Source organism: Danio rerio, chromosome 18, assembly GCF_049306965.1.
Source record: "Danio rerio strain Tuebingen ecotype United States chromosome 18, GRCz12tu, whole genome shotgun sequence".
NCBI lineage: Eukaryota > Metazoa > Chordata > Actinopteri > Cypriniformes > Danionidae > Danio > Danio rerio.
Genome location: NC_133193.1, coordinates 28,141,304 through 28,213,392, shown reverse-complemented (window position 1 = coordinate 28,213,392; position 72,089 = coordinate 28,141,304). Strand labels below are relative to the sequence as shown.

Here is a 72,089-nt window from a genome sequence, read left to right as displayed (position 1 = left end):
AGATCAAGCCTAGCATTTTAATAAGCTCGATTGAAACATTTTCTGACAGAAAGTTGATCCGTTTAATGCTAATTGAAGATGTGTTGTAGTAATAAACTGAACCAGTTGGACGTATGTGCATGTAACGAATATGCAAACATCAAAGAATGTCATTTCATTCTGATGCAATTGCATTTTGCTGGCAATCCGAAACTGCTTTAGTGTTCAGACACATGGAGAGAAAGATTAGTGCAGGTGGCCATTTGAAAAAATAGCGTTCTTAAATATAAATAAATATTATTAGAAGTTAATTCATTCTTGTTCTTTAGTTGTCATAGCAAGGTCTTCAGCTTGGACTACCATTCAAAAAAATTTGGGTTTACAAGAAAAAAAACAAAGAACTGAGAAATATTTTGTACATTTATATATTTAGACATTTATTACTGTGATTGAAAAGTAACTGCATTGACAGATTCTGAACAAAGTCTTTTTTTTTTTTAATTTATTCAGAAGGTCTAAATCACTGTGTTAAGAGGGAAAATGCAGGAGAAATGGATAAATTGACACATGGACATTATCACAACAAAACCCAACCAACTGAAATAATTCTCAGGCTATAAAATGCAAGAGGCGAGTAATAAAAGCAAACAGAGGTGTACATCACCAATAAGCCAATAAGTAACCATAGAAATGGGAACAAACAAAAAAAGGAGTTAACTGTTGACAAAACAAGGTACAGACTTCGTTTTTTATTATTAACATGATAATTCAATCAGAAATATTTTGCATTAAGCAAAGTTACTCAACAATAAGGTCTGAACCAAATGTTCTTTGTTATATTTACTATTTTATATTATTTATGATTTCAGTTCACTGTAAATTATACATTTGCTCTATTTGAAATTTACCCACAACTCTGGAATGAGTCATATAGACAACAATGTTGTATACGTAAACGACTATAAGTCCTGAATTATGTGCCTTGCAAACAATAATGGTTTTGCTTTTGAAAGCTTGCTTTTTAAAACCTGTTTTCAAATGGCCCCCAAAACATCTTTGAAATGAACAGCCAAATTGCGTGAAGTTGTTTTTTTAAGATGTCTGAAAACCCTTAAATGTCCAAAGAGTGGAACATTTATGTATTCATTTATTAAATAAAAAAGAATTGTGTAGACTTTTTTCATTGTAAATGTCTACGCTGTCACTTAATGAAAAAGAGAAAAAAGCCCTGCATCACTATAAATGTTAAAGGGCCATGAAGCCCCTTGTTTCAGCAGGGTGTTTTCACACCTCTACTTTGGAAAAAGTCAGGAAGGTGGGCGTGTCCAGCCCTCTTTAGGGGGAAGTGTTGGAGGAGCTAAAGAGGGAGGGTCTGTAAATATTTGCATAAAAATGGGAGTGTCGATTTGGGCACACGCTGATTTTCAGTCAAAATGTACACAAGCTGCTTCCCAAATGGCACACTATACACTATGCACTCATGCACTATATACTTATGCACTTACACACTCAGCAGTATATGTATGTAGTGTCGTCCCAAATGGCACACTAATGTTTTTTTACTTAGCGGGAATTCAAACCGTTTCCCTAATGACGTTTGCCAAATCAGTGAAATAAACGACCGAATTATCAGATAATACCTGCCGTGAGTATTGCCGCATTCACCATCGGGAGGCGCTATAATCACTCTCGTAGGAGAATTTTGCTTTCACCATCCAAAATAAATAAAGTTATCCAACATGTGCGCCCGATAGCTCCGCCCTTTCCGCTATGTAAGCAATCCTGCGATTGTTGAGTGTGTGAAGTGTCCATCATTACACACTTCATTTTACCAGCTGAATGAGTGCATCATCCAGGTAATTAAAGTGCACTTACTTTTAGACTTTTCAGTGTGAACGCTCTACATACACTATTTATACTACAAAATGGGGTAGAATAGTGCATAAGTATGCGATTTGGGATGCAGCTATACACACAGGGGAGAAAGACTGTAACATTATTTACTTGGACATCAGTAATCGAATTATTTGCCAAATTATTAAATGGTGGACTTTAACTGCAGTTTGGCTCTTTCATTCAGGGGATTCATTCATGCCCTTGTGACAAACGAGGTATTTGATTCGAGGAACTGCTCTAAAAGCGTGTATTTTTAATGCAATTTTTTTTTTGTAAACATGTTTACACTCTGTGTAATAGTTAGTTCTATATGAACTAACTTTGCCATCTGAATAAACAAAGACCACTGGTCGCTCACTTACCAAATCTGTAGAGACAGGACAATCAACACCAACTAGAGCCGCGTCTTTATTAAGAGGAGATGAGTAGCAAATCCGGATCTCACCATTTGCAGATGAGAAAAGCTCTCGGGTAAACAATGTTCCTTAGACATGTATTGTTGTCAAGCGTCACGTGCACTGTAATCCACACATGAGTCCAGCTGCGCTCTCATAGAGAGAAAATAAAAACAAAACCTTCAAATTATAAAAGCAACACTGCACGCTTGGTTTGGCAACACAACGTGGCGTCTGTCTGCCGTCTAAACACGGTTACATTAATGAATATTAATGAAGTTGCACAATAGAGCGCGCTAATTTGTTTGAACCAAGTCTTACCCATGCATTAATGCAGCACACTCAGAGATGTAATAAGGCACTCTTAGGTACAGACGTCTAGTCTATGCGCTGAAATACACGCTAAGGTCTCATGGCCGTGACGCAGCTTCAAAAATTAGTTTCAAACCAGAAGTATGAATTTGCTCAAAATAACGCAAAAACAACCAATTTTTACTTTTTAGTGAAATAAATGTGTCCTGATAGTGTTTTTAGCAGTGTGGGACACATATACAACTGTCAACAGCTCAAAAAATGTGTTTAGGTGTTTCGTGACCCTTTGATGATCATTGAACTGACATGTTTGATTGCCACTGCAACATACACTGTTGTAACTGCTTATTTTCCTTAACCTTTTTCATACATTGAACTCACAAGAAGTCTTAACATGGTGGAGCTGAGGAAACTCAGACGTCAGTTCATCAGTTACACCAAGATGCACCCAACAGAGAACATTGGACAGATTGCCAATATGTTTGTGCAGTATCTTAATAAGAGCATGCATTAACAGGTGTTTTTCTTATTGTAATTCTTCAGGAAATATTTATTTTTTAAGTTGCATTTTAACAACATTTCAAGTGCAATAAAATGTCAATTCTTATCATGTCTTTTTATATCCACTGATGTATTTATACATTCACCCAACAATGAGATTTTACTCATTATTTACTCACTCTTAAGTGGTTTCAACCCTTTAAAACTTTCTTCATTTTCTTAAACACAGATGATGATAATTTAAACAATTCTGGAAAAAAATGCCCTGACAGTCAATGGCTACTGGTTTCCAACATTCTTCAAAATATATTTTGTTAAACAGAAGAAAGAAATTCAAAGAGGTTTGAAAACAACAGAGGAAGAGTGAATGATGACACAACAACTATCTCTTTAAGGAGTAATGGGCAAAGTATGTTGTGTTTTTTATCATGTAACAAAAGCTACTTTTCTTGATAAGGGCCTATAATGCCCATTGTTTACAAGATGCGAAACAATACTCTGATGTCCCTAGTGTGTCTATGTGAAGTTTCAGCTCAAAATACCCCACATATAATGTTTTGTTGCTATTTGAAGCTGCACCTTTTAGGCTTCGATCCTTATTGTGCCATTTTGGTGACTGTCACTTTAAATTTAAATGAGATTGCTGATATTATCTTACAGGAGTACTGTATTGAATTGTAAAATATATCAAAATAAACAGTAAAAATCAAATAATTTAAAACATTAAATCTACAGTCTGAAATTGGTTTAAATAGAATATTAATCAAATTTTTAGTGACTAATGTGTAAACTTTGTACTACCATATACTTTTAGAAATACAATAGGACATTTTATTTACAAATGCATACTTTGAAAGTAAATTATGAAAAAAAAATTGTAAAACTTACCTAATTTACCATAAAACTTTTAATTCGTTAAAGGTTACTATAAAAATACTATTGTAGATTATAATCATTTATAAAGTTTTGTGGTGCACAAAAGTGTTCTTGGAGCTTCATACGATTACAGTTGAACTGCTGAAGTCAAATGGAATGTTTTGACTATTTTCTTGATTCCTTTTCTGGACTTTGAACATCTTGGGACGATTGCTGTGGAGAATGAGAGAGCTTTATCTTAAATTGTGTTCTGAAGATAAAGGAAGATTTGGGGTATTAAGATGGCATAATGGTGAGTACTTAAAATCAGAGTTTACATTTTTTGATGAAATAACCCTTTAATGTGTTATCTATCAGCTTATACAAAGTTTTTGACACCTACACCACCTGACAATAGACTTGTCGATCCCAGTTGTAAGAGCAACAAATAATAACTTGACTTCTAGTTGATCATTAAAAAAGGTAGGCAAAAGGTAGATTTTTCAAATGAATGATCTGTTGAACTACATTCCAATCATTATAAATACTGCAGAAGACATATTGGAACCTGCATAGTCCCAACATTCTTACAGAAATCAGTCAAGTTTGGTGAAGGAAAAATCATGGTTCGGGGTTACATTCAGTATGGGGGGCTGTGCGAGAGATCTGCAGTGTGGATGGCACCATAATTTATTTAGAGGTTTGTTGTGCTGCTCTGGCTAAATTTTATTTTAAATGACCAAAATGTAACGTGATAATTGAAAATTACTGGAGGGGAAATAAATAATATATTTAAGATCTCTGAACATAACAGAAAATTAAACAATGATAAGGCAACAATAAGAGTGTATTTATAGTGGCAGAAATATATTTTTTGACAGGCCTTGTCAAAAGTGAGAGGGCACTTTCACTATAAAAAATAGCACCTAAATTATTTCATTTTTAACAATCAATTAAATTACACAGCGTTTTATATCAAAAGTTGATAATGATATAAAATATACTACATTTTGATGGTAAAATATAACCTTTTAAGCAATGGCTGTTATTTGTTTTAGTATTCAAACATTAAATAACAAATGCAGCAAGTGAAATAAAAACGAATATGAAACAACACATATATAGCAGGATATGAAGGACTATTATTATTAGCAAAATGCTGCTCTTTTATCTTTGTATTTTTATCATTTTATTTTTGTTATTTTAATTATTTTTTGTCTTAATACTTAACTAACAAGCTATAGATAAATCCCAGCTTGACGTTTTAGAAAATATTTTAAGCAGCTGCCCAGTATATATTAAAGATCACCAAGAACAAAAAAAACGAAAACGCAGAAACATGTTACATGCCCCCATAAATGTCAAAATTATGTTTAACTTAATCACATAATGGCCCAAAGCTGAAATGATGAAAAAAGCTTATTTTATTTTTATAAAACATTTGTCAAAAGTTATTTTTTGAGTCAAAGCAATACCGTCATTTAAGAATCCATATTTATTTAATTAATTCATTAATTTGGCAAGTGCTTATATAGGCTATAATATAAATCATACAAGTACCTTGGACAGCTACAGTGCCACTCCGTAAAGCTTTCCAAAAACTATTAAAGAAAGTCTTTTTACCGAAGACATGGACGGCCAACATTACAACACGCCGTAACCGTCCTTTGTGGTCTCGCTGGTTTTAAATGAACAAGAAGTCTGGGCTTTGAATTAAAATGTGCAGTTAATTCCTCAATGTTCAAACAGTTGTTCTAAGTTTGTGTATTCCATGAATATAGCAATGTTGCGGAATTCGGACAATGATGATGTTAAGTGTGTCTTTATTCGCTTTACTCCATGCGCAGCAGGAAAAAAAGTCTTTCATCGGTTCATGTAGTCGCTGGTAAAGTTCTCTCCCGGATCTCTCAGAGTTTTGTGCTATCAAAAACAGCGCTGCATGCAATAAACACAAACTCAAGTCAGGCGAATTAAAGGTCTCATTGCCTAGGATTTTAATCAAATTAATCAAACTCTAGCCACAAATAAAACAATAGGCTAATTTATTATTTTAAGATTATAGATGCAGCATTAGTAATTATATCATAGATGGTTAATTGTATTTAAGTCAACGAAATAGGCAAGGCAAGGCAAGTTTATTTATATAGCACATTTCATACACAGTGGCAATTCAAAGTGCTTTACATAAACAGGAATAAAAAAGACAAGTTTAGGAACATAAAATGCAGACAATAAAAATTATTAAAAACAGATAGAAACAAATTAAAATGAGTTAAAATAGGCTATAAAAGAATGAAAAAGAAAATGAAAAACATAATAGTGCGATCTCTCGGACGTAGCACAGTGCTCATACAGTAAAGGCACAGCTAAACAGATGTGTTTTCAGTCTTGATTTGAATGTGCCTAATGTTGGAGCACATCTGATCATTTCTGGAAGCTGATTCCAGCAGCGGGGGTCATAATGGCTGAAGGCAGATTCATCCTGCTTTGACTGAACCCTTGAAATTTCTAGTTTATATGATCCTAAAGATCTGAGTGATCTGTTGCGTTTGTATTCAGTGAGCATATCTGTAATGTATTGAGGTCCTAGGCCATTTAGTGATTTATAGACTAGTAATAATACTTTAAACTCTATTCTGAATGTAACTGGGAGCCAGTGTAAAGACCTGAGGACAGGTGTGATGTGCTCTGATTTTCTGGTTCTGGTCAGAATTCTGGCTGCAGCGTTCTGGATGAGCTGCAACTGTCTGACTGTCTTTTTGGGAAGGCCAGTGAGGAGTCCATTACAGTAATCCACCCTGCTGCTGATAAAAGCATGAACAATTTTCTCTAAGTCTTCACTGGAAACAAAGCATCTGATTCTTGCTATGTTTTTGAGATGATAGTATGCTGATTTACTAACTGCTTTGACATGACTGTAGAAACTCAGATCTGACTCCAGAGTCACACCAAGATTCTTGACCTTATTTTTTGTCATTTGACCTTTAGAGCCAAGGTACGCATTTACCTTGAGAACCTCGTCTCTTTTCCCAAATGCAATGACTTCATTTTCTCTTAGTTTAACTGAAGAAAGTTTTGGCACATTCAATTGCTCATTTCATCAATGCATTGGCAGAGGGTGTCAATGGGGCAGTAAGGCTAGGTAGATCTGAGTGTCATCAGCATAGCTGTGGTAGGAGATTTGGTTCTTTCTCATTATTTGGTTCAGAGGTAGCATATAAAGGCTGAACAGGAGAGGTGCCAGAATCGAGCCTTGTGGGACTCCACACGTCATGGGTGTCCACCTCGACCTATGATCACCTATACTGACATAGTAACCTCTCCCTTCAAGGTAAGATCTGTATTTAGGCGTATATCATTGATTATCTTTATGAGCGCTCTCTGTACTGTGATGTGCTCTGAAACCAGATTGAAAATTGTCTAAACACCCCCTGAAGTTTAAGAACTTGTTGACCTGGTTAAAAACAACTTTTTCAATGATTTTGCCAATGAAAGGGAGATTTGAGATTGGCCTTTAATTGCTCAGTAGGGTGTTATCCAGGTTGCTCTTCTTCAAGAGGGGTTTAACAACTGCAGTTTTAAGTGAGTTTGGAAAAATTGGAAAGTGAAGCATTTACCACTTTTAGAAGATCCATTTCTAAACAGGTAAACAACGTTTTGAAGAATGATGTGGGGAGCGTGTCAAGACTGCAGGTTGATGTTTTTATAATTTGCACCATCTCTTCTACGATTTTACCGTTAATTGCCATGAAATCAGACATAATGTCTGATTTCTTAAGTTGTGGTTGAGCTAGTTTGACTTTGACACAACTTGGCTGATTGGATGAGCTGATTTGAGCTGAGCAGAGGGCAACTGATAGTGTTTCTATCAACATAACTTAATAACTTAAAATAATAACTTTAATAAATAAAAGATCTTCATAAGAATGTGATTAGTAATTCACTTCTGAAAGTACTTCAAACATTTAAATACAAATAAATATAAATAAAACAATACACACTATAAAAGTAAACTTGAGCAATTATATCAAAGTGAATGTGCAAACTGCAAAAGAACAACATTTGTTATATGTTTTTAAATAGATTTAAGAGCAAAAAAACTATTTTTAAAGAATCAATAATAAACATTTTCAACCAATTCCTGGTATCTCTTCTGGGCTGCCTGGCATATTTTAGTCCTCGATTAAAGTGCAAAAATGAGAGCATGTTCACTTTTTCTGGCTTGAGCTTTGAACGCTGAGGTGAGAGGATATGTCCACTGGCACTAAATACCTTCTCTGAAGGAACACTTGTTGCAGGAATGCAGACAAACTTAGCCAAGGTAGCAAGATGAGGAAGTTCTTCAGCATGCAAACTCCACCACTGCAATGGATCTGCCTCTGATTTTATTAGTGGCAGAGAAAGATACAGTTTGATCTCAGCTTCAGTCTTTGACTTTATGCTGCCCTTACCCTCCTGCTCCATGATGAAGGTCCATATGAAGCCTGGCGCTGGAATGCCTCTTGAACTGTTGGCTGAACGATGGCTTCAGCTGAAGATGAACCAGCACTGCTAGATGCATGGCCACTCTGTAAAATAGGAATGAAAAATATTACTTCATACCTCTGATAATTTAAATAAAGATGCTGTTCAGACAGAGAATACAAGCAGAGTAAATTTTCGTTTTTAGGTTAAAAATAACCCAAGTTCCAACTTTCAACTAAATGCATCTGTCATTTCATACTATATTTTAGTAATAGAAAACACACGATGATGAGCTTAAGTTTTGCACTTTACTTGTACTCTCTTGTAAACATGTAAACATCAAGTTTACTCGCACTGTGTGAAAATGTATGATTGTGTTGCATTCCTTTTTTAGCTTAAAATCAAATTATTCTGCCTAATTTCCATTATTAATTACAGAACTTACTTTTAGCTGAGTATTGTATTTTGTTGTTAAATTAAGAGACGCAAACTTAAGTGTAGCAAGAGGAGTTCATGCTAACTCTTAAACTAACGTTACATGGAAGCAAGCAACATGCAGCAAATTGAAATAAGTTAACGTAATTTTGCCATCCTGTCTTTCAAATAGGTGTTTTATGTGGTATTCAGCATGAGAAAAGAAGTGTCTTACCCAATGACTGTAAAAAATATGGACGACGCGACAGCCCTTTTTCCCATTGAACGCCTTGAGGGCAAAACGCCTGCTTGACGGGCACAAACTGTCGCAAAAGACTGCTGAAATTGGAGCCAGACATGCGCAGAAGGATTGTCTGATGGAGCCAGAGGAGGAGCCGCGAAAATGAGCAGAGTCGAGCTTCCAATCAAACGCTTTATGTAAAATCAATCACGCCCCCCGAACTTCTCAGCATGCGTTTGCTGTCATATCAACACAAATGGATGTAATAACGTTAACAAATATGAGGGTTTTATATATTCAATCGCGCCAGCTCCAGGCCACAGCGCATAACTTACTCGCGGCGTCGCGGGCTGATTCCGGCTCGCATGCGGCAGCGCCTGCTCACTCGGCCGCCGCATCTGGCTCGATTGACTCGGGCTGGAATTGGGTGGTGAGTCCAGGCATCCGGAGTAGGTCCAGCAGAGGTAACATTAGTCAGTCTGAGCTCTAAGAGATAAGTCTCCGGCAGGCGAGAATCTAGCCGGAACTGTGTTTTGCTATCTGGGTGGCTAGGCGTGTATCAGCAAACTAATAAAGCCCGAAAAAAGCCCTGAACTTAGCGAATAAACAGTGTTCCACCAGGATCATGTATGTCAGAAACTATAGTTTACTGCTGAACTCATTTTGTCATGGTAAAATAACACAGAAATCGAATAATAACACTTCAGTCTACTTCAGTCTCCTGCCGAAGCTCAGACGCCGCGCTTTGAGAAACTGTCAATCACAGCTGTCAATCATGATGACACGCCCAGCATTAAATTACTGCTAAAAACAAACTGTTTACAAAAATGAAGATCTGCACCTATTTCAGCACAATAACCAGTGCCTTAATCGATCAGAACCATCTTTCGGGACATTTTATTGCAAGTGTAATATTTTTTTTTATTTGGGCTCAAGTCTCCTTCATTAACACGGAGGAGGCGGGCTTTATGACTTGTACTGCAGCCAGCCCCCAGGGGGCGATCTAACGGCCGAAACCCTCACTCAAACGTAGGCTTGCGGCACACTTGGTCTTACCTTTATCTCCCTGAACTGCAGTGGATGGTTGTCGCGAATATGAGCGAACATGTTAGACGTGTTCCCGTGTTTAGCAGCCACTTTTCGTCCACATGTTTTACACAAAGGGAAACCGTCTTCGATCAGCAATCCCTCTGCATTTTTTTGGAACCCAAAATATTTCCAAACCTCTGACTTTACCCTTTTTGAAGGGGGATAAATTCTTCGTGTGAGGTTTAGAGTGCGGTGGCAGCGGCGGCGCGCACTGCGTGCACACAGTGCTTCTACATGTGGGGATTGTTTACATCAGGGTGCGCATCAGTTCTGCGCAGCATAAACGCAGTGTTTCTTCAAGCGGTTGATGGAAAATAAGCTGAAGGGGGATAAATTGTCGGCAGCGTTCCTCCTTCCGCTATGCTGCTTCTTCGTGTGAGGATTAGAGTGCGGTGGCAGCGGCGGCGCGCACTGCGTGCACACAGTGCTTCTACATGTGGGCATTGTTTACATCAGAGTGCGCATCACTTCTGCACAGCATATACGCAGTGTTTCTTCAAGCGGTTGATGGAAAATAAGCTAATGCGCGTTCTAAAATATAAATTCAGATCTATTATTTTTCACGGTATTTTGAAGTGCCCGCGATAACAATATCGTGCATATTTATTACCGTGATTTATCGCATTACCGAAAAACAGCACAAGCCTAATGTCTGATGACTATCGTGCTTCCGCTGAGCCTGCTGTGGTAGCTTGGCAACAGAGCCACGACGTCAACTCACAGAATCTGTCAGCACAGTTCAGCATCGTTGTCCTGGCTGAGAACGGTTTGTAATCGTGCCGCGCTGTTCCAGGCTTAAAGAAAAGAAACAACCGTAACCATACCGAAGTGTTCTTAGAACGGTTCGGCACGATAGTGGAAAAGCGTCTATAGTTGTTAAAAGCAAAGAAGCAAGCCCAGTCACCAGACAATGAACATTATTAAGCATGTCCGGGGTAAGTTGAAAGAGGAGGCATTGAAGATGAATCAAAAGTATCTTGATGAATTCTGGTGGTCCTGCAAGAACGCTGTCTTAGCCATTCCAGATGACTTTATTAATAAGTTGTTATTTTAGTCATTTATGTATGGATGAATAGATGCAGTCCTCCAAGCTAATGGGAGTCATAAACAATATTCATTTTTTTCCACTGCACCATGACTTTATATTCTATACTGTACATTATTACTAAGTGACAAGACTTTTGTCTAAGCTGATAGAAAATAATCATAACAATCCTAGATTTTTATTTTATTAGCACCATTGCTAAATGAACAAATAATCGGTCATCTTTGCAACAAAATGTCCCATTGCAAATTAATAGTGACAACTTCATGAATTTTTTCAGTGATAAAATAGATGATGTTAAACTTTCTGCACCGTCTTATACTTCAGATTCAGTAAACATTCCACTGAATCAAAATAACCTACAGTGCTTTAAAATCATAGAACAGGAAAAGCTAGACAAAATTATAAATAGTTCTAAACCAGCTACGTGTATGTTGGACTCAATTCCAACTAAATTACTGAAAGAATTGCTACCTGTAATAGGAGAACCTCTTGTTAACGTTATAAACTCTTTTTGTATTTTTAGGCCATGTTCCAAATCTTTACAAGCTAGCTGTTATTAAGCCTATCATTAATAAACCACAACTGGACCCCAGCAACTTAGCTAATTATAAGCCTATTTCAAATCTTCCATTTATGTCTAAAATACTAGAAAAAGTTGTTTCTGCCCAATTATGCTCCATTCTGCAGACGAACAATGTTTTTGAAGTGTTCCAGTTAGGTTTCAGGGCTTATTACAGTACAGAAACTGCATTTGTGAAAATAACCAATGATTTACTCTTAGCTGCTGACCAAGGGTGCATCTCGCTATTAGTTTTACTCGATCTTAGTGCTGCATTTGACACCATCGACCACAATATGCTCATTAATCACTTCAATTCTACAGGTGTCCAGGTACAGGCTTTACAATGGTTTAAGTCATACTTAGTTGACCATTACATTACATTTGTGAATATTAATGGGTAGATTTCACAAGTCAGCCCAATAAAGTATCAGTTCCCCAAGGATCAGTTTTAGGCCCTTTGCTGTTTACAATATACATGCCACCCCTGGGATACATCATTAGAAAACATGGTATCAGCTTTCACTGCTATGCAGATGATACTCATTTATACATTTCAACTAAACCTGATGAAACGTGTAAACTGTCTAAGCTAAATGAGTGTATTAAAGATGTTAAAAACTGGATGACCAACAATTTCTCTTAAACTAAGACAAAACAGAATTATTACTCATTGGGCCTAAATCCTGTATACAGCAGATCTCACAACATCAATTTACCTTTTTAAAATAAAATCATATCCCCCATGTCACAAAAACTGCCTTCTTTAATCTGAGAAATATTGCTAAGTTACGAAGTATGCTATCCATCTCAGATGCAGAAAAGCTAGTCCACGCTTTTATGTAATGCTCTGTTTGCTAGCTGCCCAGCATCCTCTATTAATAAACTTCAGCTAGTACAAAATGCAGCTGCCAGAGTTCTTACCAGGTCTTGAAAATATGACCATATCACCCAAATTTTATCCTCCTTACACTGGCTGCCTGTTAAGTTTTGTATTGATTTTAAAATATTGCTTCTTACCTTTATAGCTTTAAATAATCTAGCTTCTGTTTATCTAACCACACTTCTGTCTTGCTACAATCCAACCGGCTCTTTAAGATCTCAAAACTCAGGGCTTATGGTAGTACCTAGAATAGCAAAGTCGAGTAAAGGAGGTCGTGCCTTCTCATTTATTGTCACCATCCTGCAGTTTGTCTCGATTCCCCTAGAGGTCCCCGTGTTTCCCCTCTGTCTTTGTTCTTCCTCATGTGTTCTTGTTTACTTAATTTTAATCACCTGTGACTTGTTCCAGCCAGTGTATTTAAGTTGTCACTTTGTCTGTGTTCCTCACTCGGTTTTTAAGTCATCTCTGGTGAACTTGCCTTGCGGTTCCCTTGATCTCCTGAGCTACGTCTAGTAAGAGTGTTTTATTTTCCTTGTTGCTGACTGCATTATTATCTGTTTGTTTTCTCCCCTCGTGGACTTTTCTTTACATGTTTATTATACTGTTAGAATATTTTGTATACCTCATTCTTAGAAGAACCTAAGTTGTTAGTTTTGCTACCTCATTTTTAAGAAGAACCTAAGTTGACTTTTTTTTTTTTTTTTTTTTTTTTTTTTTAATAAATCCTTGTTTTCTGGATTCCCTCTTGGATTGTTTTCGTTTGAATCCAACACGACTGCCTCTGTGACTTAGTGGTATACACACCGGTTTCCACACCAGAGACACGGGTTCAAGACCCGATCGTGACATTTATGGCTCCTAAACTCTGGAATAGCCTTCCTGTCCGAGTCTGAGACACACTCTCGCAGTTCAAAACTAGATTAAAGACTTACGTTTTTAGTAAAGCATACACTCAATGCATCACTTAGCGGTATGATACATAAATTCGCTCAGTTTTTTATCTCGTTTATATACAGTACACTGAACAGCAGCTACGGTAATTGTTCTCTTTATTCTCTATTTCCACCTGGAAACAGAATTATCTATTCTCTATTTCCACCTAGATACTCATCCCGAGGCCCTCAAACTATGCAGCGCCATTTGATTCGATCCAAGACCAGTGACAAGATGATCCCAAGGTTTCATAATCCTGGACCAGGCCATATTCTAAACAGCTGCTAAGTAGAAGTGACAAGCATGTGACTAATTCTTGTGATGCTCCAGGCACAGACGTCTGCACAAGACATTTGGCCATAGGAGAAATGGTCGTGTTAAACTGAGCCTGTTTTCTCTCAAGGTTATTTACTTCTTCACTTTCGCCATTTGGTGAAGTATTTTCCTCGCCAGTGGCCACTGGCTTGCATGATTCAGGATCTGTAGAGCTGTGCATCGATGGATTTGCTCTTCAGTGTTTGGACTCTCAGTAGTGATTATTAACCACAATGAACTAAGCTAAACTGAACTTAACTTAAACACTGAAAACTGAACTATACTGTTTTAATTGACTATGATCTTCTATGTTAAGCTGCTTTAACACAATTTACATTGTTAAAGCGCTATACAAGTAAAGGTGAACTGATTTGATTTAAATAAGCAAAGTCAGACCTTATTGTTCTAATTAAATTATTTAAAATCAAGGCATGATCATATTTTATTTTGGTAAAACAAGTGTAATCTAGAGATGTTTGCCATTCATATAAGCCACTTCTGATACCAAATGATTAACTACAAGTCAAGTTATTATTTGTTGTTCCTAAAACTTGGATAGGTGACGACTTTTGTCAGGTAGTGTACAGATGAATGTTTATGAAAGTTTCTAAAATACACAGTCACGCAAGTGTGTTACCAACAAAACCAATCATTAATCAATTGACCTTTTTAATTCAGTGTGATTCTCAATATGAACTTCAGCAAATCTTCTTCTCTTCTATAAGCCTAAAGGCAGTGAGTTTAAGGCCCTGTTTGCACTAATACGTTTTCATTTTAAGCAATTTTTAGCAGTGACGCAGTAGGTAGTGCTGTTGCCTCACAGCAAGAAGGTCGATGGGTCGCTGGTTCGATCCTCGGCTCAGTTGGCGTTTCTCCCTGCGTTCGTGTGGGTTTCCTTTGGGTACTCCGATTTCCCCCACAGTCCAAAGACATGTGGTACAGGTGAATTGGGTAGGCTAAATTGTCCGTAGTGTATGAGTGTGTGTGAATGAGTGTTTGTGGTTCATTCCGCTGTTGTGACCCCAGATTAATAACGGGACTAAGCCGACAAGAAAATGAATGAACGTTTGCTACAGTTACGCCATCTGTCCACACTACGGCGGAGTTTTTAAGTGCCAAAAACAGAGCATTTTGAAATCACAGGAGAGGCCGATTTCATTCTAAAACGCTGCTGCTCCATGTCAGTGTGAATGGGGGGAAAACGGAGACATCTAAAAACTGAGGCGTGGCTGCAGATATTTGATATCTGATTGGGGCTTTTCCCTTAATATCAAGTAGCCTACACACAGTTCAGTCCTGCATCCTCTTCTTGTAAGTTCAGACTTCGCAAGTTTGATATGGAAAAAAGGACACTTTTGGTAAATCTTCAAAGGAAACAATGTACTTTATAACCTTATTCACATCACCCTGGCTATGTTTTTTTCACTTTCCTTACAATAAAATGAAAATATAATTTAAGGAGCTGCTATTTTCAGTTTGATATTAGCAACTCAACAGACAGCAAAAATGTTGAGGCATCATGTAGCTGCATATTTATATGAGCGTCATCTTAACTGTATGCATATTTATAACACAATGGAGCCTATACCATTACTGCCTCCTTTCATTTTCAATGAAAATACGAAACATACCTGAAACATTGCTGAATATTAGTTTTAATAATCAATAATGGAAATTATAAAAGTATAACATACAATTAGTTTATACATTATAGGAAATAAAGGCAAGCAATCAGTCAATACACAGAATGCACGTGGTTACATTAATTATTAACTTATCGTTGCGCTCAGCCAAAACTTGTTACCTGAGAACAATACTGTAAATTTAAAAGACTAAAGTTTGGGAATATGTTGTTAGACATAGACAACAAGATGAATTTAATATCATATTTAACAAATTTCCTCAGGACCAAAGCCTTCCCAGTCTACGAGGTATTGAAGTTGGCAGTTTTGTAACAGGAAACAGGATCAGTGTATGGTTTGAGGAGTGACACATGAAAAGATGGTGAGATTTTGTAGTGTGGTGGCAGGTTGAGACAGCAAGTAACGGGGTTTATCCGGGAGTGTACGGTGAATGGTCCCAGGTAGTGGGGACTCAGCTCTCTGGAGGGCAAGCGGAGGCGGATGTCTCTGGTGGATAGCTAAACCTTATCCTTTGGTTGGTAAGTAGGATTCAGTAAGCGGTGACGATTTGCGTGAGTGGTATAACTCCACACTGCCCGCTGAAGATGGACGTGAGCTGAGTCCCATACCCTCTTGCTCTTTTGGAAAGACGTGTTGGAAAAGGTTTTCTGCTGTCTCCAGAGCTGTTGGGAGACATTTCAGAGGAATTAGTTTACAAGACTTTGAAAATCGATCTACTACTACTAGAATGGTAGTATACCCTTGTGATGGAGGCAGATCAATGGCAAAGTCGATTCCCAGATGAGTCCAGGGTCAGCGGAGGATGGGTAATGGCTGCAGTTTACCTTCAGGCAGGCAGCGTGGAGTTGTAGTGATGGCACAGACCGAGCGACCCTTAACGTACTGGTCAACATCAAGGGTCATTTTTGGTCAGCGAGAGGGTTTGCCTGCTGCCAGGATATCTTGAGTTGAGGGAGATGTGCATACTATCCAGAAGTGGTATGCAATATCTTGTGGGCAGATAAAGAAAGCCAGGAGGAAAGTCAGGAGGAGCTGGCATCTCTATTGTGGCTAAGCGGATATCCTCATCCAGTTGCCACAAAATGGGAGCGATCAAGACTGAAGAAGGAAGAACATGTTCAGGAGAATCATGATGAGGATTAGGAGAGTGCATCCGAGAGAGAGCATCAGCTTTCACGTTTCTATGGCCAGGTTGATAGGTGATGCTATAGTTGAATCGTGCAAAGAATAAGGACCAGCGAGCTTGGCGGGCATTGAGGTGTTTGGCATCTCAAAGTTATTGGAGGTTCTTATGATCCGTGGTGACAGTAAAAGGATGTTGGGCTCCTTCCAGCCAATGTCGCCATTCTTTGAGTGCCAGTTTGATGGCACCCACTAGCTCAGTGGTCCGTGGATCAATTGATACCAGGCTGCATGAGAAATCATTGATTATTTCCATTTAATTTATTATTTGAGTCTGAACAATCTTTTATTTTGAAAAGTCTTTTATTTAAAAAAAATTAACGTATTCTCTCGCTCTCAGTCACTTTAGCGCCCAAATTTAACCCTAAAGCAGCAAAATTAGTAAGAAACAGACGTCTTTGGAAAGTTTCTTTGCCAAGGGAAAAAGGCCAAGTGAAGGAACTGCCATGGAATGGATCCGCAACCCGTTTGTCAACAAATCAGGTGAACCCAGCATGTCTGTGCAAGAAGATCAACAGATGGAGATCTCAAATGACGGCGGCCTTTTGGGGGCCGTTCGCATATCGCGTATTTCTAGAGTTTGCACAAGTTTGTTGTTTCCAATGGAGGTGCGCGGCTTATACACCTTATACACCAGTGTGAATACTGATATTTTTGTTATTGAATTTCAAATAGGGCCAATTTAAAGGCCAAAGGCTTTCGTTTTTCAGTTACAAATGGCCTACTGATGTTTTGCTTTATACTTTACATTAGGCTATTATTTGTGCATAAACATATCTACATATAGTAATAAACATACTGTTTATTTGAAAACAACATTTTTTGTCATCATTACTGCAAACTAGGCTTGGGCAGTAATACGGTAATATGGTATACTGCGGGATCTAAAAAAATTGCAACGGTGTCAGTTTCAATACAGTTATACCGTCATAAAAAACAATGCACTTAAATAGGAGAAAAAGTATTAAATAATAAATATTATTTATTTAATGCCTTCAAATGCATATGTGCGATTGTCATCTAGAGACAGTGTGGAGTACAGAGAGAGAGAGGTGTGGTGGCGAGTTGTCCACTAAGTGATCTGCAGTTTGGCAGTATTTCCGGTTTCGACAGAACGAGAAAGGAATCGTGGTAAATACGAATGAGGTAAATACGTGGTAAATACGAAATTTTTAAATAAAGTGCGGTCGGTAACTCTGGTGTAATTTGAAAGGGGGCGGGCACGCGGTCTAACAATATCACTTCCGAGCGAGCGAGCACGTGCGCACATCCGTGTGTATGTGTGAATGAGAGCGAGCATCATATTGTGTGTTGCTTGGTGCTCTCTCTCTCTATGTGTGTGTGTGTGAATAAGAAAGAGAGAGAGCGTGGTACTGTGCGTAGCTTGGTTCTGTCTCTCTCTCTCTCTCTCTGTGTGTTTGTGTGTGTGTGTGAAAGAGAGCGTCCTGCGAAGATCTCTAATACGAACAAGACAAACAGGTGACCGCAAACCTAAGGTCACATATACGGTATTCAGTTTTCTAAATCATTTAGGCACAAGCCAACAGTCTGGTGACCCTGTTTGAGCCTTTCAACATAATTTTTTTTATTATGCACAGTAATACCGGATACCGAGGTAAAATAGGGAGGAAGTTTGACGGTATAAAAATTTGGATACCACCCAAGCCTACTGAAAATTTTTCTAAACGGTAATATCATTAGATTTTTTTGGGGAAATGGGGGCCTCAGGCAAAAAAAGGTTGGGAACCACTGTTCTAGTAGATCTTTTTCTGGTCAGAGTTCATGGGATTGGATGATTTGTGAAGAAGAACGATGATTGGGTGAGCTAGAACGAACCGGGGATGTGACACAAATATAGTGAGATTGGATCCAGCGGTGGATTCTTGATGAGCAGTTTGACGAGCAAAGCTTTCATCTGGGTAGATATGCTGCAGCATATGCCAGAGTGTGTGTGTGTGTGCATTTTCAGGGGTGTGGTGTAGACGTAGAGTTGTTCAGAAACGCTGAGTGAAACGCTAATGTGGACGCGGAACATTTTCATTCTATAACGCTTATTTAAAATTAAAACGTAAACGGGGCCTAAGTCACATGCTTGGCTGGAGAGGGTGCAGTTCATGTTTCATCTTTCTTTTAGGCACCATTTCTCGTCATTTTCCTCAATGACAGGAAACACACAGTTAAATGTTCAGTTACAGTCTGGTTGTTTGTCTTCAGTGGTTCACAGACCTTGAAATAAGCGCAAGGTTTGATTGAAGTCATCAATGCGTATATACAGATGTTTTTGCTCTTCAGACGTGGGCAGGCTAATTAAATGAACCATAAAACTCATTGAGACGCTAACTGTTAATGTTTTTCAAGCAAGACTTTTGTTTACGCCTCTGGGCATATGCAAGTGTTTGGAGAGCCATACTGATTCTTACATTAGTTAATCACAAGGAGGATTCAGGCCAGCTGTTTGTGTGCAAAATTATAATATGATTAAAACAGGCACTCCAATAACTTCTGTCATGACCTCTCAGACTCTTTTACATAGTGGAAATAGTAATGGTATATTTTTGCTACATATTTGGTCAGGCTTTCTACATAATTTTTCCAATTCATAATCACAATGTTCACTCTGTAATTCACAATTTGGTTAATAGTTAAAAAAAGTTATTTCCCTGAAGCTAATTTTGCCAAATGTCACAAGATAATTAAGCAATTTAGCTTTAAAAACAAGACCAACAAAAGCTCAGTAGATTATTTATTAGAATAAATATACATTTTCATTTTTTGTATGATTATTACAAACCATCCCGCAAATCAAACTAAAAGCACAAAAACATTTCACTCCATCTCACACACAAAAAATTGTAGAAATGGACAAAGCCTAGATCACTGACACATGCAGCTAGATTAAGTGATGTGATATTTTAAGTAATGTACAAACTTGTAACCTATGATTAACTCTGTAATCTGAAGTTGACACTGACAACAAGGAGTGAGGATCCAAATGCAGGGTTTATTATACAGAGATGGTCAGGCAATCAACGGTCACAATCTGGAGCAAATAGATCTATGTAGGCAAATCCAGAGTCCTAGTCAAATATACAGGTCATAGTCAGTACAGGCAGGCAGCAGGCAACGTAAACAAACAAACAAGGTGACGGTCAAAAACACGACCAGACAAGGCAAGGAAAAAACGTCATAATGTTCACAATACTGTACAAAAAGACAGAAGTTTGTGTGCTGTATAAATAGTCCAACTAATCCGTCTTAAAACAGCTCCCAGCTGTGTGAGTGTAATCAAATGAGATCCATAACAGGTGTGTGTGTGTGTGTGATGCATGACAGGATCTGTAGTCCATGTAACAACTGATTTGTAGTTTTTTTAGCGATCAGTGTATATACCAGCAATCTGCACAGGCTGGAACTTGGGTGACTGTTACAAATACATTACAAAAAATAAATAATGTCCAATGAGGGAAAGAAATGGGCAGGATGCTTGACACCAACAGCTCTGAAATTACTGCACTTTTAATAAGTCAAACCATTCTGCTCCTCATTTTGTTTAATCAGTTGCTTTTATTAATCCATTGGTACTTCTACATTCGTGTTTGTTCGTTCGTAATTCATTCATTCATTCATTCATTCATTCATTCATTCATTCATTCATTCATTCATTCATGTGTTTTGACTTTAATGATACATCAGGTTGACCTGCTGTTGTCTTGGTTCTTCCTCTCAACTGAGATCTGTTTACTATGTTGTGTTAGGAACCCTAAACTATCCTTACTGACCAGCTGAACAGCAGTATTGAATTGACAAACAACTCAACTATGAAACATTTTAACCCAGTCTCATTAAATATACACCCCTCAGCCTACATTTTTGTGGAATATAAAATATATTGCCCCGTGTAAGCTTCGTAACTCGTTTTGTTGACAAATCCACTAAAGGACGCTGTGTACGTTTTTGCGAATCTGAAATACATTACTTAGTAGGTTTTGGTATACAGTATGTACACATAAGGCTCTTTCACACATAAAAACCTTCCTGGAAAATTATTTTCCGGAAAGGTATCATGTGTGAACAGGCCCTTTTTGAAATACCGGTAAATTCATTAAGGCAATTTTCTGGAAAGAGAAGTTGTAAAAAAATTTTTTGCTGGAATTCTGCTCTGTGTGAATTCAGAAGGAAAATTGACTAAAAGAGCACATTGACGTTTGAAATGCGCTGACGTAAGACGTCTACTCCAGCCAATCAGAACATTCAGACGCATTCACATCCTAGCTGTTAATGAAAACAAAACCTTTGAATATTTTTCAGTCAGTTAACGTTTCAATGTTCCTTCTTAATGCCAACTGTGTAAAACAATATCGATAACATTCTTATGATAAACCGCCATTTGTTTACCTTTAAGCTCTGCATCAGATGCTTCATGGATGTGTGAATGATCTTTCCTGGAACAATTCTGTGTGAACAGTGTTTTTTTTTTTTTACCAGTAAAGTCTGGAATTTTCAGAATATGTACCGCTATCACTGTGTGAAAGGGGCTATAGTTAAATAGTAGCTACTAAATAGTTTTTTTTGACAATTATTTTAACTATTTTAGAAACATCTGATGGGTGTCACGGTGGTGCAGTGGGTAGCACTATCGCCTCACAGCAAGAAGGTCGCTGGTTCGAGCCTTGTGAAGTTTGCATATTCTTCCCATTTTCGCGTGGGTTTCCTCTGGGTGCTCCGGTTTCCCCTACGTCCAAAGAAATTGTCTGTAGTGTATGTGTGTGAATGAGTATGTATAGATGTTTCCCAGTGATTGGTTGCAGCTGGAAGGGCATCCACTGCATAAAACATATGCTGGATTAGTTGGCGATTCATTCTGCCGTGGCAACCTCTTATTAATTAAGGGACTAAGCCAAATAGAAAATGAATGAATGAATGAATGATTGAATGAATGAATGAATGAATGAATAGAAACATCTATACACACTGAGAGCATTACCAGTTGTGTGTGTGTATTTGAGACATATTTTTTATTTATGAATTCCGTTATTGCCACAAAGGCTGCAATGGCAAAAATGGTACAGCAAACTTTGTTTTTTACTTTTTTATTATTATTTAAAATACATGTAATGCACTGATGTGAAACTGAAGGGTTCTAGAGAGTGATGACGCATAAACAGTCTGAAAGGCCAGCAGTGAATATCTTTACTGCGATAATAAGGCTCATGAATTTCTCTCTTCTGGATGACACATGTAAGATAAAAACGAAGACACAGTCATTATGACGCTCAAAGTTTGCTCTTATACAACCAAGATTGGAGTGCTGGTGATGCAGATTTATGGCCGTACCCTTAAAAGCAGAACAATCTACTATAAAAAGCATCTCAGTGAAGCTACAAAAAAGGCTGCATTTCTACACAGCTGCAACAGATACATCACATCACAGATGTTTGACAAATCCTTAAAAGAGTCTCTCTCTCTTATGGTTCCTCCACCACAGACACTTGACAGAGGAACATTTGAATAAGCCCTAACAAAGTTTCAGAGTCTATCTGAGAACATTGTTCGACAGGGAGTCCTGCTTTATATTTATCTCCAGTTATAGTCTTAAAAGGGGATGTAGCATGTATTCAGTTCTTATCTAAAGAAAAGTGTTCTTAGAAGATATTAATTGACTTAAAGCTGCAAAGCAGTTCACATTAATAATAAATTAGTCTGAACACCTCTAGTCATTCACTTCTTTACCAGTGTTGGGGCTTACACATTACAAGTAACATGAGTTACATAATCAAATACTTTTTCAAGTAACTAGTAAAGCATTACTTTCTCATTTTCAAGAAAGTATTTTTTTTCAAAAAAGTAATCCCAAATACTTTGTTTCTCATTTCATGACTGACTGCTCTTACCAAGTTGACAGAAATCAAGAGATGTGTTGTGTGCGATGTGTAAACTTGATGCTTACCGCAGCTTGTTCTAGCTTAAATGTGAAATTGTTTATTTGTCTCACTGGTACAAAAACAGATTCAGTATCCCTTAAATCAATTAGAAGCTATGAAAAGCAAACTGAATAGCGACTCTGCACAAAGACAGCACAACTGAAAGGCTTGTCTGAGCTGTGCTTACACTGTAAAATTTACATTTTCATCAGCCTGAGGTTTATTCACCTTTATTTCACCTACACTTATGAGTTTTTTATATTATTACAAACAGGCAAGTCTAACCCAGATGATAAAAGTAACATAACTTTCCTTAAAAGTAACAAAGTATAACATTTAGTTACTTTATTTAACACAATATTTCCATATATCCACTTTAAAAGTAACTTGCCCCAACACTGCTGTTTACACACTCACAGAAGCACAAAAGCCTTCACTTTCAAACGCTACACTGTTGTACCTAAAGGGTCCATATTGGTTACCTAGAAGTACAAATTAGTGTATATATTAATTAATACCTCCTAATAAGAACAAAAGTGTGCCTTTTGAGAAGGCACCTGTCCAGTGACAGCTTTTGTACATTTCTTGTGACTCATTTCTATAATAATTCTGCGTTTGTTGTCTCATTTTGTGCAAAGACAATGGACAGAATCCATTTACAGTCCATTTACAGTAGCTCTCGATAATTATACAGACTCCAAACTAAAGTTTGGTTAACACATCAACAAAAGTATGTCCTTGTTTTGCATTTTGTTTCTCTCTACCTCATCCTGACAGTTTTTGGGACCTCTACTGTTTTATGCTTGCTAGTAGAATTGTTCTCCCCAGTTTCACCAGTCTTTTTAGCCACTTTGGGGCTTGACGTGCCTTTTCTGGTGGATTGTGGGCTGGTTCCTTTCTTCTGCAGCTGAGGGCTGGATGAGCCTGTAACTCCTCTTCGGGCCAGTAGAGGGCTCCTGGAGGTTTTGATTTTAGGCTGCTGGAGAGAATCTATCGGCTTTAAGGGTCTAAGGCCCAGCAGTCCACAGTAGTAGTTGCACTGATGTTGAGCAATGAACTGATCGATGATTTTGGGAGATCCTTTATCAGTGAGGCCTTGATACCTGCAGCATGGATGGCAATGTTAGTTTTCCAAGGAAATACAATAAAAATGAGCAATTTTGTGTAGTTAAATATACAAACCCTTTAGACTTAGTGGCGATTTCAATGCTTGTAATCTTTGTATCGACACCTGAAACACAAGCCGTATTATACTTAACTTTGGGAATGTTGTAATATATAAATAACTAAAATGATAATAGAATTATAAAATGAAATAATAGACAACAAATAAAATAAGACAGCTATGAAATTATAATAATAAATAAGAACTATAAATAAACAATAATATACAYATATATATATATATATATATATATATATATATATATATATATATATATATATATATATATATATATATATATATAATGGCAACTCAAAATATATTAATAAACAAAGAAAAAAAAAAAGAAAGAAATATGCAATAAAGAAAGCAACTAAATGCTAGTTGAGCAAATAATTTCTTTACCTTCTAACCGGGTAACCAGCAGGTTTCCATTGGTCCACTGATGAATCCAGTGTTGGAAAGTGCAACACTTCTGCTCCACCTCAGAGGCTGTTTTGGCAATCAGTCTTCCGGCGTTGTCCATCAGACTGTATTTCACATACACACCCTTCAGGTCACTCTCTACTGATGCATATGGAATTGTATTGGCGGGCCGGTACATCAAATGAAGGGGAATCACCCTAAGTTTATTCAGAGGAGTAAAGAAGACCTTTAGACCACGTTATTCCTAGACATTTATTAGTCTATTATTCACAGCTATATGCATTACAAATAAACATTCCTCAGCATGATGAAAGGACGTTTCACTAGCCAAACTAGTGGTTACAAAAAAAAATTAAATTTACTAGTTCAAATCCTTTATGAATGTCATTTTTTGTTGAATGCCAAAAAAAAAAAAAAAAAAAAAATATATATATATATATATATATATATATATATATATATATATATAATTTTTTGCTCATTCCTCTTTGCAGTACCTCTCAAGCTCCATATATATATTAATTTGGTGACCACTGAAATCCATAGTAGGGAAAAATACTATGGAAGTTCAGAATATCCTTAAAAAAGGAAAAACAGAGTCAATGGAGGGTAAGTAAATGATAACATAGTTTGTTTATGGGTGACGTGGTGGCGCAGTAGTAAGTGCTGTCCCCATACAGCAAGAAGGTCGCTATTTTGAGCCTCTGCTGGGTCAGTTGGCATTTTTGTGTGGAGTTTGCATGGTTTTCCCCGGGTGGTCCAGTTTTCCCCACAGTCCAAAGACATGCAGTACAGGTGAATTGGGTAGGCTAAATTGTCCGTAGTGTATGAGTGTGTATGAATGTTTCCCAGAGATGGGTTGCAGGTGGAAGGGCATCCACTGCGTAAAACATATGCTGAATAAGTTGCCGGTTCATTCCGCTGTGGCAACGGCGGATTAATAAATGGACTAAGCCAAAAAGAAAATGAATGAATAAGCTTGTTTATGAATAAAAACCTATATTAGAGACAACCCAGCATACACAAAACATCATAAGACTTTAATATTAGGTTAGATTTAGGTTGCCAGCATCAAAGGACAATATTATTCTGACATCTAAAAACGAAATCAAATGATGTTGATATTTGGTTGATTTTAGGTTGTGTTGGAGACCAAAATCTAACGTCAAGCCAACATCAAAACCAAAGTCAAATTGACGTCAAATACTGACATTTATTCTTCAGGTATGGCAACCAAAATCCAGTGTCTGATAGATGTCATAGTAGGAACATCCACACAACATCAAGCTGTAACATTATTAGACGTTGATATTTGGTTGTTTTTAGGTTGTGTTGGAAAGAAACAAAATTCAGCCTGACATTGAGTTCTGATGTCAACACGATTTTCATTTCCAAACAAAAAGTCAATCTGGCTTCATGTTGACACCCTGTGCCTGCTGGGATTATTTCATATTCTGATAAGATGTTATATTCTGTGACTTACTCCAGTGAGAATCCAAAGTTCTCGATCACTCTTGCCTCAGCTGCAAATATTTTGCAGTACTCCCGAATGGTATTCTGGATTTTACAATTCTGGAAAAAAGAAAAAGGCAAGTAAAAATGTTCCCAGGACGATTTTTTTCCATGTATAATTCCATAGTCTAAAAATGCTGGGTTGTTTCAATCAAACATTCATTTAGATATAGTGAAACCCTACCATTGGTTTAAGAAAGAAAATTAAAATAATTAAATATTTAACATAACAAGCTATCAGGAGTTGTCTGTACTTGACACAAACGTAGCTTGAAACAACATCATTAAACTAAACAATGGGTAAATATTATTCATGTTTTTATTCAAACCTTATTATGTTCATATAACATTACAATCTGTAACTTTGTGTTTTAGTTTGAAAATAATACAAAACCTTGACATAATAATAGTGCATCCGGAAAGTATTCGTAGCACTTCACTTTTTCCACATTTTTTTTTACAGCCTTATTCCAAAATGGGTTAAATTCTTTTTTTTCCTCAAACTTCTACACAGAATACCCCATAATGACAATGTGAAGAAAGATTTTTTGAAAAGGTTGCAAATTTATAAAAAATAAAAAACCTTAAAAATCACATCACAGCCTTTGCTCAATACTTTGTTGATGCACCTTTGGCAGCAGTCACAGCCCCAAGTCTTTTTGAATATGATGCCACAAGCTTGGCACACCTGTCAATTTTTTGCTCATTCCTCTTTGCAGTACCTCTTAAGCTCCATCTAGTTGGATGGGATGGGGGTATTTTTAGATCTCTCCAGAGAAGTTTAATAGGATTTAGGTCTGGGCTCTGGCTAGGCCTCTCAAGGACATTCACCGAGTTGTTGTGAAGCCCCTCCATTGATATGTAATGTAATGTGTACTTATATAGTGCATTTATTGTGTATGGCCATACACCCAAAGCACTTCACAATTATGAGGGGGGTCTCTCCACATCACCACTAGTGTGCAGCATCCACTTGGATGTTGCGATGGCAGCCACAGGACAACGGCGCCAGTGCGCTCACCACACACCAGCTATTGGTGGAGATGAGAGACCGTGATAGAGCCAATTCGATGAATGGGGATGATTGGAAGGCCATGATCGCAAGGGCCGATTGAGGGACTTTGGCCAGGACAACGGGGTTACACCCCTACTCTTTTACGAGAAGTGCCATGGGATTTTTAATGACCACAGAGAGTCAGGACCTCGGTTTAACGTCTCATCCGAAAGATAGCGCCCATTGACTTCAGGGCCCTGCTGGCCCCTCTAACACCACTTCCAACAGCAACCTAGTTTTCACATGTGGTCTCCCATCCAGGTACTGACCAGGCTCAGCCCTGCATAGCTTCAGTAAATAACCAGTCTTTTGCTGTAGAGTGATATGGCTGTAAATATGTTGGCGATGTGCTTTGGGTCATTGCCCTGCTGGAAGAGTCTCCCAGTCTGAGGTCAAGAGCACTCTAAAGCAGGTGAAAAACATCCCCACAGCATGATGCTGCCACCACCATGCTTCACTGTAGGCCTGGTGATGAGCGGTGCCTGGTTTTCTCCAAACGAAACTTCTGGCATTCACTCCAAAGAGTTCAATTTTAGCCTCATCAGACCAGAGAATTTTGTTTCTTATGATCTGAGAGTCCTTCAGATGCCTTTTGGCAATTTCCAGGTGGGGAGTGGCTTTCGTCTGGCCACTCTACCATACAGGCCTGATTGGTGTACTGCTGCTCAGATGGTTGTCCTTCTGTAAGTTTCTCCTCTCTCCACAGAAGAATGCTGAAGCTGAGAGAGAGTGACCATCGGGTTATTGATCACCTCCGTGACTAAGGCCCTTCTCCCCCGATCACTCAGCTTAGATGGCCGGCTCTAGGAAGAGTCCTGGTGGTTCCGAATATCTTTTACTTACGGATGATGGAGGCCACTGTGCTCATTGGAACTTTCAGAGCAGCAGAAATTTTTCTGTAACCTTCCCCAGTCTTGTGCCTCGAGATAATCCTGTCTCTGAGGTCTACAGACAATTCCTTTGTCTTCATGTTTGGTTTGTGCTTTGACATGCACCGTCAACCCTGGGACTTTATATAGACAGGTGTATGCCTTTTCAAATCATGTCCAATCAACTGAATTTACCACAGGTGAACTTCATGGTTCTTAGAACTTCAGGTTTTTTATTTTTAATAAATTTGCAACAATTAAAATCTTTTTCACATGGTCATTATGGTGTATTGTGTGTAGAATTTTGAGGAAATAAATGAATTGAAACTGTTTTAGAATAAGGCTGTAACATACAAAAATGTGGAAAAGGTGAAGCGCTATGAATACTTTCCGGATGCACTGTATGATACTTTTTATGGTCCTTTTTGGAGCTTGACAGTATAAATTCCAACTTTCCTTAAGACATTGCTGTGAAATATCTCATACTATCTCCTCAAATATCTGTTATCAATTGATTTGTTTGCATATAATGTAAACTGAGTTGAGTCTAACCTGTTTGGTGATCTCTAGACTTCTCTCAGTCAGGTTGCTCTCCTCTTTGGCTCCGTATGCGATGGGATTTCTGACTTTAGTGATGCATGTGCTGCCCGACTCAAAGATGGGGTCCAAACCGTAGATGACCTTTGCCCTGCAGGTCTTGTGTAGACATCCTTCTCCGATCTGTACCTCTTCTGTCATGATACGACCAAAGAATTTTTCTCCCCAGTAACCCGAGTCTGCCAGGCCTTTGGTGAACATCATTGGTGTCATCTCAATCTCTTCTCCAACTGAGAAGACAGAAATATAGAAACTCAGTGTAGGTTAACAACACTATGTTTGAAAGTCTGTGTAAACTTAAAGTTTCATTTTAGCAATTTCAAGCAATGATGAGCCATTTTCAAACTGAATATTGAGTATGGGGCAGTTTTTTTTTTCTTTCACATTTCACTCACAGCAAGCTAATTGTTTGAGGGGAGTGGCTAAGCATATTTCACCCACACCGTCATACCTACTTAATCAGAGAAGGACTGCCATTACACATGGAAGTAAATGATTAGATTTCCATTAAAAATTACCCTAAAAATATTTTTAGTTTTTTTATATTTAGTAACTTAAGCCTAATCATAGCATTTAGTGTAAACAACATGAAAGCATTCATCCATACTCTCTTGTATTAACAATTTAGACTGATGGTTGTGGTGTGAGGAGATGAATGATATTTTTGGCACTCTTTGGACTCTTTAGGACCAACTGAGCATTGCTATACTGTTTCTGCTGCTAACTTTGTCAAAACTTGACCACTATGAATTCATCTTTTAATGGCCTCTGAAAAAAAGCGATTAGCTACTTAACTTTAAAAAAGTGAGTAAACCTGACACCTTAAATGCAACAAAGTGATTTGCTTAAAAAAAGTCAGTAAACCTATTGACAACTTAAGTCAACTTAACTTTTATAATGATGCACACAGTTTATATACTTAATAATTAGAAGGCAATGAGTTTCTAGGAGGAAAAGAAGTCAACTAATTTCTTTTTACAGTCTAGCAGAATAATATATGGCAGTGAGTTCATTAAACAAAACTTTGCTGTTACAATATCTCAGTCCAGAGCACCTCTGGGATGTGTTTTAATGGGAGATTCACATCATGGACTATGCTACATGCTACCATGTAAATAAGGAGCAGATTTCCTTAAGAATATTTCCCATAAACCAGTACTATAAAGAGTTAAAGGAGTTCTGAATAAATGGGGGTCCAACCTAGTACTAGTTAAGTGTATAATAATATAATAATATAATATAATAATAAAGTGACTGGTGTGTATAATCCATAACAATAAAAACATTTGATTTGCTTCAGAAGTCTTACCTTCTAAATCCTCCCTCAAGAAAAATTCTGCCAGTACTACCCGAAAGAAAACAGAGGGAAGATGAACATATTAAAACCACTTAAATTAAACATTGTATTAAGCATTTTTATAAATTTTTAGCAATTCTTATTGATGAACCAGAGATTTATAAATTACTGTCAGCGCTGAGTAAGTAATCAGTGATGTCAGTCCCATATTCATTTTTGATTGAGCAGCCATACACTCCACAGTCTCTGCTGGAAGCCTGGACTATGGCCAGTGCTACTGGCCCCTCGTCTCCGGCACTGAAAGAGAGAGAAAAAAAACAGATGTACTTTGATGTACAATACAATTAAAAAAAAAAAAACAGTCATCATGTTTTGAGTTTTTATTTTTGTGATTTTGGGCCGTATCCAATAAATAAATTCAAGTTACACTTTATGTTGAAGTGTCCTTGTACATATGTTTATAATTGTGCGTAGTTACATGCAGATAACCCAAGACCTAATTGCATTCTAACCCTAACAATATAGTAAGTACATGCAATTAATTTATATTACTCAGTAGTTAAATGAATTAAGACACTGTAACAAGTATACCTAAAATAAAGTGTAACCTAAAGTAGCCATTTTAATTAAATTTGTGGGGAAACAGCATTTGGTCCCAAGCTATCTACATTTAATTTAGGCTAACTAAATGTACAATGTTATTGTCATTTTTATGTGTTATAATATTTTACTTTATTGTCATTCACATGTACGTATACACAGAACGAAATTTCGTAGCATATAACCCTATTCGTAGCATATACCCTGTATAACCTTAAACAATAAATAGTATAATATAACAAAAACAATCCAATAAAAATCCTATACACCTTTATGTATTTAATTTTAAAGCATCTATTCATTTACAACATTGCTTTCTACCTTATAATTCCTTGCAGCCACATGAGGGCAGTGTGTTACAAACACTCACACAGACGACACATTTGAGGGCATATGCGTGTGAGTACGGCGTCATTGTGCTGATACAGCACTGTGTGAAACAAATTTAGATTTTAATATCCCCTGATGGTGCAATTGAGCAGTGTTGGGTTACGTACTCTCTGTTTAACTAAAGCCTCGCCAGTCACAGCTGTGGGGTTCATGGTCGAATACAAATAAGTGAATGACAAGTCTCAACGAAGCAGTCGACGATATTATTAATAACTTTTACATTTACAGCATTCATCGCCTCTCACGGAAGGACAGATAATGCACAATGTCAGATCATATAAATCATAATCAAATATAATTTTAGATATCAGATATATAGATACACTTATGTTCACCCTATAAGTAGAGTTAATACATTAGGATTTTCCCAGCTCTAGCTAATCTGTCGATTAACCCATAAACATTTAACCTCCATTTTACTTTTCTCTTCATTTTAGGATTGTAAATTGACAGAATTAAACATTTAGACAGTGTTGGATAACAACAGAGGAATTTACCGTCTTTCCAGCTCCACAATTTCCTCTTCATCTCTGTACCACTTGATAGTGGAGTCACTAAGAATGTTAAAAAACTGGCACCACAGCTTCAAGTGGCCTGAGGCATCTGAGAAGGGCTCTCCCCTAATCTTACGGATAACCTGAGGAGCTGAATGGAAAAAAGATCAGGGGTGACTTGTCAGAGGCAACAAGGTTAAGATATGTACTCTCTAGAGTTTACTCATCTCCTTTATCAAACAAACCCCTATCTCTTGATTTCAAAAAGATGTGTGAAGAATGTAAAATTAGACTGCTCGCTTAGAAAGTAACCAGAATGATGGTACCTAAAATTAATCACAATTAGTTAAGGATATTGAAAAAAGACTTTCAATCTTGCATATTTGCTTGTATCACCTCAGTTCATGACTGACTATATTAAAATAACGTTATTTCCAATTTAGTTTGTAATGACACTATCACATGTTTCTCAAGGAAACAGCTTCTTTAGAACTTCAAATTTTTTTATATAAATATGAGAACATTAAAGGGTAGCTAAATATTTCCTGCAATATCTGAATATTTATGCTGTGCAAAAATTTGTATAGATATCCAGTCCTTTGTAACGGTGGTCACAAAAAAAAAAAAAAAAAAAAWATATATATATATATATATATATATATATATATATATATATATACACACACACACACACACACACACATATATATATATATATATATATATATATATATATATATATATATATATATATATATATATACACCTACATAAGTAACCCAAACAGTATTATATGTTCTAACACTGAAAATGAAAAAAAAAAAACAAATTTTTTTTTATTGTTTAGTTGAGGTTTGAACTCAGGACAGCAGCGTCATACTGCAACATGCTGACCGCTATACTACAATAGCGCTGTTATGCATGTGCGTTTGAAATAAAAAATAAGCGTTGTACTGGTACCTGCAAGACTTTTAACCATGACTTAAACTTTTTCTCCCCTTTTTAGATTTCTGATCAAGTTATGTCAGATTTACTAATGTAGTGAATCTTCTGATTTTCATTGAGCAGGTGTAATATTCATTAATATTAATTATTTGAATTCTTATATTCACTAAGGTGGCACTGTCATCATTAACCTGAAAACTGCATTCTGCTCACAGGGCTGCGAGAAAATAAATAAAAAGAGCGGAGCTGCGGCAAAACAATAAATAAAAAGAGTGAGACTATGGTCAAATAAATAAATAAAAAAGTGCGACTGCTGAGAGTGCAAGCAGCTAGGGACACTGGCCCTCGTAGCCAAAAAATGGACCGGCCCACCGGGAATTCTCCCAGTCCTCCCGATTCGCCAATCCGGGCCTGGCTTTCCCACTGCAACCAGTTTGTCCAGTTAGCTCGTCTTGTACCTCAGCGGATTTGAAACACAGAGATTGACCACGACGAGTTTGAGTTCGGGGAAGAGTGGTTGCAGAAATCAGGTAAGACAAAAACAAAAAATAAAATGAAGACGTGAATAACAGAGTGAGAATATGGTCAAATCTGCTTTTTCTGAACGGCTTTTGTAAACTGTCGGTTGAGTTTAGCGAAGTAAGTGGGTGGGCGGGTCAATTGGTAAAATTGGTTGGGTTTAGGGAAGGAGGAGAATGGGTAAGTTGATTGGCCGGTCGCCAGGTCAATCATTCAGTCATTTAGTCAGTCGACAGCGACCTCTGGTGGGTTTACGTGAGAACAGCGTGGGCGAGAACAGCGAGGGCACGAACGGCACTCGCGAGAGACATTTGAGATGCGAAAAAGTGACCTTTCGCGGATTCGCGAAAACAAAAACTGCTAAAATACGTACCTCCCGGGGCGTATTTCACGGTCTCCAGAAACGTCCAAGTGACTACGTTTTCAGAATTAGCCTGGGTTAAATGTCCCTCAGCTGTATTTTGTTCCCAATTTTGAGTCATAATATAAGTTTGGGGGCTCGACTTGGACTTGATCCAGGCACATTATTATCCTGGCATATTATGTATTATATAATATGTCTTGAGGCAGTTGCATGATATGGTGTGGTTCGGTTCAGTACAGTATGGCTTATTTTAGGGGACTTTCTACTGTGTTCCAAGACTAGAACATAATAATGTTTTAGTACAACCTTGGACGAGGCTCCTAGTGTGCTGTACTACTACCTAAATGTGACTAATACACATTGCTGATAACCAATTGGTCCCAGAAAATTATCACTACCAGTGCTATTGGATTTGTGACACAAGACACCAAACCTTCTGTCACGAGATTCTCACAGGGGAGCAAGTGTAAAAGGAGGAGTGAAGACAGGAAAATGAGAGATGACCAGGGGCCTCATGTATCAACGCTGCGTAAGCACAAAAACTTTGCGTACGCCAGGTTTCACGCTCAGAATCGCTCACGTTTGGATTTACTAACAATGAACTGAATGTGGGAATGTGCGCAGCTTCACGGCAGCTTTCTGGCAGGCGTACGCACATTTTTTGTGCGTGTCTGTTTTATTTCCATTGGCGACTCCTAGAGGCAGTTGTGTTAAATTCCTCTCTACAAAGTGTCTGATCCTTGCAATGGCAGCTGTATGAGACGGGTTCAGCAGGTATATAAGGTTTCCATACCATACATTTGACCAGCTAAACATTAAAGCACAATTTGCAGTAGTTGCCTGTTTTCCCAATGTAATCTGAGCGATCTACCGCACGCACATTGATATAAAGACACTATCTGAAGATGAATTTGCATGCGTGAATCAGAAACATTTCCATTCAATAAATTTGCAAATAAAATATGATGCTTATTGATATGAACTTATTGATGATTCCTACTTGTCTGTCTCGTGATAAATAGTTAGCAAAATCTGATATGTAGCGGGGGGAAAAACAAAAAATTCATCAGACGCTAGATTCGAGCCGAGTTCATGCTCGAACGTGTCAAAACATGACCACATGCGTCTTACGAACGCGCCACTGAGACAGTTAAGCGCCCTGCAACATTTTACAGATATAAACCATACTATTTCTTTTTTTTTAATGCACTCAGTGCGATGTTCAGACCCAACTGTGTTGACCGCATCAGCTAAACTCTCCCACTCTATTTTTTTTCTTTTGTTGTTAATTCCGGAGAACAAACTTGCAAATAACACCGCTTTTCTACGGTCTACCTCCGAAAGCAGCACCTCCAATTCACATTCTGTTCAAAGTTTCTCTTCTTGCTTGATTTTGCCATTGCTTTTTCGTTGGGTTTTGCCATTAGCATAGTCATTAGCATATTCATACGGGGGAGGAGGCAGGGAGGGGTTTTGTGCTCGTGCATGTTGCGCTCAGTTTCACGTTCATTCAGATGTACAAAAGAATATGCGTGAGATTCGGCGTACGCAGTGTTTCATACATCTGAAATTTTTTCTGTGTGCGTACGCAATGTTTTAGTAAGATTTCCACGCAAGTCTTCGTACATGAGGCCCCAGGCCTGGAGCTTGCGTTTGGTTTTGCTTTCAGTTTGAAAGCTTATGGACTCCTGTTGACGCCCATTTGTTTTTGTGTTTATATGGAGTTAGCTTGTTAACAAAGTTTTGGCAGTGGAATCATGCCTCACTTTGTCTCCTTAACCAATCACCTACACCCTAAAAACTTATATAAAGGATCACGAAACACCAAAACACATTTTTTGAGCCTTTAACAGTTGTATATGTGTCCCACACTGCTAAAAACACTATTAGGACACATATATTTCACCAAAAAGTGAAAATCGGTTGTTTTTGCGTTATTTCGAGCAAATTCGTACTTCCGGTTTGAAACAAATTTTTGAAGCCGCGTCACGGCCATGAGACCTTAGAATTTATTTCAGCATGTAGACTAGACGTCTGTACCTGGTAGTAACATATTACGTCTCCGAGTGTGCTGCATTAATGCATAAGTAAGGCTTGGTTCAAACCAATCAGAGCGCTCTATTGTGCAACTTCATTAATATTCATTAATGTTACAGTGTTAAGACGGCAGAGATGCCACATTGTGTTGGCAAAACAAGCGTGCAGTGTTGCTTTTATAATTTGCTGCAGTGAAGGTTTTGTTTTCATTTTCTCTATATGAGAGCGCAGCTGGACTCTCGTGTGGAATACAGTGCACGCGACGCGCGACAACAATAACGTTACGTGTTTAAGGAAAATTGTTTACTCGTGAGCTTTTCTCATCTGCAAATGGTGAGATCGGAATTTGCTGCTCAGCTTAATAAAGACGCAGTTCTAGTTGCTGTGGGTTGTCCTGTCTCTACAGATTTGGTAAGTGAGCGACCAGTGGTCTTTGTTTATTCAGATGGCAAAGTTCGTTGGTATCGAACCAACTATTACACCAAGTGTTAACATGTTAAGACCACAACCAAACTATTACCGTCGTGTAGGATTTTCGCCGCATTTTGTGACAGGAATAACACACACAGCTTTTTGACGCTACCTGCTGAGTGCATCTAAGTTTCCGGGAAATGCAGAGGTTTTTATTCTCTCATCCGCCGTGCGGTATGTACATTGCACGAAAAATACACGCTTAGAGCAGCTCCTCGAATCAAATATCTCATTTGTCATTAGGCGCACGAATGAAATTCCTGAATGAAAGAGCCAAACTGCAGTTAAAGTCCACCATTAAATAATTTGTCAAATAATTTGATTACTGATGTCCAAGTCAACACACTCACTTTCTCCTCTGTATGTGTGTGTGTGTGTGTGTGTGTGTGTGTGTGTGTGTGTGTGTGTGTGTGTGAGTTTGTGTGTGTGTGTGTGTGTGTGTGTGTGTGTGTTTTGACTCTGAAACTCAGCACGTGCCCAAATCGGCACTCCCATATCATCCCACTTTTGCTCGTCCAACACTCCCCCCTAAACAGAGCTGGACACGCCCACTTTTCTGACTTTTTTTCAAAGTAGAGGTGTGAAAACACCTTGCTGAAACAAGGGGGTTTCATGGCCCTTTAAGGCAGACCAGCCTTCTAGCACTGTTCATCCTATTCTCTCAAACCCACCCACCCTCCCTCTATTTCCTCGCTTTCCATTAAAAATCCTATAACCCTCTCTTCCCTCCTAGGTTGAATCGGGGGGTTCAATCATCCTATCAAAATATTACAAAGACAGTAACTCTACTCTGAGTCTCTGAGCATCATCGTAGGATGCCCAATCAACCTACGTACAGTACCTGTTCTCTGTTTATCTTCTTACTTCTCTTCCCCTTCATCCCACTGTTCCCTTACCATCCCTTTCATCCTTACATCTCTACAATAAAGTCTAGCTCAAAGTGTGGCATGGTCTATGCTGGTGAACTATTTATTAAAGTTATTAAAAGTTTGTCTGTTCTATGCCTCCTCTTTCTGATCTAGAAGCCATTTACTTTATTACAACCTCTATTTAAATAGCAGCAGGCAATTCTCAAAAACACCATTCCAACCATTGGCATACATTGGCTCTGTGTTGTCGGTTAGTTTGTGTCGCATATTTGTTTATGTCATGTTTTTGATGATGTCACGTCAGTAAACAACAATCCAACCCACTTAAAGCAGCAGTAAACTGCAGTGGAAATGCAAACTAAAATTCGAAGTGAACCAAGCCATGCGAAACTATACAGTACAGCGCAGTGGAAAGGTATTAGTTCCTTCTTGTGCAATTTAAAGTTCTCCCTAGATAAATTGTACTAAAATATCTTTATCAATATGTTTGAACAGTCAACCATTAAAACATATATGTGCTACCTTTGAAGGGGTCTAGCTTCTCCTTTTCTGCTGGTTTGCTTTCTATCTTGGTGTTGTCAGCCACCTCAGCCATCTCCTCTTTGGGTTTTGGTACTTCAAGTGTGGCCTTGCGACGGGCCATCAGTGGTGAACGTCTTTCTGTGGGAGGTGTTTGTTGCCCACTCTGAAGTTGCAGGAAAGCCGCCCTTCGAGCCTGACTGGGTGACATATACGGACTATCCCTTTTACCCTGTGTGTCAGATCCCTCATCCTCAGATTTAGTTTTGGCAAGGTAGATTTTGCGGCGAGCACCAGAAGCCAGCTCCTCAGGAGTGGCAGAGGGTATCAGGGTAAGACTGTCCCGTCGTTTCATCTTGGGGCTACTTTCACAAGATAACGTGGATGTGGGTGTGCTTCCTCCACTCTCTTCTCCTTTTTTCTCACTTCCATCCACTGACGCAGCAGAGACGGAGCCTTGATTCTCTAAGTTTGGGTTATTCTTTGCCATAAGCCTTCGCAAACTGGCAGGACTTAGAGGAGGGAGTGTAGGTCCCACAGGTGCTGTTAAGCTAGTTTTCTCAATGGAAGGTTTGTCCTTTTGAAGCCTATCAGCTTCAGGGTCTACTCTTGTGTCTTTTGGTTGAGGAACTCTGTCTAGGTCTTGGTTTGTAATACTCAAATGGGACATGAGCTGCTCCTTTGGCTTCTCAGAAGCAGCAATTGGACGATGTTGATCGCTTTCGCTCTTCAGCATAGAAACTACAGTGTCAAAGTCTTTTTTGTAATCACCACTCCTTTCAGCATTTATTGTAGAAATGGGGGGAGTACCTTGAGTGATGTCTTGTGAGATTACTATGCCAGGAAGTAAAGACTGGCTGTGAGTTTGGTCTTGTTTAAGAGTGTTATCATCAGCACATGCTATATTGATTGTAGGGATATTATTGTCTTCCTCTCTCACCATCCCAGTGGTGAGACTTCCTTGTTCTTCACCACCTTTCACTCTTGCTTCTAGACTTTGTGGTTTAATGTCCTGTACTTTGTCCCCGGAAGTTGAGGACTGATTGTTTCTCATAACACCTAAATGATCTGAAATAACTAAGGCACTGTTGGAGACAGATTCTCCTGATGTTCTGGTTGCATCATCAATCGGTCTTTCCCTTTCTCGGAATATCTGTGCAACCTCCTGCGTTAAAGGTTGCATAACTCTTTCAGGCTCTAATTTCAGAATTTCAGATCGGGGTGCAATAACAGGTTCTTCACGTTTGACTCTTTCTGGCAATGTGACTTTGATTTCCGGGATAAGTGGTGTGGATCTTTTCTTTGCTACATTCTTGATAACAGTTTCTCTTGTATCAGGAAGTATTATGATCGGTTGTGCTGCTGATTGGTCCTTCTCTGTCAAACGTCTTTCGGCTTGTATTTTCTTTTGGATTTTTGGTGTTTCTACTTTGTATGGCTTCAGCTGAGCTTCAGTAACCTCAGAATTACCTCGTTTTTGACTTTTGGGGATTTCCTTCTCTGGGATTATAGTAGTTGCCTCTGTCTCTTGAACAAGATTCTTAGTTTTCTTAACATTATTTTTCTTTGGTTGACTGAAGTCGTCCTTAAGATTTTCAGCAATAACATTGTTCTTTTTCTCATTCTCTTTTTCATTGCTTTTCTCAACATTATCTTTTCCCTTTTCTTCAGCACTTGAACTCTGATTTGAAATCCTTTTATCATTTAAGTTTTCTTCCTGATTTAAATTATTCACTGTAGTAGAGCCAGAAACTTTTTTATCCTCTGTTAAATTAACATTTAGTACTGGTATAGATTTTACGTCTGGTTTCAAATCAATTTCCATTTCACTGTCAGACACAAGAGTGACAGATTCCACTTCTTGACTTAGACCCAGTGCTGACACTGGGCTTGGACCCAGTGCTGAATTTTGATCATTAATTTCACATTCTCTTTCACTCACTACAATTACCGGAATGATGGACTGTTTCAAGCCAAAGCCGATTTCCATCTCATTTTTGCCTGCAGCAAAAGATTTCCGTTCTATTGCACTATCCTGATGCCCCTTTTTCTCTTTCAGGAAATCTTCCTCCGGCATTTTTATAACACTTTCCTCCATGTGAAGAATTACTTTTTCATTGGACGCACACAGCTCTTTGCTCTCTTCTACCCTCAACTCCACTGACTGGGACTCAATGTGCACTTGGGTAGGGACAGTGTCGGCAGGCTGTGAAAGCTGAGACTCTGGCTGGCTCTCACAACACTGCATGCTTTCCAGGTCTGCCATGATGAGGTCTGTCAGAGGGGCAGCCGGGGCCCCCTGCTTCTCTACAATATTAATTTCCTCAGCACCTTGCATGACCTCATCCACAGGATAGGTAAATTCTTGCAATTCAGTCCTACAAGGAGGATTGGCCAAGTCCACAGAGTCAGGAACATCAGTTCTGCTGGGTTTAGCCTGGTCTTCTTTAGCCTTGAGACATAAAGAGTTGCTTGTTAAATAGGTAACATTGGCTTTATCACACTAAACACACTGCAAAAACTGTACAGTTGAAGTTTGTCTTTTAGGCATGCATTACTGTTTTTGTGTAATATTATAGGTTAGTTAGTTAATTAAATTAATACATTTATTATAATTGTTTTAATGAAAGTTAATATTTGGGGCCCTTTAACCCTACTAATATTTACATATTGCAGGTTTCTTTGCTTACTTGTTTTTTGTTTGAAATGTGATTTATAAAACATTACATCGTCCATTCAATCTATCAATATTGTGTAATTTTCTCTTCACGTAAAGAAAAAACAACATAATATTTATGACCTGTCAGGGCCCCTGCATCTCTGCATGAGTGACATCTGATATGACCATAAAACTATATTAGTAATGTTCCAGAAAACACTCAATATTACTGAGGCTATTTAAATTTAGGCAAATTAAAATATCAGCTATGCACAACAAATGAATTATATGCAGGATAATTTTTTACACAATGATTAACATTCTAACCTTTGCTGCCAATAGCCTAGTGGTAAAGTGTGATTCCCGGCTCGAGGTCCTCTTTGCTCCCCATAATTTGCTGTCAGTACTTGACACTGTTCTATCAGTTAATAGTTAAACCACCAATATGAAATTTGGTCAATTTTGACCTTAAAATGTTTTTTCAAATTTAAAAACTGCTTCTATTTTAGCAGAAATAAAACAAATCAGACTTTCTTTAGAATAAAAAATATTATCAGACATACTGTCAAAATTCACACATCAAGGGGGGTTTGGGGGTTGGGTGGCTAATATTTCTGACTTCAACTGTTTATATATAAAGTATCCATTAAAAAAAAAAATAACATGCATGTTGTGAGCCAATGCAGTTAGGTTGGTTATGATCAACCCACCTCAAACAAACAGATTGATGCCAAAATTCACTTGTACACACTTATCCTTTAATAGTGTGAAATAAATGTAAAACAACTTCCTAAATTGAGGCAATATTTCTGTGGTGATATTGTCATTCTTATGACAAATTAAACCGTTTTTGTATCCTTCTTAAAGTGAAAGACCAGTAGCAGCAGTTTTATTTATGCAGTGATATATATTCAAATGGGGCGTCACGGTGGCGCAGTGGGTAGCATGAGCGCCTCACAGCAAGAAGATCACTGGTTTGAACCTGGCTGGGCCAGTTGGCATTTCTTTGTGGAGTTTACATGTTCTCCCTCTGTTCATGTGGTATAGGTGAATTGGATAAGCTAAATTGGCCGTAGTGTATGTGTGTGAATGCAAGAGTATATGGGTGTTTCCCAGTGTTGTTTTGTGACTGAAAGGGCATCCTTTGTGTAAAACATATGCTGGATAAGTTGGCAGTTTATTCCACTGATGCAACCACAGATTAATAAAGGGACTAAGCTGAAAAGAAAATTACTGAATAAATATATTCAAATGGTTAATGACACATTATATGAGCAATATCACATGAGTAGCAGTGGGATATGGCTGTATATTGGCATTGGTGAGAGGTGTGCGTTGTGTCCCACCAGTGACCATACACAGCCATATCACACTGCTACGAGTGTCATATAGTGTTTATACAACAGTTTGACAGCATAATTGTGTATATAAAAAAGAACACGAAGAGTCTAAAATCCTTGTATGAGAAACTATCGTCTTCCACCATTCATTCACATCTACAGCTGATGTCAGAACAGCAGAAACCGTTCCTAATTCACCAACGTCACTTTAGGGCTAGTATTTGAATGATTCTCGTAATATCTAAAGTTATGACAAAACAGGAGATTTTGCTTACATTTTAAGGTTATAAGGCTGAACAGCGTGAAATGCCAACAGTCTAGAGAGATTTCCCAGTATTTCTCTGTTGCAATCAGGATATCACAATAATATCCCCGAAAAAGCCAAAACAACGCAATCACTACCGGATTACCATTGTGTTTAGGATAAGGAAAAATGCTAAACACATGCGGGTATTTCTTCTTTCTTTTTTTTTTTTTTAACTGAACTAGTCTGCAGTTACGAAAACAGGAGACTTATTAGAAATAAACAGATAGCCAACCAAAAAGTAACTCAGGGTTATACAAAACATAACATAAAACATAATGTCATAAAACATAAAACATACGTTCTTGATAAGTGAGTCAAAACTCACACTCAACACACTACAATTACTATGGTATAAGTACACTGCAACAAAAAAAGAGAGAGGTTGACTTAGAATGTCACTCACCAGTATTATAATATTTTGCTCATTGAAAATACACAGATCTTTTCTCCTCTAAGCTCTTATTATGCGTTCTCTTTTACCATTTTGTGGATGGACAACATCAACTGTCTTTGGTCTGCTCAATGACAGGCTAATAGCGCTGTATCTCAGAAATGATAAATATTTAAAATAGGCACTATCCTTGTAAACAAACAGCACCTAAAAAGCCTCAATATATTTATATAATATAATATATATTTATATAATATTTTGTCAAATTGTAGTGAGTTTATTGATCTGTTGTCACTATGTGGGCAGAGTAACACAGAAGGATGAGGAGGAGGTACGCGTACTGTCATTGCAGAATATTGCTTGGCTATCAGCCAATTTTGAGAACCAGACAGAACTGTTGCATAAATATATACAGTATATACAGACTGACATTCGACCATTGTAATTACCATATACCATAAATTTTACCAGCCATATATGAACATATAAAAATAATTATATCCATTCTATTTGAACATAGATGTACATATACAGCTGACCTCAGAATTATTAAACCCCCTTTTGAATTTGTTTTTCTTTTTTAAATATTTCCCAAATCATGTTTAACAGAGCAAGGAAATTTATACAGAATGTCTGATAATATTTTTTACTTCTGGAGAAAGTTTTGTTTTATTTTGGCTATAGAATAAAAGCAGTTTTTAATTTTTTAAAACCCATTTTAAGGTCAAAATTATTAGCCACCTTAAGCTATATTTATTTTTGATAGTCTACAGAACAAACCTAACTAACCTATTTAAGCATTTAAATGCCAATAATAAATCTTACTTACTCGATCAATAACCTTATTGGTTACCATTCTTATACCTTTATGATTAATATAGCTAACAGCCAAGCAGCTAAAATGAAAACCAAGTGACATTTCAGTTGAGACAGAAGCTTGTCACAAATATAGACCAGCCCTCCATCAGCTTTCTTTTAACAGAAAATCCTGTGCTGTGAAAAAGGACACAGAGTTCAGCTGAACCTTCAGGGTTCCTCTTACTGACTTACCACAACAACTAACATTAACTTCCCACGAGACGCTGGTGGTTGCACTTCCACTTTACATAGGAAATAAAACAGCTGAATGTGTTGCGTGCCAGGTGCGAAGCTATCACATGTTTTGTCCTGTCTGACACTGTAAATAACACGTGGTAAATTAAAGGTGACACATTCACCCTGTTGACTAACAAATGTAAATTTATCATTAGCATTAGCTGTGTATGGATTTACGCGATGATGCAATCGCTAGGGTTCTGCATGCCTTTCCAGCAGCCTCATTTTCTCTCTAATCTTCAGCCATGGCATTTTTAAAATCATGTGAAGGCTAACTGAACCTCTGCCATGTGCACATTCTTATCAAAGAAGAAGCTTAGCTACTTGCTATAGTTACCTGCAATGTAAGTAAACATGTTTGTGAAGAAACACAAGTACTCTAATGCAATGTGACAGAAACATTTTGAAAAACTGTAGGCTAAAGGAAAGGGCCTCTTATAGAACCATCAGCTGATGCTAGTTTCTGTGACGTAATGCATACATATTTAGCAGTCTGTAGACATTGTCTGTGTGGTATGAGGATATGTATGGCATACACTAGAAGCAGGTTTATTTTAAGAAGCAGGGAACTAAAGAATGTAAAAAATGTGAAAAGATGTTTTAGTCTCTAAGTTTGTCTTTTGTGCCCAATGACTGTCATTTATTATTTCCTGAACTGCTTGAACATTAACATGCATTTAAAATCAATATGGCTATAACAAAGAACTTAATAAAATTTAGACAAAGTTTCCTCCTACTTTTATTAAACTTTTGTACATTGAAGGCACTAAATTGTCATCATTTCATATCATAGCATTCATGTTGCCTTTCAGATAACTACTGTAGTTAATCTTTTTTTTAAAAAGGTGAATAATGAAGACTTACTGCATTCTTCTGTTCTTAAATGTTGCTGACACATGGAACCTTATTCTCTAACACTTCTAGTTGAAAATCCAGCTAGTCTTAGCAAGTCATGCTCACTGTAAACATTATTGATTGCCTAGTTGGGGTTTTTAAAATTCCTATAGCCGTAAATACTGTAAGACAAAGTCTGTGCACAGATAAAATTTGTGCTCAGTTTTCTTTTAAGAACACTATTCATTTTATACACCCATGATTATCCATCAAATTGATAATTTCAAACATTTTTCATACATTTTCCAGAAAAGTGGATGATTTTCATTTGTAAAATTGACAGTAAACTAAATCCATTATTAGTATAATAAATGTAATTTTATTAAATGTGGTAGGGAACATTTGATTGTGTTGCTAATTTTAAGAGTCGGCTATAACAGACTCAACATTTTCCACTATTTTTTTTGATTTAGCTCAAAATAGAAACTTTAAACCCGAAACCGCATGGCATGTCTAAAACAAACTTTTCTGCATTTTCATCATGTAATTGTTTTTTAAGTGTTAGAAATTAACTAAAAAACCATGTTATTACATTGTAATTACGATTACATCTGTAACTAAATTGAACATATTTCTTTACCCACCACTAAATCTATCCATAATACTAAACCTGTCTTTAAAGTTGCAGTGTGTACGTTTGACACACAGTGATTGAACTAGGTATTGCACTCCTGGATCAAAACAAACACAAGTGCAGGTTGACAGATTGACACAACTATCGAGCCTAAAGGCATATTTAAGGCTGATTTAATTTTAAACCATTTTCTAACTAAGAGCAACGACACACAATTGAATAAATATTTTGTTTTTCTTTTTTGTTCTAACCAACACCTGAAATTTCTATTTTAGAAATGACATCTATTTCTTACAGGTGAACAACAGGATAAACTTCAACTTTTGCTTTATTCAGTGTTAAATGCTAATAATGTGAGCTTGAAAGCCGTTTTACTTGACATTTATTGCCATACTGCTGAAAGCAGCAGCAGTTCACCTCAGATCTTAAAGGGACATGAAACACCTCTGCATTTTTCGGTAACTCAGATGCACTCGGTAAGTCAGAAAGCTGTGTGTGTGTAGACAATCCTGTCACAAAATTCGGCGAAAATTTAACACGACGGTCGGCTATAGTTTGCTTACAGTGTTCTCGTGTTTAAAGTCAGAGGGCAGCATTTGCAACGGATCTTTCAGTCCATAATATTGTAGTGATATTAATGTAAACTAAGGTACTTAGACAATTATTTTGACTTGGTCTGTCTTTAAACACTTTTTAAAGGAGACGAGCAGCAAATCTGGATTTCTTCATTTCCAGATGAGAAAAGCTCTCGAATAAAAAATGTTCCGTACAAACGTATTTCTGCCATGCGTCGCATGCACTGATCCACACGTAAGTCCAGTAGCGCTCACATAGAGAGAAAATGTAAAATAAACCTTGACTGCAGCACATTATAAAAGCAAAACTGACGACCAAGCATTTTTAATTCTTTCCCACTCCTTTTAGAAACACAATGTGGCGTCTCTCTGCCATCTGAACACTGTTTCAGGTCCAGTCTTCGAAGCTAGCATGCATATTAATGAAGTTGCACCGCATACACATTAAAGCGTGCTGATTGGTTTGAATCAAGCCATCCTCATGAATCAATGCAACACACTCAGAGACGTAATACGGTACTCCCAGGTACATTTGTCCAGTCTAAACGCTGGAATACATGCTAAAATCTCATGGCCATGACTCAGTTTCAAAAATTCGTTTTAAACCAGAAGTACGAATTTGCATGAAATTTTTTGTGAAATATTTGTGTCCTAATAGTGTTTTTAGCAGTGTGGGACACATGTACGACTGTCCACAGCTCAAAAAATGTGTTTTGGTGTTTCGTGACCCTTTATAATAAACATTTTTTTAAATGAACTTTAGGACTGTGACTCAGTGCAAGCCAAATTAACAAATAACAATCATTTACATATAATAATGTTTAATATTTATTTAATATGTATTTTTTTATAGTTTAATATGTATTTGTTTGATTTTAAACCTTACCTTTTTATTGTAGAGCAGTGCAGTAAAGTTATTCTGTACGTCTGAATGAGTGTATTTAAATTGCTGTCGTGTTTCTTCTAGTGAAACAGCCAAACAGTTTATCACTGCAAATCTTCATGTAGCGCGTTGTTAGGTCATGAAGTTACAATGTAACCTGCTCACCTAATGTTTACGTTTATAAAATATATATTATTTGCTAATCAATAACAACCTCATGTGGAAATCTGCACCTCATTCGGGGCTGTTACTGTCCACTGGAGCTCGCATTTCGGTTGCTGTGGCTTACTTTGAGAGCCTTCCTGACTGAATGAACATTCAGTCAATTTATTCAGTTTTTCAACAAGACAAACAATTGAGAAATCTTATTGTCTCCAGTCTTTTGAAAAGGTTGTAAACATTAAGTCCAGAATTTTTAGACCACATTAAACAGTTACACGGAAAAGAAGTTTGTAAATATGAAAAGTCATGAAATTCCACAGAAATTCAAAAAAGGAACTCTTCTCTGATCTCTCTCACTCTATTTGTGTCCAATATCCCAAACAGTGTACTCGCAATTTTTGCTTAGAAAACAATCGATAAGAACAATGCTGACTCCCTAGTCTTTACCAGAGAAAGTTAAAGATCAAACAATCTTAATGCTGCCTACTGTGTCCTCTGGGGTATAGTTTGTGTCATCATCTTGACCAAGGAGTGGTGTAATTAAACTCAAGTCTTGTCGCACAGATGTACTCTCTATAAATAGCCCCCATGTGCTATGGTGCAGGAAGCCCTGAGCTACAGATGGACAAAACCGGCAGGTTGTAAAGTGAGAAGTGCAATAAACTCACCTTGAAAAGCGACGAATGTGAAATCTGCACAACTTCCTCTGGACTAATGTCCTCCTTAGGCATTTCCTTCTGCTCTACAGAAAGTCTAAGTGTTGCCTCAGTGTTCTCAGGATGTTTTTCAGGGGTGGAAGACCCAGCCTCAGGTGTGTTTAATGATAATTCAGTAATATGCTCAGGTGGTTTGGAGTTTATGATATCATTGGGGATGGCTGAGTCTTGCATTTGAGGTAAAGAATTTGTTTTTACTTCCAGGTCTGCTGTTTGAAAGGATTCTTCAACCAAACTTGGTGAATTTTGCTTCACGGCCAAACTATTTGATTTTACTTCCAAGGTTACCATTTGGGAGGATTCCTCAACTGACTTTGGTGCATTTTTTATGTAGTCCGAACTATTTGTTTTAACTTCCAAGTTCTTAATTTGAGAAGATTCTTCAATTAATTTTGATGCCTCTTGTTTGGAGGCCAAACTGTGAACTAAAGACTCTTGAGAAGGTGTTTTTGAAGAAATAAGGTGTTTGCCATGTGGAATTTCTTTATCAATGCTGCTTCTGCTTGTAGACTCAGATGACTCTGTGGACTTCTTGCTTTTACCAAAGAATATGTCCTTTAAGGAGTGAAAAACCGAGGTTAAAGCCGACTTGTGTGGAGGTTCTTGGTCTTTGTTTGAGGCTGCTTTGGTTATAGAAGTAGATGCAGATGCTTTTTGTTCTTGTTCAGTTTGCCTGACTTTCTCTCGCTCTCTCTCTTTCTTTGTTTCTCTGGATCGTTCCCTCTCCTCTTCTTTTAATCGTTCCCTTTCTTTCTCAAGCTCTCGCTCTTGTTCTTTGTCTTTGATAGGACCAACATCAATTTCCATGAGTGCAGGACTGTGATGTTCCTCACTAGCTGGTGACTGCACAGACTCTGTTAAGTATTTTGCCAAGCTAATTCCTTCATAACCATCCTCTTGTTGTATGTTGCTCTGGGTGGGGCTAACAATCCCCACCTCATCAAATCCATTGGTAATCCGCATCTTTTTTTCACCCGGTTTCTCTTTGGCAGACTGCTTTGCAGCAGCCAACTCCGTTGGATCACAGATGTGGTTGAGTTTCTCAACCCCATTCTCTGTTTTCTCTGTAGTTCCTACAGATGCCTGTTGTGTGATATTTTTATCATTGACTGCAGGCTGTTCTTCTTCAACCCCTTGGGATGTCACGTTCTCCTCTTCGTCCCGGGTTGTAGGAGAGGAGCTTGACTGTTCATTCTCGGCAGGAGTCCTACGCTTCCTTAGCAAGCGCTCCTGGTTAATAATGTTTAGTTGTTCTTTCTGAATGTTCTCCTTACCACGACGTCGACTCTCTTCCATCTCTCGCCGCTTGTTTTCAGCTTTCTGCTTAAGTTTGGCGAAGAACCTTTGGTGGATCAAGTACTCGCTCATGGTCCCCACCTCGAGCACCCCGGAACAGGAGACGATTCCTTTACTGTTTCTTGCTGAGGCCTGATAAATTGCAGCATCTTCTTCTGTACAGCTGCCGAATAAAGAAGATGTAGATATAATCCTTGTGAGAGTACACCTGACATTAAGAGTCTTAGTTCATCACAAGTAGCCACAGGTAGTTTTACACCCAACCTGATCTCACAACAAAAATAAATTATTTATGTATAATTTTTTATGTATTGGCAAAAAGTGTCTATAATTCAGATGACTTCATATAATTTAATTAATTCTAAAATGTAACATCTTTTAAAAGGTTCCCTAATGCTGAGTTCACACTGCATGGTTTTTAAAGTTGTCGGATCACAGTCACGATCCGGTTAGCATTCAGTCGCTACTGTTTTGCACAATGGATCAGCGACAGGAGTTTTACACACTGCATAACTTGGTAACACTTAAGTTTAGGTCAAAATTCATCCTATTTACTACTGGCTTAGTACTTGCCTAATATTAAAGGGCACCTTTTTTTACCCCTTTTTTAAGATTTAAGATAAATCTTTTGTGTCTCCTGAATGTGTCTGTAAAGTTTCAGCACAAAATACCAATCAGATTATTTATTATACCTTTTTAGGATGTTAAATTTTCTGCTCTAAACACAATGTAGCTGTTTTTGTTGCCTGTGCCTTTAAAACTAGTCGTCACCGCCCACCATTTCCACATGCCTGTCAGAGTATGCCTCAATCTCCGCCTCGGCTGCATCAGATAAACAGCACAGAGACAGACATGAAAGAAACAGATCTCACGTAGCGTTTGTAAGAAATACTACTGTAAGAAACTTCCCAATTATTTTTTGATGTTTTGGTTATGGAGTTATTTTAGCCTACTGCAACAATGAGTCAAAGTTGTAAAAAAATAAATTCTACTTTTTTGTGTTAACTCAACTTAAATGCTAGAAGCTATACATATATATATATATGTTGTATTCAAACCATTTGATACTTAAATCTTAATCATTTAAAGATCTTTTGATTAATCTTTTAATCATTTATTAAAACTTAAATGCTTTGCTGCAATCTATTTCCTCAAACAGTTTGAGTTTACTTATCAGGTATTACAGTGTAATAAACCTCTAATTAGTAGTTTATTAAGCTATCAGTGTTAGTTAGACCCAGTCCCAGTTCTACCCCTTATCCCTTCCCCTTACCCCTACCCCTCAATTTGCGCGTCCACGTCAAGGGGTAGGGGTTTCCCAATTCTCTTTAGCTGAAAGCCATAGGGCTAAGGGGAAGGGGTAAATACCCCTTCGAATTAAGATTTTTCAGCACCACACTCGAAACCAAGAGTTAAGAAAATTTCTCAGAATACATCAACCACCCACAATGGCAGAATTACTGCACCCGGAAGTAAAGAGATCCACAAATTTGAATTTTTTGTCATTATTACAAATTTTCCAACAAACAAGCACGTTTTAATATATTCATAACCACGTTCAGGTAAAAAAAAACAACAACAAAAAAAAACACTAAAATAAAAGTACATTTTGAAGCCCTTCCCCTTCACTCTTGGTTGTAGGAGAAGGGGAAGGGGAAGGGGCAGCGGTACAAAAATATAATTGGGATTGGGCCTTAGTGGTTTGTTAATGCTAGAAATTGTGATGTAAACTGAAGTGTTACCCATGACTTTACTATGAGAAGAATCTTAACAGCTTTGTCTGGCTTTGGTTTCACAACCAAGTTTATGTGAGAACTGATAAAAAAATAGCACAAGATCACAAATGACATCAGAGTTTTCGCATAACACAGAAAATGGCACCCTGTTGTGATAGGCTACATAAAAAAACATTATTAAAATACTATGGGTGCTCTTTTTTCCGAAAAACTTTCCTCCATTTTGTTGGGGTCCAAAAATAGCCTTTCTTGCAAAAGAATCCAGATTCTGATGTTGTGGTCTATAACGCCTCCCCTAACACCCGGCTGCCCTGCATCTCTCTCTCTCACTGTCTGCAGGTTATCACTGATAAGTTTTCAGTCAGGACTATTTTCACACAGCAAGCAGGTCCAGATATTTAGCATGCCAAACATTTCACAGGCATTGGCGACACATCAGCGATTCTCTTTGAGTTTGCCTCTGATTTTGGCCATTTGTCAGCTGTTTATAACAAACTTGGTATTACCCCATTCATAAACCTACCCCTGATTGCGACAAGAGAAAATTACTGTACAAATGATTCTGAATTACAATTTGTAACTATTTGTAAATCTAGGTCTATAGGCAGGTGTACATATGTTTTTGTAAAAATAGTAATTGTTGATATATTGTAATATCTGCTTGCACAACTTACATTTAAACAAAGAAGTCAAGATAAAAAAAAAATTAGTTAGAATCAGCACTGGTAAAAGAATGTTGCTCAGAATCTTAGAACAATCTCAAAAGTTCAAAAAGGGGAAAAAGGGTTCCACTTTATTTTAAATTAATTAAATTAAATTAATAAATACTGTACTCTTAAGAAATAAAGGTACGTGAGCTGTCACTATGGTGGTACCTTTTCAAAAGGTACACGCTTGTACTTAAAGGGTATATTGGGTAAACTTTAAGAGGAGGACCACTTTGTACTTTTTAGTTACTAATATGTACCCTAGAGGTATTAATATGGATCTTTTAGATACAAATTTATACCTTTGAAAAGGTACCACCCCAGTGACAGCTTGGTACCTTTATTTCTGAGAATGTACAGTAGATACTTACATTAAAAATCACAATGTAAAATGTGGTGCTATGGATAGGTTTAATGGTGGTTAAGGGGTAAGAGATGGGTCAACAGTTACACTATAGGTTTAATTACAAAACATATTTCCATATTTAATTACATGCATGATTTTTTTCTATATATAAGGCCACATAATATAAATTTATAAAAGTGGAAACAAAAATAAACAATCAACAATAAACACACAAAAACAGAAAATGTTAAAAAAAAAACAGTTTGGAAAATACTGTAGTATTTCAATGATAAACAATATATATTGAACTAGGCAACTTACTTGTAGATGTGGAGTGTGTGAGTTTTTCCATTGCGAAATATTTCATATTTGGGAAGACCACAATATCGATCTAACTCCATGTCATCTTTGTACCAGGTCAGCTCAGGGCACGGGTAACCTGGTCAAAATGTGCAACATTAAAGACATTTGCTCTTATTTAATAGAAATAGAAAACAACAACAACAACAACAACAAAATACTTATTTCAGCAAAAAATGTTTTTATAGTTTTATTTAATAAAAGCACTTTAATCTAAACTTGGATTTTACACACTGAACCATTACATAAAACTTATTTTAAATGAACTTAAATTTAATATATTTACCTATTTATTTTCACGTTCAAATCTTAAACTATCTTAACTCACCTGTGACTACACAAGAGAATTTAACATTGCAGGATTCTGACACTGCCTTCGATTTAATTGTCGTCTCAAAACATGGCTGGGTCTCTTCAGTCAACTGAGCCATGACGGTACATAAGGTACTCCTGGAGATAGCAAATAAAGAGTGTCAACTCAACAACCAACCTACATATAATTCATCCTAAAAATGTCAAATTATTCCAGTCATTAATATATAAAATAAATTAATAAGCCACGTCTAAAGCAAGGATTTTGCATTGAGACAAAAGTGTATTATTTTTTAGCAGTAGTACATTATAATAGTACAGTTTAATTATTGGGAAGAAAGGCTGCAAGGTATTAACAGGGTGAGAGGAAATTATTTTAGCCTGATAATATTATAAGCTTGCACTTTTCTATGTACAATTTACAGTGGTTATTTGGGTGGGATCTGGAGGATTAAAAATAATCATATTAAACACAATGTTGTCATAACTACGCTTCAGACAAATGCAAATTGCGACAGTTGGGTATTTCAGAGACGGTAAAGCAAACAAAGGAGGAAAATAAGGCATGTTGGGGGATAGAAATTGTTATTTGAAGTGTAGTTAGTAGGATTGACCTTTTGGGATGCTTTTATTACCTCGACGGCCTGTAGTTTGAATACCTGTGAGTTGAAAAGCTATTTAGACAAGAAGCAAATCAACACTCAACAAACAAGATCTAATCTTTCACTGTGTGACCCTGATTTTATTCACTGCCGCAGAATGTGTTATACAGTCATGCTGTACAGTAAATGCTGTTGCTAAAGGTGCATGTTGTGGTCTCTGTTGGCAACAATCATAGTTGAGTAAACAGAATATCAGAGATGTGGCAACCACAGTTACATCAGAGTTTATCAGCCACAAACAAATTACACTGATGAAAATCGGATTTTAGGGTTGTATTCAAATTACTACATGCTTAAATGATGTTCTTTGATGAAAAAAGATCTTTATATTCTAAATTCAATTGTATAATATTGATGCTCAATTCATCTCTATTCAATATTATTTTTATAGCACTTTTCAAAATAATTATAGTTTCAAAGCAGCTTTACATAAGGTGCACATCATTGCATTACAATTTAATTCAGAAAAGTTAAGGTTTTATTTACCATAACTTTATTAGTTACAAATAACCTACTAACTAACAGCTTTTAACAGTTAAATGAATTATAAACATAGTTAACCTGCTGTTGTTTGGTATGTCTATGTTATATATATTAATTAACATTTACATTTTAATATATTAGTACTTTTTACTAGTACTGCTTTGTCTTTATATACAGTGCTCAGCATAACTGAGTAAAAATGAATATTTTTATTAATTTCTCAGTGAATAGACAAAGTATTTTGGTGCATTTAAACAAAACAGAATTATTAAACAGATATATTTATAAAAACAATATTTTGGTCACCAAACATATTTAGAAATTAAAAGATAATATAAATAAATTCAAGCAAAATGCTGCAAATTTCTAACTAAATTTTTCAATTTTTTTGCTTTGCTTGATTTTTTCCTCTTTTTAAAATATTTTTCTATGACATATACATTTGGACGTACTAGTTTTTGGACCAGTTTTGAAAGTTATTTTGTTAGATAAGCTCCAGATTTGGCTTGTTTCTAATATTGTATAGCTTACTATTAAAATATTTATAATTTAAAAGATAGATTTGTGAGGAGTGTAATTAAAGTTAAAGTCAGAATTATTAGCACCCTTTGATTTTTTTTTCAAATATTTCCCAAATGACGTTTAACAGAGCAAGGAAATTTTCACAGTACAATATTTTTTTTTCTGGAAAAAGTCTTATTTGTTTTATTTTGCAAAGGAAAAAAAAGCAGTTTTAGATTTTTTTTAAAAACCATTTAAGCCAAAACTATTAGCCCCTTTAAGCTAATTTGTTTTCAATCGTCTACAGAACAAACCAGCGTTATACAAAAACTTGCCTAATTAACCAGCTTCCAGAAATGATCAGATGTGCTCCAACATTAGGCACATTCAAATCAAGACTGAAAACACATCTGTTTAGCTGTGCCTTTACTGAATGAGCACTGTGCTGCGTCCGACAGATTGCACTATCTTGTTTTTCTCTTCTTCTTCATTCTTTTATATCACATTTTACCTGTTTTTATGTTTTGTTTTGTTTTTACGCATTTTTATTATTTGTTTTTATTTTTATTTTACTTGTTTCTTTTATTCTTGTTTATGTAAAGCACTTTGAATTGCCATTGTGTATGAAATGTGCTATATAAATAAACTTGCCTTGCCTTGCCTAACCTGCCTAGTTAAATCAATTAACCTAGTTAAACCTTCAAATGTCACTTTAAGCTGTATAGAAGTGTCTTGAAAAATATCTAGTCAAATATTATGTACTGTTATCATGGTAAAGATAAAATAAATCAGTTACTAGAAATGAGTTATTAAACTATTATGTCTAGATGTGTTGACAAAAATCTTCTAACCGTTTAACAGATATTGGGGAAAAAAATAAACAGGGGGGCTAATAATTCAGCAGGGCTAATAATTCTTCATGCCGGCACTGTAAATTTGCTGAGCACTGTATATGTTATACTTTATTTTAATGTTTCGAAGACATTTTGTTAGAGTTAAATCTTACAGTATGAGTGAAAAATGTTCCATCATCATACAAATAATTATTTTGATTAGAAAATAAAAACAAAAATGCTCACTGTATTCTGACCTGTATGTAGTAAAATATATTAAGAATATTTGTGCATACTAAATTGTATTGTATCTAAAATTATTAAAAACAACTCTGGACAATGGCAAAATATTAAGACTTAAAATTCAAACGTATTTTGGGGCTGTAATCCTGTAAAATAATCTTTTAATATGTCATCAAATTACTGTAATTAAATCAAATTTATGCATTAAAATATTTTGGTATGTAAACTATTGTTACACAAAATTTCTTAAGTGTAAGATTTCTTGCCTGCCAAAACTGACACATGTTATTGTATAGACAACAAAATTAAACTGTATTACACGTTTATAGTTTCAAAAACCCTTTTCGTGTATGACTCATATATTAATTTCCCAAATATATTATTAAAAGCACATTAATCTTTAAACCATCTCCAACATCAAAATCAACACCCAAACTAAAAGTATAGATAACTGTTACAAAACCGTAGTTTCCCTAATCATAGGCATAAAATTCACACAAACACATTTGTTTTTTTATTCTTACCTGTTTTCAGGCCTAACATTGGAGAGGTAGTTTCGGCTCTCTGACCTTCCGCTTGGCGATGGGACATCCTCCCCATTTTGGTTTCCCGATCTCCCATTTCCAGAGTAAGAGCGGGTCATGGGCCTCCTGGATGTCATTGTCCGAAACAAAACAACTTCAACAGTCCAAAAAAACCCACCAGTCTCTTAAAGTGGGATTTTCTGTAGAATAAAATCAACTTTTGTCTCCAGGCTTTCGGAAACAAATTGTAGAGTTCCACTTGGTAACCAATCGGAGAGCTATACTGAAAAAGAGGGACAGAAACAGTAATCAAACATTTGAAAGAGGTATTAACGATGTTAATACGCAGATATTTAGTCATTAAGTCACTTAGCACATGATACAAATTAGGATAATAGAAGCACTTCAAGTCATGAAAGAACAGCGAAATATAAATATCTTGAAAAGTACCTAAAGTTGGTTTAGGAGTTGTTTTTTAATCTTACAAACAGTAAAGGAATATCTAGTAAGTGTTATTGTTAGTTTGCTTAGTGTTGACTTGCAACGATGGTTTAAAAAGAACTGTATTCTGTTTTGAGGCCGATCGGTCTCAGCAAGCAAACCCTTCGAACAGATTTACAAGTTATAAATAGGAACTTCTGTTAGTTCATTTTAATTTGATCAAACACAGTCGTTAATATCTGATTATGAGCCAATATATACATTGCCTGAATTCAAATTGCTCCAAAATAATATAGAGTTTTAAACTTTAAGAACTCACCATGAGTGTGCTTCTTTGCCTGTTCTTTGGAGTCTGCTGTCCCAGTAGCACTAGAATTGTCAATCACAGCAGAGCATGTGTTACCAGCAGGATCCTATTAATAGCAGGCTACAAATAGGCGCAAGAGCACATCACATTTTCCACAACTAGCCATTGCTCTGAAGCCACTTGAAAGCAGCAACCAAGAAAAACATGGCAAAAACTTCCGGCCCAATTAAAAATCATTTTCTAATCATCCTTGATCACAAGATCCTGTCTGTGACTGCCTGATCATGTCATATAGAGTTTTGTGGACAGCAATGTAACGAATGCATCCAGTTTAGTGTATCTGCTCAAAGTGCTGTGATCTGATGCATGTGGCCCTTGATGACAACTCTTCAGACCAGCTCAAAAACGTGGTCCTGGTTTAATCAGGACAGCCCACTCTGTGTCACTCTGTCTGTACAGCCTCCCCATAACAGTCAACAATCTCTCCCACCGCTCATGTGTCATTGCATCATTTTCCAATCATAAAAGGGCTCCGGTTACAGGCTGTCAAGCGAGCACTCTCACAAACATACCACACATCATTCAAACAAGAGATGACATGCATGCTCACAAATAATAATAATAATAATAATAATAATAATAATAATAATAATAATAATAATAATAATAATAATAATAATAATAATAACAGAGATGTAACCACTAAAGTCTCCATGCAAATCAAATAAAAATGTATTGGCATTGCATGATCCTTAATGATCTTCAGGGGGGCTTCAAGATGTGTTACCCATGAGGGAATTTGCATGTGATGATAAAGTGAGCAAGAAGGTTGCTGATTCGTGTCCCGGCTGGGCATGTTCACGTGGGTTTCCCTCATAATCCATAGGTGGAATAGGTCAGTCATTCATTTTCTTTTCAGCTTCGTCCCTTTATTAATCAGGGGTCACCACCGTGGAATGAACCGCCAACTTATTCAGCATATGTTTTATGCAGCGCATGCCCTTCCAGCTGCAATATAATTTAGCTACCCAATTCACCTATAGCACATGCCTTGAAACTTGTGGGGGAAACTGGAGCAACTTAAGAAAAAACCCACATGAACACTGGGAGAACATGCAAACTCCTCACAGAAATGGCAACTGGCCTAGCCCAGACCCGAACCAGCAATATTCTTACTGTGAGCGCTACTTACTGCACCACCATGACGCCCAGGCTCAATAGGTGAACTAGGAAAACTAAATTGCCATGTGAGTGTGTATGTGAATGAGTTTCATTAGTTCATGTACTTTCAGTGCTGGGTTGCGACTGGAGGGGTATCCGCCACATATAAAATATGCCAAAGTGATTTCCGTTTAATTCCACTGTGGCAACACCTGATGAATATAGGAATAAGCCAAAGGAAAGTGAATAAGTGATAATAAAGTGATGGGATCACAAAACCCATCCTAAACCTAACTCACTTTCTAAAATACAGTGCTCAGCATATTTAAGTACACCCCTCACAAATCGATCTTTTAAATTCAAATTTCTAATCGGAAGCTATACAATATTATATTTGTGCATATACATTAGATTAGTCAGTAGTGAAGCCAAATCTGGAGCTTATCTAACAAAATAACTCATGAAAATGGTAAAAAAAATGACTACAGCCAAATTTATGTTATAGAAAAGTATTGTGTTACCATTTGTTGGTGACTAAAATATTATTTTAACAAATATATCTGTTTAATAAATCTGTTTTGTTTAAATGCACCAAAATACATTGTCTATATTCATTGAGAAATGGATAAAAAAATTCATTTTTAAAATAGGGTGCTCAATTATGCTGTGCATTGTACATATAATTATTGTTACTCAGAAGTAAATTTTTAATTACTTCTTTCTTTCTTTCTTTCTTTCTTTCCTCCTTTCTTTCTTTCTTTCTTTCTTATATTTTATATATATTTTTTCATATGTTTGAAATATAAAGTGTGTATATATTTTTGTCATATTTGTTTTTTGTTGTTTTCAGTAACCATATTATATGTCTACTGCCACTTATTAATACCACAGTACATTTTCACATTTAAAAAAAAATAGGAAATTATTATTGTTATTATTAATGTTGCACTTATTATTGCTATCATTTTTATTATTATCTAACAAGATAGCACTACAAACTATTATTTTACATTTGCATTGCTTAAGGTACATAAAATTATGACAAATTAGAGGGAAGATATGAAACAGTAATAAAGTTAAGAAAGATTAAGAAAGAAAGATTATTTTTGAAGTAATGTGGAGATTTTTTTTTTAAACTAAACATCTACTGTATAACTAAGTGTAACTAATTGTATTTATTTGCCAAAAACCCAATTACAATAATCATGTCCGTGGCCAGCCAGTTCTTTTTTCTCCAAAATTGGACCTTTTTGCAGTTAATCATCTCATTTTCTATTAAATTATGATGTTCAAATACTGCATTTTAGTGACATTTTAGCACTAAATTTAGCTTGTTGGATTGTTATCATTGTCACACTTTTTGATGCAACACAAATATTTCTTACATTTGTCAAAGAGCTTATTATATGAGCAATATCTCAGCGGTATGATATGGCTGTATATCAGCACTGGTGGGAGGCATGCCTTAGTCCTGTGCTGATATACTGCCATATCGCACTGCTACGATGTGATATTGCGTTTATACAACAGATCGACAGCATTGTGTCTGGAAACTACTTTATATTGGAAACTACTGTCTTCCGACATTCATTCACATCTGCAGCCAATGTCAGAACAGCAGAAGCCGTTACTCATTCACCAACGTCACTTTAGAGCTGTTTGCATAATGTCTAAATTGATGAAAAAACAGGTGATTTTGCTGACATTTTGAGATTATAAGGCTGAACGTGACATGAAATGCCATCTGTCTAAAGAGATATCTCCTTACAGTATAACAGTCTATTACAGTCTACAGTATTCCCCTGTGGCAATCAGGATATCACAATCATTAACCCAGAAAAAAGCAGCGCAATCACTACCAGATTGCTATTGAGTTTGCGATAAGGAATCACACTAAACACATGGGCATTTCTTCTTTCTTTTTGCCAACACAACACACATTCCTGATATGCGAGTCCCATCTCACACTCAGTACACTACTGTTATAGGGTATAAATACAGCACTACAACATACAAAAGAGAGAGATCGACTCACCAGTATAATAATGATTTGATCAGCTGCAGTTAGAAATTACAGTTTTAATCTTTCAAAGGCTTATTATGTGGTCCTGTCGCCATCTTGTGGATAGACAGTGTCAACCATGACGTCAACCTGACGAGCTGTCTCTCAGAAATTGTAAGTATTATAAAATAGGCACTTTCCTTATAAATAAACTGCATAGTTGCAATCTAAACAACTACATTATAAACTAAAAATGTCTCAAAACTTTATTATGTCGCCTAACAGCAGGAATATTTGTCAAACTGTAGGGTTTCTTGCTTGTTGCTGTATGCGGGTGGCAGGCACGTGCACACATAGGGCTCAACCTGTGCAGTGCACATGCCCTTTTTAGTCTTGGATAGAAAGTGCCCTTCCAAAATGATCAAAAGTGCCCCCGCGACGTGGCACACCCTCGGTCCCGCCCTTCAGTAGGCGCGCGACAACACCGCTCTTGAGTACGCGCGTGACAACACAGCTGATGAGTACGCGCACGACAACACAGCTCTTCAGTACACCCCACCCCACCCCCCGGTCTTCAAAAAATGTATCCTGCACATGCCCTTTGGACGGTCTCTGCACGGGCCTAGTGGGTGGAGTAATAAACAAAGGTGAAGGGTGAAGAGGCAAGTATGAGGGCTGTTACTAGCAGAATATTGCACAGCTATCAGCCAATCAGATTCAAGAACCAGACAGAACTGTTGTATAAACTTTTTTGTTTACAAAAAATTATGTTTATTTACAAATGTGCACTATGATAATACAATTTTATAATGTAAATAAACAATTTTGAACAAAGAAATATGAAGAAAAAAAATATTTAAATGCTAACTTATTATCATTCATCTTTAAAAAAACTATTAGAAATCTGTTAAAACTTGTTTAAAATTAAAAACTGTAGCCTAAGAAGCAAATAACAAAATAGCCAGTTCATTTCCTCAGTCAGAATTTGTCTATTTTAATAATAATTAATAATTAAATGTGTCTTAAAACCTTCTTTTATTGGTTATTTTCACAATTCATCATGGCATTACTGTCAAAAATGGGACAAATGAGCTCAAAAGCCAAATTCTGGACTATGTCAGAGGGGAGCTTGGCCTTTTGAACCATCTAAACCACCCCCCCCCCCCCACCCCCCGGCTAAGGGCCTGCTAATGCAATGCAAAAAAAGCATCTAATCAATCAATCAATCAATCAATCAATCAATCAATCAATCAATCAATCAATCAATCAATCAATCAATCAATCAATCAATCAATGAAGTGACACTTGGTTATTCATATAGAAATAGAATTCATATGCATATGTAAAATGTCTTGAAAATATGTAATGTCTGAAAATAAAATTAAAGTTAAAGATAAGTGCGCAGAAGTGAATTGCGCAGCTACTCTGAGCTCAGCGGTAGGGGGAGGGGCAGGCTCGCATTATTACAGGAAACCATTCATTTTTCTGCCAGATAGAATCGCGGCATGTTTCTCGTCAATTCTATTGACGCTCTGTGCTAGTGTGCATGAAGAGCTTTAGGAAGAGAAAGTGACAGAAATCTCAGTCATACTGATATAGCAATGAGCAGCAGGACAGGTGAGTGTAAACACCTTTCTTCTTCATCTAAGTTAACGTTACATATAAACTGCTGACGAACGACGAAATAAATAAGCAGATGCTCTCAAGTCCAGACTGCTTGTCAAACAGGGAAGTTGTTACAGAAGGCTTAAACCACTTTAAGGTTTGAAGTTAGACTTGTGTACAAAGGGTGTACAGCAAATTGTTAAAAAGTAAGTAGCTTATGCTTAATAATGTACAGTTTGTGCATCAATATACTGAAACTTTCTTTACAAATAAACATAGAAAGTAAACATTGTATGTATTTGTTTTTATTCACTTGACAACATTTTTGGAGCTTTGCCCTTTAAGGAAAGAGTTCAGCCAAAATACAAATAATGTCATCATTTACTCACACCTCACTTTGAGGTTTGTTTTACAAAATAAGACTTTTTTATATCAAGCTCATTAAAGTTCTAAACTACTTGAGGGTGATTTCAAATATTTTATATATGTATTCAATTTAAAGTTTTACATCGCTTTCATTTCTCTAAAACCAGATTAAGTAAAATATTTCCCGTTTCATTAACCCAACAGCAAGCCCTGATGTTTGGCATGATTACATCTAAAAAGATGATCTTACTTAATTGGAAAGACTCCCTGTTATAAGAGTTGAATGAGCTGCTTTATATCATTCAAATGGAAAAAACTATGTCTTGAAACTTCACAGAGAATGCTGAAACCATACGGGGACCTATCTTAAGACTTTAGCATTTTAAGTTTGTAAATTTCATCTGTAATCTATTCATGATTCTGACTTTGTAAAAATGTGTCATCTTTTTTTATATGTTTATGCGGTCAGTGTATATATGTATATATATTTGATAACTGAGACAAACCCCCTTTTTTAGGGGGGGAGGGGGTGTTAATCTAAATTATTGTGTACTATTTTTTTTTTTATTGGTTTTGGTAAATATCCTATAAATATTAAATAAAACAAAATATTACAAAATATGTATTCAATTTAATATACGGTATGTGTGTCACTATACAGAAAAACAAATTGTTAGAAAAAAGCGCCAATTTGTGTGTATTGAAGAACTGGATGAATTCATTAAAAAAAATAATTCATTAAGCTAGTGTATTACTTATATTTAACAGAAATGTTATTTTTTGCAGAATTATATTTTTGAAATTACATTTAAAGCCCAAGAGTAATGAACCTATTTTAAATCTTTATTTAAAATAACAGACCAAAAGTTTTCCCATAGTGTTTAAAAGTTTTGTAAACATTACATTGAACACAAACCCAGTCATTTCAATTACTGTCACTCTCACTTCATTTATAGGTCTGCATGAAGTGACTGTACAAACAAACACTGCTTAAATCACGGCAGATTTTGTTCTTTTAATAATTAATCTTGGGATACTTTCTGTGTAGACAGTCGACAGCCAGACAGATGATTTCCTAACTTTTCTCCTTGTGTCATTGTTTTGATTTTGAATGCTACTCTTGTTGTTATGGGCACCATTAATACTTCTGTTTTCTTTTTACCCAGGTGACAAAATTGTGAAATGACTGACTACCTTAAAAGGTCTTGGCCCTCAACACTAAAGAGTAGCACGATAGTCATGAGAACGGGTGTGTATTTTATACTAACCTTATGACCTTATGTGTTTATTTTTTAGGACAAGGAAGAAATTATTTTTTTTCTTGTCTGGTGGAAATTAAATGAAAAAAAGTAATTTTATATGCATAGAAAGTATATTACATGTAGGTAAAGGATCTTCTTTAATGTTTAAAATAGATTCTGTATTGAAAATATGAGTAAAATAATGTTCCAGTGTTATTCAGCATATACAGTTGAAGTCAGAATTATTAGCCCCCTTTGAATTTGTTTTCTTTTTTACATATTTCCCAAATGATGTTTAACAGAGCAAGGATATTTTCAGAATATGTCTGACAAAATTTTGTCTTCTGGAGAAAGTTTTAATTGTTTTATTTGGCTAGAATAAAAGCAGTTTTAATTATTTTACAAAACTTTTTAAGGTCAAAATTATTAGCCCCCCTTTTTTGATAGTCTACAGAACAAACCATCGTTTGTGTGTGTGTGTATGTGTGAGTGTGTGTATGTGTGTGTTTTTTATTAAAAGCTTTAAATGATTAGGGGAAAGTACAAATATTTAACAAGACAAATAATTAACGTCTTTTAATATGTAATTTAATGATTCTTGTTTTGAATATAAATAAATTTAATATAAAATAAATCTAAACGAAACTATTGTTACTTTGATTGACATTTTAGAGATTGTCTTTTGTAAACCATGCTAAATAGTCAATATTATTACAGTGTTTGCTCAAAAACAGAAATTGATCCCGGAAGAATTCTGATATATTAGGTGAAAACAGTAACATTTAAAGCTTTATTAGACATTTGTGTAGATATTGCACATTTTGTTTTGATGCTCAAAAAGCTACCTTTTTTCTTTTTTCTTTTCAAATTAAAATAATAACGCTAAATAGATATTGTTTTCCTAATATATCATAAACATTCAAGGATAAAACAAAAGACCATAAAATCACCATTTCGAATCTGCTGTCGCTCATTCTCTTTATGTCTGCATGAACTAACTTTACAAACACTGCTGAAAACAAGACACAGTTTAGAGTTTTTTTAAATAATCAATTATTGGACACTTGCTTGTAAATACTCTAAACTAGAAATAAAACAGCAAAAGTGCCACATAAAACAAATAAGGTTTTAAATTATATTTACTTTTTTTTTTTTTGATGCTTGAAAAACACCTTTTGTCTTCGACCTAGATCTAAATGAATGTCTTGTCTTTTTTTGTGGTCAGAAGTTGTTATTCTTCAGCAGCCGTTGCCTGTTTGTGTACCACCAAACCATGAGGTAACTTTAAGGGTTCAAGCAAAAGGCACTGGTGCACTGAAATATCAGTGGTTTGATAAACAGCAGACAGAGGTTTGCATACTTTTTAAAATTAAATATTAAAATAAAGATATAAAATATTGATATTTCGTAAAATAAAACCCAGATAACATTCTGTTTAATCTTTCCAGGTGGTAGGTGGGACAGAACCCGAGCTCACCGTCAGTCTCCAGAGGTCTGGAAATTATGTTTGCAGAGTGAGCGACCTGTACTGTAACTATCAGTTCACCGAATGGGTGAAAGTGAGAATCTTAGATGAAGCAGGTACTTTCCATTTAGGCCATTTGCTGCGCTGCCTCAATTTCATGGTTTTGTTGCATCTCATTCTGTGCTTTATAGTAGCTGTTTTTCCCTCCAATGTTGCATTTTTTATTGCACACAGTTAAAATATTACTTAAAACATTTGCATAAAAAGCACTGTTTCATGTGTTCATGTGTTCATTCATGTTTCATTGTAGCTTATGTGCAAAAATTATATGACTCTATTAAGCTTAATAGTTTTGCGCATTTCTTTGGTGTTTCACATTTTTTATGGGATATCCTAAAATGTGCATAAAAAAGAGGTTAATGTAACACTTAAAAAAAATAATTAGTTACTTTACTTAAAGGCATAGTTTACCAAGTATGAACATTTGCTCACTTTTTACTAAAATTTCACTTGAATGAACCTGTTTGATTTTTTTTTTCTGTTGAACTCAAATGAGGGTATTTTAAAAAAAGCTGAAAACCTGTAACCATTGACATTGATAGTAGGAAAAGCATACTGTGTATGCCAATGGTTGCATTTCGGCTTTCTTTAAAATAACTTCATTTGTTTTCAGCAGGTGAAAGATACTCAAACAGGGGTGCGTTTCCAAAAATATCGTTAGCCAACTGAGGTTGCAAGTTCCGTCGTTACAAACATATTTTGTTGATTTGGCATTTCCCAAATCCATCGTTCCAATGAACATTCGTAAACTACATCGCAAACTTGTATGCTTGCAGCTACACCTCTGGGGCTGTAGTTAGAAACATACGTCCTGGCTGTGTTCTATTCCCTGTTATCCCCCCTCAGCCCTATTCATTTAGAACATTCGAACATTTAAACTGGGAATGATAAAATAAGCAGTTCAGTTTTACTGATCTTCATGTTTACAATTGCGCTCCCTTCGCAGTGCACTTTGAAATATTGATGTCATTTTGAACAGCCGTGGCTGAAGACAAAAGCTATAAGTGAACCATTATTTAAAAGCGGAATTTGTTACATCGCCAAAGCTTGTGAAAACAAAAAACATAGCATACATTAATGCTTTTAATTTATAGTGGGTTATTTATTAAGTGTCTGTACTGTACATGGGCCTGTTGATTAGAACATTTCTGCAGTGGTTTACATGTGTCAAATTGTAAAAGTTTACTCATTCAATTTCTTTTTGGCTTAATCCCTTTATTAATCTGGGGTCGCCACAGCGGAGTGAACCGCCAAATTATCCAGCATATGAAACCCATCTCTGGGTAACATCCATGCACACTCATTTACACTACAGACAATTTAGCCTACCCAATTCACCTGTACTGCATGTCTTTGGACTGTGGGGGAAACCGGAGCACCCGGAGGAAACCCACGGGAACACAGGGAGAACATGCAAACTCCACACAGAAACACAAACCGACCCAGCTGAGGCTCAAACCAGCGATCTTTTTGCTGTGAGGCGACAACACTACCTACTGCGCCACTGCGTCGCCACATTGTAAAAGTAGACTTTTCAAAAAATAAAAAAAATAAACAACATCCTACTTAATAATAATAATAATAATAATCATAAATATTATTAAAGTAGGATTTTTTTTCATTTCCTAATAAATAATAAATAAGATTTTTTAAAATAAATCATCTCATTATTTATTTATATATATGATTTATATTTGTTATTAGAATATGTGTTGGCTTTTGTAAGTGATTTTATGTTTTAGAATAGAATATGTAATGTTCTTTATAATATTTGTAAAGGAAACTTTGGCCCTATATGTGCCATTTACCTATTTCAATTAATATTAAAAACAAGTGCAAGTTTTCACTAAAACTAATATTGGATTTTTTTAAAAAAAAGCATGTGCTTGTAAAACAATATAATTTGCACAAAGAAATTATGGGGATCTTTTTTAAAGAAGTTGTTAACACCCTGTTTAGAGCATCATTATCGGTGTTTTATGTTACTAACATGGTTCATACGATGGATCGGCAACAGAGAAACTATGGTTTTTGGGAAACACTCGTCACTAAATCGTTCTTTTCCCAAACGATGTATCGTACTATGATAGTTCAGCCATGAATTACGTCGTTGTAATTCATGACTGAAAACACACCCCAGGTTTGGAATATGTGAAGGGAGAGTAAATGAGGAGTTTGTAGTAAACCCTTTGTAACTTAGAACTGTTAAGTTGACCTAATGTTTTATAATTATACACATATTTAATTGGTTTATTCTTTTAAAGTAAAGTTAGCTAATTGCTTTTTACAGTAAAGCAAAAGCTGCTGAGACTGATGGTTATTTAAAATGAGGGATGTGTACTGAAAATAAATTATTTCTAAATAGTGTTTAATAACAGCATAGTGTTTTGATCTTATACAGCAGGCAAGAACATGCCTTAAAGGAATAATTTACCTAAAAATTTAAATTCTTCCATTTACTCACCTTTGACTTACCGGAAGTTTGAATTTAAGTTGTATTGTTCTGTTAAAGACAAAAGAAGATAATTTGAAACTTGTACGAAACCTGTAACATACATTCTTGGAAAACAAACACAATGAAAGTCAATAGTTACAGTTTTACAACATGTTTCATAATATCTTTTTTTGTGTTCACAGAAAAAAAAAACCTGCTGTATAAAACCAACATCACATTCGTGGTTAGGTTTAAATGCTGATATTTTCACAACCCTACACCCTAGTGGTGTAGGGGTGAGAAAACACCTAGCACAGTAGTAGTACACACCACTACTGTAATTGACTTATTAACATTTAACCTGATGTGAGAGTTTTAAAACTGTAGTTGAAAAACTTTCTTATTTGTGTTTAGGTGTTTCTAACACATGGAGAGGGGAACCCCATGTTGTCATTCACCCGAAAAGCCAAACCATTAAACCAGGGGAGACTTTCACTCTTAAATGCACTGCGTTGGGCAAGCCCGCACCAACCTACCAGTGGTATAGAAATGGTCGCATCCTTACTGAAGAGACCAAAGAAACACTCAAGGTAATTTTTGGCCAGAGCAGAAATGGTTGTGCTCAACTTAGCCTGGTTTCTATCTATGTTTTTTTTCCTTCATTTATCAATTGGTGAAGTTTGTTCCTTGCCACTCTAACCACTGGCTTGCTTGGTTGGGACTTGTGGAGCTGCGCATTGATGGATTTGCTCTTCAGTGTTTGGACTTACAGCAGTGACAATTAAACCACACTGAACTTTTTCAGTTTACTAGAACTTGTGTGTAAAGCTGCTTTGACACAATCTACATTGTAAAAGCGCTATGAAAATAAACATGAATTGAACTGAATGAGGTCACTAGATCTTTTACTATGATATTATTATTTTTATTATTTAATGCAAATTAGTTTGAGTTAAGGCCTTTGCACACTGAAGTTTGACATTTTCTTATGGGTTTTTTTTCACATTCAAATCTGAAAATATTGTCCGGTACACAAACCTTGAGTGGAATGCGTAATAATTTATCCATTCTGAATGAACACAAAACATTCCAGAGTCAATTCAAGCGGTGATGCTTTGTTTTCTCTCTTCTTCAAAATAGAAAATGAAAGAGGAATAGGCTACATATTGTGTTCATCCAATATTGCGTAGAGAGGATGGAGAGTTCTCCTCTTTATCAAAGAGCTGTGCTGGATTATCCTGGAATGCAAAGTTTATTTCAGGCAATCAGTGGAATCTTTGAGGTGGAATTTATTTTTTAGAGTGTGAAAATTTCGGACAAAGCTTTCGGAATCAGTTTGCAATAACCTTTACCTTATAATTTCTTTAAAACACAGGCAGCTTGCTTTGACTATACTGACTGACTTATCAAAGATGTAAAATAATCCTATTTTGGTTTTCTTTGATTAGGTAGAAAATGCTGGGGCAGAGGTTGCTGGTTCATACCTCTGTGCTGTGTCAAATATTTTGGAGGAGAGATGGTCTGAAGCAGCTGAAATTGAGATTGGTAAGAGTGACATCATTCCTTTGTTTAATTTTAACTGCAATGATTAATCAGTGGATTTGATATATATTAGATTTTTAATTATATATTTAATATTTATTTTTCTATGATTAATAATGCTTTTTAAGTGTCATTTTTACGTTCAATTTACTTACTATAATAATTAAAATAAAAGGTAGACTAGAATGGTAATCTAGATATACCTAGGCATAGCCTAATAAGATTTCAGATGCTGGAAATCACATACTATGAGGTTTAAACATCATTGTTTTGTTGTTCTCATGTCAATCCCGTGAGTATAAAATCCAAGTGAAAAACAGGCCTATCGGAACAAATAGACTCGTACCATCCACATGGGTTCATTAAAACAGTATGCATCCCTTAGGCTGCATTTAATTGGCAACAATGTTTACTAGTGAGATTACAACAGGCATTCATGCATATGATCTGTTCACCACTTGCAAAATGTGGTATATATGGATTCAAAATGTATTTGAAAATGTATTCAGTGCCCCCAAAGAGGCATAATGTCTGTTTAAATGCATATTTTAACTTGCATACTGTAAAATTTTCTAAATATGTTTTTAATGAGGCAACAAACAAATTTAAACTGCTAAGTATAAGTGTTTGATGCATCTTGTCAAATCACTAATTTCTTACTGTAAAATTTGGAATTTCAAAAACTTTTACTTTCTGTTTATGCGGAAGTTGATATTGTTTCCTGCATGTGTTTTTTTTCATATGTAAAAGCTTTAAAATACAACTCTAAATACTGTACATCTCTACTGGTCATTTTGTCAGTTATATTTAGCTCTCTACATATAGTTCACTCGCTCCTAACTTAAAACTCTTTACTTCTGTTGAAGCGATTCTCATTTGACAAGGCATCAACTTATTTTGGTTAAATATTTTTTGCCAATTAAGTATTTTTTTGCAAGTGCGTATTTTAGAAGTGTGTGTCTGTGTCTGAGAGAGCGAGAGAGAGAAAGAGCATGCACTAGCACAAGCTGCAGAGCTCATTAATATTCATTGTTTTAAAAAATAGTCAAAACCAAAATTTTCATTCTAGGGGTGATTTCTGTAGTTATAAGTGAGCATATTTTTGCACATACCTAAGCCACTTACCAATTCTGTACATATTAGAGAACAAATTAATTTACTGAATCAATGCACTCTATGGCACCTTTAATTACCCATAATTACATGCAACTAACAAACATTCTAAATCATAAAGTAAGTAACAAGTAAGTAACAGTTAACAAATATCATTCGGTGGTTAACAAATATTATACTTTAACAAGGAGTGTAACCTAATTCATTGGACTAAATAAATGTTTAAATTTGACATTTAAAAAAAAATGCATTTAGCAGCATGTGTATTTTTTACTTTGTTTGCCATCATAATTGGATTTGATCTTCTCGTTAACATTGTCAGATCTGTTTAGCTTCTGTGTGTGATTAAAAGTGATTTAGAAACCTTAAATTAAGGAAAAAGTCCAGTGTTTAGCTTTGTGAATTCTTTTTGCTTGTTGTAGTCTAACTGTAGTTTCAGATTATTGGTACTTTCCACAATTTGTAGGAGTTGAAAGCTATCAGGAACTGAATGGTATTTTGAAGTCTAAACAGGTCGCTAGATAGACACCGATGCTACAGTGAAACCAGCTTAATGAAAGCTTCCCTTTTTATTTCTTACATTAAGGAAACACAAATAATGTGAGCGTTGTCAGAGTGTTTTCTTCATTTGTGAAACTTCTGGAAGAACACAAGCTGTGGACTTAACAACCTTTTTTTTCCTTTGGTTCCCCCATAGCACCTCCAGATCAGCTACCAACAACCACGCTTATGGGTAGGTTACACACAACGTCAAGTTTCAGCTCAAGTTGTGCAATACTCCAACCTTAAATATTTCCTCTAAAAAACAATCACCGTCTTTTATGCAGGATTGTCACACACACGGAAAAACTTTTTTTTTTTTTTTAAGTTTGATGAATTGCAGGCCTTCCATCCTAATGGAAATTAAATATAAACGAGTGAAATGAGAGAAATCCCAAAAATTTAAATCTTCCACTGAAAGGCATGTGTGCAATATACATACATTACCTGTTACAATGATCACTTATTGCTATTAACCATTTATTTTTATTTCATAAATAGTAAATAAAATGGGCTATATTTAAACAGACTTTTAATTTTCGGCCAGGCAGCCCAAGGGCTTCCTTTGGATTGTCTTTATATTACAAAGTTGTCACATTTAAGATCTGATTACTTTAAAAATCAGCGATCTTCACTGTCTGTTAGATATAGGATATAAAGTGAGTCTCAAATTGGACAAAAAGCACTGCATTAATTTCCATTTCCCCCCACCATGTGTCAAATGTTACAGTTTATTTTACCTCAGTATTTTCAATGTAATTTCTGTGCTAGGCTATTGCTACTGCTAGTGCTAGTGGTTACAGCAGTCTTTCATCTCATTTTATGTTTGAACAACTAAATGAATGCTTGAGGGTGCTTTCACACCTACACTTTTGTTTTGGAACGTATCTCGTTTGCCCAGTTAGCGCGGTTCGTTTGGCATATGTGAACAGGGTAACAAAAATGGGATACAAATAGATTACCAAACTAATTTCAACCTTCAGCAAGTTAAACCAAATTTAATATTTTTATGGGCTTCTTTATTTATTTATTTTTGTTAATTACAATGTCTTCTCCTATTAATTACAATGCATTAATCTTTTCTCCCTGATATTTAATCTTAATGTATTTGTCAAATTAGTTATATTATAACCATTGTATAGTATTCTATAGAAAGCATTAATTTAAGAGTAAAATTGATGTTTTATTATTGTATTTTTATTTTTATTTATTTATTTTTTTGTGACCCTGGACCATAAAACCAATTTAATTTTGTATTTGTGGGGTTAGCCAACAATACATTGCATAAGTCAGAATTATTATTACATTTAATTCTATGCCAAAATCATAATTATATTTGGTAAAGATCATGTTCCATGAAGATAATTTAGTACATTTTCTTTTTTTTCCACAAATGTACAGTCCTCAGCATAACTGAGTTCACCCCATTTTGATTATTAAATTAAATTAATATTTTTCTCCATTTCTCTGTGAATATAGACAATGTATTTTGGTGCATTTAGACAAAACAGATTTATTAAACAGATATATTTATTAAAATAATATTTTAGTCACCAAACATATTTAGAAATTGAAAGATAATGCATTTAAATTCAAACGAAATATTGCAAAAACAAAAGTACAACTTACAAAATAAAAAAAAACATTTTTTTTTTGCTTCTTTTGATTTTTTTCCTCTTTTTTTTCAAATGTTGTATTTAATATTTTCTATAACATATATATTTGGGCATACTAGTTATCGTAAGTTATTTTTCTAGACCAACTCCAGTTTGGCTTCAGTACTAACTAATCTAATGTATATGCACAAATGTAATATTGTATAGCTTACTATTAAAAATCTAAATTTAAAATATAGTGAGGGGTGTACTTGTATATCCTGGGCCCTGTACAGTATATCTAAACCTAATTAGATTAGTAATATGCATTGCTAAGATATTAATTTGGGAAATATTAAAGGTGAAGTCTCATTTATTCAGCTTTAAAAAAAATCTAAATTTCCAAAAATTGACCATTATGACTGGTTTTGTGGTCCTGGGTAACATAAACATACAAATTTAAGGCATTTGCAATTTAAAAAAGAAAATTAAACCTTTCTTTTGCTTAGCAACCGACAAAGTGGCATTACTGATTGGGAACCTGAACTACAGCCACCATCCCGGTTTGATGGCCCCTACCATGGATGTCCATGAGCTGGCCAATCTTCTGCAGCAGCTGGATTTCAGAGTGGTTTCTCTGCTTGATCTCACCCTTGAAGAAATGCAGGCGGCCATTGACAAATTTCTGCAGCTCTTGGACCGTGGAGTGTATGGTGAGTCGCCTATTGTGGGCTTGCATGAAGAGCCTCTAAAAAATGCCAGCTATATTTCTTAGGAAGTCTTTAACTGTACAAGTATTTATCTCACAGGATGTAGGTTTTACATTCAGGCCAATGACTTGTTTGTGGTGAAAGTTTCAGGTTCCTAGTTGCATAAAAAAAGATGTGTGCTATATCAAGCTCATTGTAATCTTTAGAGTTGTGTATTTTCCAGTTCAGGACAATACACTGTCCATTTTAAATTCTTAAGAAACAAAAAGTAATTTAGTGTTGCTTAATAAAAATCACTGGAGCATTAAAGTGACGTCTAAGAGGAAGTTCCATCTGAGTGGATAAAATGGCTTTTTTTCCATTGATACAGTATCAGTGCATGTCATGGGTCAAAAAACCACAGCACTTTCATCCAAAGGGCTTTTTTTCAGAATGACACAGACATGCTGTGGTCTGGTGACTGGCTGATAAGAGATGCGTGGGCTGCTGTTCGCCTTGCAGAAACTTGCAGTTGTGGTGTAAAGTTTCTAGTTAACGGATTGCTCAGCTACATTAGCTTACACAGGACTTAAATTTAGTATTTTTTAAGGTTATTGTATTGTCTTATAAAGTATATAATTTTGACTCGTATTGTGTTTAATAAAAGGCTGAAAATGGAAAGTGTTTAGTCATTCCTGTTGATGTTCACACTTCTGTATTGCTGTGTGGGTTACATTACTCATAGTAATATATCAACTCATTATATGATATTATCAATATTAAAGGTTTAGAAGGTAATCTGCTGAAATGCAAATCAGTTAGCTTAATATCTTTGAAACACAGTCCCTCCCCTGCCATCCTAAAACACGAATGCGCGCAACTTAAAGATGACAGCAGACAACCAGGGCCGGAGCAAGCAGAGGGCGCTCTAGGCAAAGGACGATCATGCTGCCCTCAACCCGAAAGTGAAAACAAACACCGCCCTCACTATTCTGCCACCCTAGTCCTAGGTCGCCTCTATGGACGTGCCAGCCCTGCAGACAATCCACTAGTTCATGTCATTCGCCATTTAGAAATGTAGTTAGTGGTTGGCCAGCGGCGTGCAGGAATTACACTTATTACTAAGCCATACTTACATGCTATTTCAGAGCGAATACTCCAAGTTGCGTGG

General features: G+C 36.3%; 3 protein-coding genes across 8 annotated transcripts in view; 2 read left to right on the top strand and 1 right to left on the bottom strand.

Annotated features, from left to right (window-relative positions):
- Positions 1–3,189, top strand: part of kti12 (KTI12 chromatin associated homolog) — a 9,872-nt gene extending 6,683 nt beyond the window's left edge. The window contains exon 9 of the mRNA NM_001126418.1: positions 2,953–3,189. Within this exon, the coding sequence (NP_001119890.1) occupies positions 2,953–3,096 (144 nt within the window). The 3' untranslated portion in view covers positions 3,097–3,189. The remainder of the gene's footprint in view (positions 1–2,952) is intronic.
- Positions 3,190–21,879: 18,690 nt separating this feature from the next.
- alpk3a (alpha-kinase 3a) lies at positions 21,880–55,169 on the bottom strand. Of its 6 annotated transcripts, none has more exons than XM_073930344.1 (15): positions 55,118–55,169; positions 54,358–54,640; positions 51,726–51,770; positions 51,128–51,249; positions 50,761–50,878; positions 46,307–47,813; positions 36,762–39,210; positions 31,038–31,185; positions 29,720–29,847; positions 29,563–29,598; positions 28,209–28,483; positions 25,705–25,793; positions 24,201–24,418; positions 23,813–23,861; positions 21,880–23,733 (listed from the first exon to the last, which is right to left on the bottom strand). In XM_073930344.1, the coding sequence occupies exons 4-15, from the start codon at positions 51,228–51,230 to the stop codon at positions 23,391–23,393; spliced, it is 5,463 nt and encodes a 1,820-aa protein (XP_073786445.1). In that variant the 5' UTR covers positions 51,231–51,249; positions 51,726–51,770; positions 54,358–54,640; positions 55,118–55,169; the 3' UTR covers positions 21,880–23,390. The 6 variants fall into 6 exon arrangements, with proteins under 6 accessions (XP_073786445.1, XP_021323493.1, XP_073786446.1 ...); XM_021467818.2 differs by having other exon boundaries at positions 51,747–51,770; XM_073930345.1 differs by having other exon boundaries at positions 54,358–54,635.
- A 4,589-nt stretch (positions 55,170–59,758) lies between these two features.
- Positions 59,759–72,089, top strand: part of malt3 (MALT paracaspase 3) — a 36,557-nt gene continuing 24,226 nt past the window's right edge. The window contains exons 1-8 of the mRNA XM_694813.11: positions 59,759–59,885; positions 61,406–61,488; positions 62,706–62,830; positions 62,929–63,061; positions 65,854–66,029; positions 66,888–66,984; positions 68,792–68,827; positions 70,739–70,942. Coding sequence (XP_699905.7) covers positions 61,422–61,488; positions 62,706–62,830; positions 62,929–63,061; positions 65,854–66,029; positions 66,888–66,984; positions 68,792–68,827; positions 70,739–70,942 — 838 coding nt within the window. The 5' untranslated portion in view covers positions 59,759–59,885; positions 61,406–61,421. The remainder of the gene's footprint in view (positions 59,886–61,405; positions 61,489–62,705; positions 62,831–62,928; positions 63,062–65,853; positions 66,030–66,887; positions 66,985–68,791; positions 68,828–70,738; positions 70,943–72,089) is intronic.

Excerpts from the sequence above, each read along its gene's own strand:
- alpk3a (XM_021467818.2), bottom strand. The coding sequence starts at position 54,494 with ATGACATCCAGGAGGCCCATGACCCGCTCTTACTCTGGAAATGGGAGA. Across the intron at positions 28,484-29,562 it reads CTTGAGGGAGGATTTAGAAG|TTGGAGAAGAGATTGAGATG; the intron begins GTAAGACTTCTG and ends CTGTCTTCTCAG. Across the intron at positions 23,734-23,812 it reads ATCGCCACTAAGTCTAAAGG|GTATCAAGGCCTCACTGATA; the intron begins GTTTGTATATTT and ends TCCATGCTGCAG.